At 43.3% G+C, this 72,089-nt stretch overlaps 1 protein-coding gene across 1 annotated transcript; it reads right to left on the bottom strand.

Annotated features, from left to right (window-relative positions):
- Window positions 1–18,929: 18,929 nt before the first annotated feature.
- On the bottom strand, window positions 18,930–46,033 carry LOC134984764 (gastrula zinc finger protein XlCGF17.1-like). Its single transcript, XM_063950253.1, has 2 exons — window positions 45,868–46,033; window positions 18,930–20,651 (listed from the first exon to the last, which is right to left on the bottom strand). Exons 1-2 carry the CDS (start codon window positions 45,959–45,961, stop codon window positions 19,576–19,578), a joined length of 1,170 nt encoding a protein of 389 aa, XP_063806323.1. The 5' UTR covers window positions 45,962–46,033; the 3' UTR covers window positions 18,930–19,575.
- Window positions 46,034–72,089: the final 26,056 nt, after the last annotated feature.

Raw genomic sequence — 72,089 nt, 5'->3', positions numbered from 1 at the left:
ACCAGTAATAATGTTACTTATACATTTCCCCTTCTGTATATGTAACGTATGGTGTAACTAGATCGGACTCCTGTCACTCTCACCGGTAATAATGTTACTTATACATTTCCCCTTCTGTATATGGAACGTATGGTGTAACTAGATCTGACTCCTGTCATTCTCACCAGTAATAATGTTACTTATACATTTCCCCTTCTGTATATGGAACGTATGGTGTAACTAGATCTGACTCCTGTCATTCTCACCGGTAATAATGTTACTTATACATTTCCCCTTCTGTATATGTAACGTATGGTGTAACTAGATCTGACTCCTGTCATTCTCACCAGTAATAATGTTACTTATACATTTCCCCTTCTGCATATGTAACGTATGGTGTAACTAGATCTGACTCCTGTTAGTCTTACCAGTAATAATGTTACTTATACATTTCCTCTTCTGTATATGTAATGTATGGTGTAACTAGATCTGACTCCTGTCATTTTCACCAGTAATAATGTTACTTATACATTTCCTCTTCTGTATATGTAACGTATGGTGTAACTAGATCTGGCTCCTGTCATTCTCACCAGTAATAATGTTACTTATACATTTCCCCTTCTGTATATGTAACGTCTGGTGAAACTAGATCTGACTTCTGTCATTCTCTCCAGTAATAATGTTACTTATACATTTCCCCTTCTGTATATAGAACATATGGTGTAACTAGATCTACCTCCGGTCATTCTCACCAGTAATAATGTTACTTATACATTTCCCCTTCTGTATATGTAACGTATGGTGTAACTAGATCTGACTCCTGTCATTCTCACCAGTAATAATGATACTTATACATTTCCCATTGTGTATATGTAACGTATGGTGTAACTAGGTCTGACTTCTGTCATTCTCACCAGTAATAACGTTACTTATACATTTCCCTTTCTGTATATGTAACGTATGGTGTAACTAGATCTGACTCCTGTCATTCTCACCAGTAATAACGTTACTTATACATTTCCCTTTCTGTATATGTAACGTATGGTGTAACTAGATCTGACTCCTGTCACTCTCACCAGTAATAATGTTACTTATACATTTCTCCTTCTGTATATGTAACGTATGGTGTAACTAGATCTGACTTCTGTCATTCTCACCAGTAATAATGTTACTTATATAATTTCCCTTCTGTATATGTAACGTATGGTGTAACTAGATCTGACTCCTGTCATTCTCACCAGTAATAATGTTACTTATGTAATTTCCCTTCTGTATATGTAACGTATGGTGTAACTAGATCTAACACCTGTCATTCTCACCAGTAATAATGTTACTTATACATTTCCCCTTCTGTATATGGAACGTATAGTGTAACTAGATCTGACTCCTGTCATTCTCACCAGTAATAATGATACTTATACATTTCCCCTTCTGTATATGTAACGTATGGTGTAACTAGATCTGACTCCTGTCACTCTCACCAGTAATAATGTTACTTATACATTTCCCCTTCTGTATATGTAACGTATGGTGTAACTAGATCTGACTCCTGTCATTCTCACCAGTAATAATGATACTTATACATTTCCCTTTCTGTATATGTAACGTATGGTGTAACTAGATCTGACTCCTGTCATTCTCACCAGTAATAATGTTACTTATACATTTCCCCATCTGTATATGTAATGTATGGTGTAACTAGATCTGACTCCAGTCATTCTCACCAGTAATAATGTTACTAATACATTTCCCCTTTTGTATATGATACGTATGGTGTAACTAGATCTGACTCCTGTCATTCTCACCAGTAATAATGTTACTTATACATTTCCCCTTCTGTAAATGTAACGTATGGTGTAACTAGATCTGACTCCTGTCATTCTCACCAGTAATGTTACTTATACATTTCTCCTTCTGTATATGTAACATATGGTGTAACTAGATCTGACTCCTGTCGTTCTCACCTGTAATAATGTTACTAATACATTTCCCCTTCTGTATATGTAACGTATGGTGTAACTAGATCTGACTCCTGTAATTCTCACCGGTAATGTTACTTATACATTTCCTCTTCTGTATATGTAACGTATGGTGTAACTAGATCTGACTCCTGTCATTCTCACCAGTATTAATGTTACTTATACATTTACCCTTCTGTATATGTAACGTATGGTGTAACTAGACCTGACTCCTGTTATTCTCACCAGTAATGACACCTATACATTTCCCATTGTGTATATGTAACGTATGGTGTAACTAGAATCTGACTCCTGTCATTCTCACCAGTAATAATGTTACTTGTACATTTCCCCTTCTGTATATGGAACATATGGTGTAACTAGATCTGACTCCTGTCATTCTCACCAGTAATAATGTTACTTATACATTTCCTCTTCTGTATATGTAACGTATGGTGTAACTAGATCTGACTCCTGTCATTCTCACCAGTAATAATGTTACTTATACATTTCCTCTTCTGTATATGGAACGTATGGTGTAACTAGATCTGACTCCTTTCATTCTCACCAGTAATAATGTTACTTATACATTTCCCCTTCTGTATATGTAACATATGGTGTAACTAGATCTGACTCCTTTCATTCTCACCAGTAATAATGTTACTTATACATTTCCCGTTCTGTATGTGTAACGTATGGTGTAACTAGATCTGACTCCTGTCATTCTCAACAGTAATAATGTTACTAATATAATTCCCCTTCTGTATATGTAAAGTATGGTGTAACTAGATCTGACTCCTGTCATTCTCACCAGTAATAATGATACTTATACATTTCCCATTCTGTATATGTAACGTATGGTGTAATTAGATCCGACTCCTGTCACTCTCACCAGTAATAATGTTACTTATACATTTCCCCTTCTGTATATGTAACGTATGGTGTAACCAGATCCGACTTCTGTCACTCTCTCCAGTAATAATGTTACTTATACATTTCCCCTTCTGTATATGTAACGTATGGTGTAACTAGATCTGACTCCTGTCATTCTCACCAGTAATAATGTTACTTATACATTTCCCCTTCTGTATATGTAACGTATGGTGTAACTAGATCTGACTCCTGTCATTCTCACCAGTAATAATGTTACTTATATAATTTCCCTTCTGTATATGTAACGTATGGTGTAACTAGATCTGACTCCTGTCATTCTCACCAGTAATAATGTTACTTATATAATTTCCCTTCTGTATATGTAACGTATGGTGTAACTAGATCTAACACCTGTCATTCTCACCAGTAATAATGTTACTTATACATTTCCCCTTCTGTATATGGAACGTATGGTGTAACTAGATCTGACTCCTGTCATTCTCACCAGTAATAATGTTACTTATACATTTCCCCTTCTGTATATGTAAAGTATGGTGTAACTAGATCTGACTCCTGTCATTCTCACCAGTAATAATGTTACTTATACATTTCTCCTTCTGTATATGTAACGTATGGTGTAACTAGATCTGACTCCTGTCATTCTCACCAGTAATGATAATTATACATTTCCCCTTCTGTATATGTAACGTATGGTGTAACTAGATCTGACTCCTATCATTCTCAACAGTAATAATGTTACTTATATCCCCTTCTGTATATGTAAAGTATGGTGTAACTAGATGTGACTCCTGTCATTCTCACCAGTATTAATGTTACTTATACATTTCTCCTTCTGTATATGTAACGTATGGTGTAACTAGATCTGACTCCTGTCACTCTCACCAGTAATAATGTTACTTATACATTTCCCCTTCTGTATATGTAACGTATGGTGTAACTAGATCGGACTCCTGTCATTATCACCAGTAATAATGTTACTTATACATTTTCCCTTCTGTATATGTAACGTATGGTGTAACTAGATCTGACTCCTGTCATTCTCACCAGTAATAATGTTACTTATACATTTCCCCTTCTGTATATGGAACGTATGGTGTTACTAGATCTGACTCTTGTCACTCTCACCAGTAATAATGTTACTTATACATTTCCCCTTCTGTATATGGAACATATGGTGTAACTAGATCTGACTCCTTTCACTCTCACCAGTAATAATGTTACTTATACATTTCCCCTTCTGTATATGTAACGTATGGTGTAACTAGATCTGACTCCTGTCATTCTCACCAGTAATAATGTTACTTATATAATTCCCCTTCTGTATATGTAACGTATGGTGTAACTAGATCTGACTCCTGTCATTCTCACCAGTAATAATGTTACTTATATAATTCCCCTTCTGTATATGTAACGTATGGTGTAACTAGATCTGACTCCTGTCATTCTCACCAGTAATAATGTTACTTATACATTTCTCCTTCTGTATATGTAATGTATGGTGTAACTAGATCTGACTCCTGTCATTCTCACCAGTAATAATGTTACTTATACATTTCCCCTTCTGTATATGGAACGTATGGTGTTACTAGATCTGACTGTTGTCACTCTCACCAGTAATAATGTTACTTATACATTTTCCCTTCTGTATATGTAACGTATGGTGTAACTAGATCTGACTCCTGTCATTCTCATCAGTAATAATGTTACTTATACATTTCCCCTTCTGTAAATGTAACGTATGGTGTAACTAGATCTGACTCCTGTCATTCTCACCAGTAATAATGTTACTTACACATTTCCCCTTCTGTATATGTAACGTATGGTGTAACTAGATCCGACTCCTGTCATTCTCACCAGTAATAATGATACTTATACATTTCCCATTGTGTATATGGAAAGTATGGTGTAACTAGATCTGACTCCTGTCACTCTCACCGGTAATAATGTTACTTATACATTTCACCTTCTGTATATGTAACGTATGGTGTAACTAGATATTACTCCTGTCATTCTCACCAGTAATAATGTTACTTATACATTTCCCCTTCTGTATATGGAACGTATGGTGTAACTAGATCTGACTCCTGTCATTCTCACCAGTAATAATGTTACTTATACATTTCCCCTTCTGTATATGGAACGTATGGTGTAACTAGATCTGACTCCTGTCATTCTCACTGGTAATAATGTTACTTATACATTTCCCCTTCTGTATATGTAACGTATGGTGTAACTAGATCTGACTCCTGTCATTCTCACCAGTAATAATGTTACTTATACATTTCCCCTTCTGTATATGTAACGTATGGTGTAACTAGATCTGACTCCTGTTAGTCTTACCAGTAATAATGTTACTTATACATTTCCTCTTCTCTATATGTAACGTATGGTGTAACTAGATCTGACTCCTGTCATTTTCACCAGTAATAATGTTACTTATACATTTCCCCTTCTGTATATGTAACGTATGGTGTAACTAGATCTGGCTCCTGTCATTCTCACCAGTAATAATGTTACTTATACATTTCCCCTTCTGTATATGTAACGTCTGGTGAAACTAGATCTGACGTCTGTCATTCTCACCAGTAATAATGTTACTTATACATTTCCCCTTCTGTATATGGAACATATTGTGTAACTAGATCTACCTCCGGTCATTCTCACCAGTAATAATGTTACTTATACATTTCCCCTTCTGTATATGTAACGTATGGTGTAACTAGGTCTGACTTCTGTCATTCTCACCAGTAATAACGTTACTTATACATTTCCCTTTCTGTATATGTAACGTATGGTGTAACTAGATCTGACTTCTGTCATTCTCACCAGTAATAACGTTACTTATACATTTCCCTTTCTGTATATGTAACGTATGGTGTAACTAGATCTGACTCCTGTCATTCTCACCAGTAATAACGTTACTTATACATTTCCCTTTCTGTAAATGTAACGTATGGTGTAACTAGATCTGACTTCTGTCATTCTCACCAGTAATAACGTTACTTATACATTTCCCTTTCTGTATATGTAACGTATGGTGTAACTAGATCTGACTCCTGTCATTCTCACCAGTAATAATGTTACTTATACATTTCCCCTTCTGTATATGTAATGTATGGTGTAACTAGATCTGACTCCTGTCATTCTCACCAGTAATAATGTTACTAATACATTTCCCCTTCTGTATATGATACGTATGGTGTAACTAGATCTGACTCCTGTCATTCTCATCAGTAATAATGTTACTTATACATTTCCCCTTCTGTAAATGTAACGTATGGTGTAACTAGATCTGACTCCTGTCATTCTCACCAGTAATAATGTTACTTATACATTTCCCCTTCTGTATATGTAACGTATGGTGTAACTAGATCTGACTCCTGTCATTCTCACCAGTAATAGTGTTACTAATACATTTCCCCTTCTGTATATGTAACGTATGGTGTAACTAGATCTGACTCCTGTCATTCTCACCAGTAATAATGTTACTTATACATTTCCCCTTCTGTATATGTAACGTATGGTGTAACTAGATCTGACTCCTGTCATTCTCACCAGTAATGTTACTTATACATTTCTCCTTCTGTATATGTAACATATGGTGTAACTAGATCTGACTCCTGTCGTTCTCACCTGTAATAATGTTACTAATACATTTCCCCTTCTGTATATGTAACGTATGGTGTAACTAGATCTGACTCCTGTAATTCTCACCGGTAATGTTACTTATACATTTCCTCTTCTGTATATGTAACGTATGGTGTAACTAGATCTGACTCCTGTCATTCTCACCAGTAATGTTACTTATACATTTCTCCTTCTGTATATGTAACATATGGTGTAACTAGATCTGACTCCTGTCATTCTCACCAGTAATAATGTTACTAATACATTTCCCCTTCTGTATATGTAACGTATGGTGTAACTAGATCTGACTTCTGTCATTCTCACCAGTATTAATGTTACTTATACATTTACCCTTCTGTATATGTAACGTATGGTGTAACTAGACCTGACTCCTGTTATTCTCACCAGTAATGATACCTATACATTTCCCATTGTGTATATGTAGCGTATGGTGTAACTAGAATCTGACTCCTGTCATTCTCACCAGTAATAATGTTACTTATACATTTCCCCATCTGTATATGGAACATATGGTGTAACTAGATCTGACTCCTGTCACTCTCACCAGTAATAATGTTACTTATACATTTCCCCTTCTGTATATGTAACATATGGTGTAACTAGATCTGACTCCTTTCATTCTCACCAGTAATAATGTTACTTATACATTTCCCGTTCTGTATGTGTAACGTATGGTGTAACTAGAATCTGACTCCTGTCATTCTCAACAGTAATAATGTTACTTATATAATTCCCCTTCTGTATATGTAACGTATGGTGTAACTAGAACTGACTCCTGTCACTCTCACCAGTAATAATGTTACTTATACATTTCCCCTTCTGTATATGTAACATATGGTGTAACTAGATCTGACTCCTTTCATTCTCACCAGTAATAATGTTACTTATACATTTCCCATTGTGTATATGTAGCGTATGGTGTAACTAGAATCTGACTCCTGTCATTCTCACCAGTAATAATGTTACTTATACATTTCCCCATCTGTATATGGAACATATGGTGTAACTAGATCTGACTCCTGTCACTCTCACCAGTAATAATGTTACTTATACATTTCCCCTTCTGTATATGTAACATATGGTGTAACTAGATCTGACTCCTTTCATTCTCACCAGTAATAATGTTACTTATACATTTCCCGTTCTGTATGTGTAACGTATGGTGTAACTAGATCTGACTCCTGTCATTCTCAACAGTAATAATGTTACTTATATAATTCCCCTTCTGTATATGTAACGTATGGTGTAACTAGATCTGACTCCTGTCATTCTCACCAGTAATAATGTTACTTATATAATTTCCCTTCTGTATATGTAACGTATGGTGTAACTAGATCTAACACCTGTCATTCTCACCAGTAATAATGTTACTTATACATTTCCCCTTCTGTATATGGAACGTATGGTGTAACTAGATCTGACTCCTGTCATTCTCACCAGTAATAATGATACTTATACATTTCCCCTTCTGTATATGTAAAGTATGGTGTAACTAGATCTGACTCCTGTCATTCTCACCAGTAATAATGTTACTTATACATTTCTCCTTCTGTATATGTAACGTATGGTGTAACTAAATCTGACTCCTGTCATTCTCACCAGTAATGATAATTATACATTTCCCCTTCCGTACATGTAACGTATGGTGTAACTAGATCTGACTCCTGTCATTATCACCAGTAATAATGTTACTTATACATTTCCCTTCTGTATATGTAACGTATGGTGTAACTAGATCTGACTCCTGTCACTCTCACCAGTAATGATACCTATACATTTCCCATTGTGTATATGTAACGTATGGTGTAACTAGAATCTGACTACTGTCATTCTCACCAGTAATAATGTTACTTATACATTTCCCCTTCTGTATATGGAACATATGGTGTAACTAGATCTGACTCCTGTCACTCTCACCAGTAATAATGTTACTTATACATTTCCCCTTCTGTATATGTAACATATGGTGTAACTAGATCTGACTCCTTTCATTCTCACCAGTAATAATGTTACTTATACATTTCCCGTTCTGTATATGTAACGTATGGTGTAACTAGATCTGACTCCTATCATTCTCAACAGTAATAATGTTACTTATATCCCCTTCTGTATATGTAAAGTATGGTGTAACTAGATGTGACTCCTGTCATTCTCACCAGTATTAATGTTACTTATACATTTCTCCTTCTGTATATGGAACGTATGGTGTAACTATATCTGACTCCTGTCATTCTCACCAGTAATGATAATTATACATTTCCCCTTCTGTATATGTAACGTATGGTGTAACTAGACCGGACTCCTGTTATTATCACCAGTAATAATGTTACTTATACATTTCCCCTTCTGTATATGTAACGTATGGTCTAACTAGATCTGACTCCTGCCATTCTCACCAGTAATAATGTTACTTATACATTACCCATTCTCTATATGGAGCATATGGTGTAACTAGATCCGACTCCTGTCATTTTCACCAGTAATAATGATACTTATACATTTCCCCTTCAGTATATGTAACGTATGGTGTAACTAGATCTGACTCCTGTCATTCTCACCAGTAATGATAATTATACATTTCCCCTTCAGTATATGGAACGTATGGTGTAACTAGATCTGACTCCTGTCATTCTCACCAGTAATAACGTTACTTATACATTTCCCCTTCTGTATATGTAACGTATGGTGTAACTAGATCTGACTCCTGTCACTCTCACCAGTAATGATACCTATACATTTCCCATTGTGTATATGTAACGTATGGTGTAACTAGAATCTGACTCCTGTCATTCTCACCAGTAATAATGGCCCTCATTCCGAGTTGTTCGCTCGGAGTTTTTCATCGCATCGCAGTGAAAATTCTCTAAGTGCGCATGCGCAATGTTCGCACTGCGACTGCGCCAAGTAACTTTACTATGAAGTTAGTATTTGTACTCACGGCTTTTTCATCGCTCCGACGTTCGCATTGTGATTGACAGGAAATGGGTGTTACTGGGCGGAAACACGGCGTTTTAAGGGCGTGTGACTCAAAACGCTACCGTTTCCGGAAAAAACGCAGGCGTGTCTGGAGAAACGGTGGGAGTGCTTGGCCGAACGCTGGGTGTGTTTATGACGTCAGCCGGGACCGAAAAGCACTGAACTGATCGCACAGGCAGAGTAAGTCTGGAGTTACTCAGAAACTGCTAACTCGTTTTTGATCGCAAAAATGCGCATACATCGGTCGCACATTTAAGAAGTTTATATTCACTCCCAGTAGGCGGCGACTTAGCGTGTGTAACTCTGCTATAATCGCCTTGCGAGCGAACAACTCGGAATGAGGGCCCATGTTACTTATACATTTCCCCTTCTGTATATGGAACATATGGTGTAACTAGATCTGACTCCTTTCACTCTCACCAGTAATAATGTTACTTATACATTTCCCCTTCTGTATATGGAACATATGGTGTAACTAGATCTGACTCCTTTCATTCTCACCAGTAATAATGTTACTTATACATTTCCCCTTCTGTATATGTAACGTATGGTGTAACTAGATCTGACTCCTGTCATTCTCACCAGTAATAATGTTACTTATACATTTCCCCTTCTGTATATGTAACGTATGGTGTAACTAGATCTGACTCCTTTCACTCTCACCAGTAATAATGTTACTTATACATTTCCCCTTCTGTATATGGAACATATGGTGTAACTAGATCTGACTCCTTTCATTCTCACCAGTAATAATGTTACTTATACATTTCCCCTTCTGTATATGTAACGTATGGTGTAACTAGATCTGACTCCTGTCATTCTCACCAGTAATAATGTTACTTATACATTTTCCCTTCTGTACATGTAACGTATGGTGTAACTAGATCTGACTCCTTTCACTCTCACCAGTAATAATGTTACTTATACATTTCCCCTTCTGTATATGTAACGTATGGTGAAACTAGATCTGACTCCTGTCACTCTCACCAGTAATGATACCTATACATTTCCCATTGTGTATATGTAACGTATGGTGTAACTAGAATCTGACTCCTGTCATTCTCACCAGTAATAATGTTACTTATACATTTCCCCTTCTGTATATGGAACATATGGTGTAACTAGATCTGACTCCTTTCACTCTCACCAGTAATAATGTTACTTATACATTTCCCCTTCTGTATATGGAACATATGGTGTAACTAGATCTGACTCCTTTCACTCTCACCAGTAATAATGTTACTTATACATTTCCCCTTCTGTATATGTAACGTATGGTGTAACTAGATCTGACTCCTGTTATTCTCAACAGTAATAATGTTACTTATATAATTCCCCTTCTGCATATGGAACATATGGTGTAACTAGATATGACTCCTGTCATTCTCACCAGTATTAATGTTACTTATACATTTCTCCTTCTGTATATGTAACGTATGGTGTAACTATATCTGACTCCTGTCATTCTCACCAGTAATGATAATTATACATTTCCCCTTCTGTATATGTAACGTATGGTGGAACTAGATCGGACTCCTGTCATTATCACCAGTAATAATGTTACTTATACATTTCCCCTTCTGTATATGTAACGTATGGTCTAACTAGATCTGACTCCTGCCATTCTCACCAGTAATAATGTTACTTATACATTACCCATTCTCTATATGGAGCATATGGTGTAACTAGATCCGACTCCTGTCATTTTCACCAGTAATAATGATACTTGTACATTTCCCCTTCAGTATATGTAACGTATGGTGTAACTAGATCTGACTCCTGTCATTCTCACCAGTAATGATAATTATACATTTCCCCTTCTGTATATGTAACGTATGGTGTAACTAGATCGGACTCCTGTCATTATCACCAGTAATAATGTTACTTATACATTTCCCCTTCTGTATATGTAACGTATGGTCTAACTAGATCTGACTCCTGCCATTCTCACCAGTAATAATGTTACTTATACATTACCCATTCTCTATATGGAGCATATGGTGTAACTAGATCCGACTCCTGTCATTCTCACCAGTAATAACGTTACTTATACATTTCCCCTTCTGTATATGTAACGTATGGTGTAACTAGATCTGACTCCTGTAATTCTCACCGGTAATGTTACTTATACATTTCCTCTTCTGTATATGTAACGTACAGTATGGTGTAACTAGATCTGACTCCTGTCATTCTCAACAGTAATAATGTTACTTATATAATTCCCCTTCTGCATATGGAACATATGGTGTAACTAGATATGACTCCTGTCATTCTCACCAGTATTAATGTTACTTATACATTTCTCCTTCTGTATATGTAACGTATGGTGTAACTATATCTGACTCCTGTCATTCTCACCAGTAATGATAATTATACATTTCCCCTTCTGTATATGTAACGTATGGTCTAACTAGATCTGACTCCTGCCATTCTCACCAGTAATAATGTTACTTATACATTACCCATTCTCTATATGGAGCATATGGTGTAACTAGATCCGACTCCTGTCATTTTCACCAGTAATAATGATACTTGTACATTTCCCCTTCAGTATATGTAACGTATGGTGTAACTAGATCTGACTCCTGTCATTCTCACCAGTAATGATAATTATACATTTCCCCTTCTGTATATGTAACGTATGGTGTAACTAGATCGGACTCCTGTCATTATCACCAGTAATAATGTTACTTATACATTTCCCCTTCTGTATATGTAACGTATGGTCTAACTAGATCTGACTCCTGCCATTCTCACCAGTAATAATGTTACTTATACATTACCCATTCTCTATATGGAGCATATGGTGTAACTAGATCCGACTCCTGTCATTCTCACCAGTAATAACGTTACTTATACATTTCCCCTTCTGTATATGTAACGTATGGTGTAACTAGATCTGACTCCTGTCATTCTCACCAGTAATGTTACTTATACATTTCTCCTTCTGTATATGTAACATATGGTGTAACTAGATCTGACTCCTGTCATTCTCACCAGTATTGTTACTTATACATTTACCCTTCTGTATATGTAACGTATGGTGTAACTAGACCTGACTCCTGTTATTCTCACCAGTAATGATACCTATACATTTCCCATTGTGTATATGTAGCGTATGGTGTAACTAGAATCTGACTCCTGTCATTCTCACCAGTAATAATGTTACTTATACATTTCCCCATCTGTATATGGAACATATGGTGTAACTAGATCTGACTCCTGTCACTCTCACCAGTAATAATGTTACTTATACATTTCCCCTTCTGTATATGTAACATATGGTGTAACTAGATCTGACTCCTTTCATTCTCACCAGTAATAATGTTACTTATACATTTCCCGTTCTGTATGTGTAACGTATGGTGTAACTAGATCTGACTCCTGTCATTCTCAACAGTAATAATGTTACTTATATAATTCCCCTTCTGTACATGTAACGTATGGTGTAACTAGATCTGACTCCTGTCATTCTCACCAGTAATAATGTTACTTATATAATTTCCCTTCTGTATATGTAACGTATGGTGTAACTAGATCTAACACCTGTCATTCTCACCAGTAATAATGTTACTTATACATTTCCCCTTCTGTATATGGAACGTATGGTGTAACTAGATCTGACTCCTGTCATTCTCACCAGTAATAATGATACTTATACATTTCCCCTTCTGTATATGTAAAGTATGGTATAACTAGATCTGACTCCTGTCATTCTCACCAGTAATAATGTTACTTATACATTTCTCCTTCTGTATATGTAACGTATGGTGTAACTAAATCTGACTCCTGTCATTCTCACCAGTAATGATAATTATACATTTCCCCTTCCGTACATGTAACGTATGGTGTAACTAGATCTGACTCCTGTCATTATCACCAGTAATAATGTTACTTATACATTTCCCTTCTGTATATGTAACGTATGGTGTAACTAGATCTGACTCCTGTCACTCTCACCAGTAATGATACCTATACATTTCCCATTGTGTATATGTAACGTATGGTGTAACTAGAATCTGACTACTGTCATTCTCACCAGTAATAATGTTACTTATACATTTCCCCTTCTGTATATGGAACATATGGTGTAACTAGATCTGACTCCTGTCACTCTCACCAGTAATAATGTTACTTATACATTTCCCCTTCTGTATATGTAACATATGGTGTAACTAGATCTGACTCCTTTCATTCTCACCAGTAATAATGTTACTTATACATTTCCCGTTCTGTATATGTAACGTATGGTGTAACTAGATCTGACTCCTATCATTCTCAACAGTAATAATGTTACTTATATCCCCTTCTGTATATGTAAAGTATGGTGTAACTAGATGTGACTCCTGTCATTCTCACCAGTATTAATGTTACTTATACATTTCTCCTTCTGTATATGGAACGTATGGTGTAACTATATCTGACTCCTGTCATTCTCACCAGTAATGATAATTATACATTTCCCCTTCTGTATATGTAACGTATGGTGTAACTAGACCGGACTCCTGTCATTATCACCAGTAATAATGTTACTTATACATTTCCCCTTCTGTATATGTAACGTATGGTCTAACTAGATCTGACTCCTGCCATTCTCACCAGTAATAATGTTACTTATACATTACCCATTCTCTATATGGAGCATATGGTGTAACTAGATCCGACTCCTGTCATTTTCACCAGTAATAATGATACTTATACATTTCCCCTTCAGTATATGTAACGTATGGTGTAACTAGATCTGACTCCTGTCATTCTCACCAGTAATGATAATTATACATTTCCCCTTCTGTATATGTAACGTATGGTGTAACTAGATCTGACTCCTGTCACTCTCACCAGTAATGATACCTATACATTTCCCATTGTGTATATGTAACGTATGGTGTAACTAGAATCTGACTCCTGTCATTCTCACCAGTAATAATGGCCCTCATTCCGAGTTGTTCGCTCGGAGTTTTTCATCGCATCGCAGTGAAAATTCTCTAAGTGCGCATACGCAATGTTCGCACTGCGACTGCGCCAAGTAACTTTACTATGAAGTTAGTATTTGTACTCACGGCTTTTTCATCGCTCCGACGTTCGCATTGTGATTGACAGGAAATGGGTGTTACTGGGCGGAAACACGGCGTTTTAAGGGCGTGTGACTCAAAACGCTACCGTTTCCGGAAAAAACGCAGGCGTGTCTGGAGAAACGGTGGGAGTGCTTGGCCGAACGCTGGGTGTGTTTATGACGTCAGCCGGGACCGAAAAGCACTGAACTGATCGCACAGGCAGAGTAAGTCTGGAGTTACTCAGAAACTGCTAACTCGTTTTTGATCGCAAAAATGCGCATACATCGGTCGCACATTTAAGAAGTTTAGATTCACTCAGTAGGCGGCGACTTAGCGTGTGTAACTCTGCTATAATCGCCTTGCGAGCGAACAACTCGGAATGAGGGCCCATGTTACTTATACATTTCCCCTTCGGTATATGGAACATATGGTGTAACTAGATCTGACTCCTTTCACTCTCACCAGTAATAATGTTACTTATACATTTCCCCTTCTGTATATGGAACATATGGTGTAACTAGATCTGACTCCTTTCACTCTCACCAGTAATAATGTTACTTATACATTTCCCCTTCTGTATATGTAACGTATGGTGAAACTAGATCTGACTCCTGTCACTCTCACCAGTAATGATACCTATACATTTCCCATTGTGTATATGTAACGTATGGTGTAACTAGAATCTGACTCCTGTCATTCTCACCAGTAATAATGTTACTTATACATTTCCCCTTCTGTATATGGAACATATGGTGTAACTAGATCTGACTCCTTTCACTCTCACCAGTAATAATGTTACTTATACATTTCCCCTTCTGTATATGGAACATATGGTGTAACTAGATCTGACTCCTTTCACTCTCACCAGTAATAATGTTACTTATACATTTCCCCTTCTGTATATGTAACGTATGGTGTAACTAGATCTGACTCCTGTCATTCTCAACAGTAATAATGTTACTTATATAATTCCCCTTCTGCATATGGAACATATGGTGTAACTAGATATGACTCCTGTCATTCTCACCTGTATTAATGTTACTTATACATTTCTCCTTCTGTATATGTAACGTATGGTGTAACTATATCTGACTCCTGTCATTCTCACCAGTAATGATAATTATACATTTCCCCTTCTGTATATGTAACGTATGGTGTAACTAGATCGGACTCCTGTCATTATCACCAGTAATAATGTTACTTATACATTTCCCCTTCTGTATATGTAACGTATGGTCTAACTAGATCTGACTCCTGCCATTCTCACCAGTAATAATGTTACTTATACATTACCCATTCTCTATATGGAGCATATGGTGTAACTAGATCCGACTCCTGTCATTTTCACCAGTAATAATGATACTTGTACATTTCCCCTTCAGTATATGTAACGTATGGTGTAACTAGATCTGACTCCTGTCATTCTCACCAGTAATGATAATTATACATTTCCCCTTCTGTATATGTAACGTATGGTGTAACTAGATCGGACTCCTGTCATTATCACCAGTAATAATGTTACTTATACATTTCCCCTTCTGTATATGTAACGTATGGTCTAACTAGATCTGACTCCTGCCATTCTCACCAGTAATAATGTTACTTATACATTACCCATTCTCTATATGGAGCATATGGTGTAACTAGATCCGACTCCTGTCATTCTCACCAGTAATAACGTTACTTATACATTTCCCCTTCTGTATATGTAACGTATGGTGTAACTAGATCTGACTCCTGTCACTCTCACCAGTAATGATACCTATACATTTCCCATTGTGTATATGTAACGTATGGTGTAACTAGAATCTGACTCCTGTCATTCTCACCAGTAATAATGTTACTTATACATTTCCCCTTCTGTATATGGAACATATGGTGTAACTAGATCTGACTCCTGTCACTCTCACCAGTAATAATGTTACTTATACATTTCCCCCTCTGTATATGTAACATATGGTGTAACTAGATCTGACTCCTTTCATTCTCACCAGTAATAATGTTACTTATACATTTCCCGTTCTGTATATGTAACGTATGGTGTAACTAGATCTGACTCCTGTCATTCTCAACAGTAATAATGTTACTTATATAATTCCCCTTCTGTATATGTAAAGTATGGTGTAACTAGATCTGACTCCTGTCATTCTCACAAGTAATAATGTTACTTATATAATTTCCCTTCTGTATATGTAACGTATGGTGTAACTAGATCTGACTCCTGTCATTCTCACCAGTAATAATGTTACTTATATAATTTCCCTTCTGTATATGTAACGTATGGTGTAACTAGATCTGACTCCTGTCATTCTCACCAGTATTAATGTTACTTATACATTTACCCTTCTGTATATGTAACGTATGGTGTAACCAGACCTGACTCCTGTTATTCTCACCAGTAATGATACCTATACATTTCCCATTGTGTATATGTAACGTATGGTGTAACTAGATCTGACTCGTCATTCTCACCAGTAATAATGTTACTTATACATTTCCCCTTCTGTATATGGAACATATGGTGTAACTAGATCTGACTCCTTTCACTCTCACCAGTAATAATGTTACTTATACATTTCCCCTTCTGTATATGTAACATATGGTGTAACTAGATCTGACTCCTGTCATTCTCAACAGTAATAATGTTACTTATATAATTTCCCTTCTGTATATGGAACGTATGGTGTAACTAGATCTGACTCCTGTCATTCTCACCAGTAATAATGTTACTTATACATTTACCCTTCTGTATATGTAACATATGGTGTAACTAGATCTGACTCCTGTCATTCTCACCAGTATTAATGTTACTTATACATTTCCTCTTCTGTATATGCAACGTATGGTGTAACTAGATCCGACTCCTGTCATTATCACCAGTAATAATGTTACTTATACATTTCCCCTTCTGTATATGTAACGTATGGTCTAACTAGATCTGACTCCTGCCATTCTCACCAGTAATAATGTTACTTATACATTTACCCTTCTGTATATGTAACGTATGGTGTAACTAGACCTGACTCCTGTTATTCTCACCAGTAATGACACTTATACATTTCCCATTGTGTATATGTAACGTATGGTGTAACTAGAATCTGACTCCTGTCATTCTCACCAGTAATAATGTTACTTATACATTTCCCCTTCTGTATATGGAACATATGGTGTAACTAGATCTGACTCCTGTCATTCTCACCAGTAATAATGTTACTTATATAATTTCCCTTCTGTATATGTAACGTATGGTGTAACTAGATCTGACTCCTTTCATTCTCACCAGTAATAATGTTACTTATACATTTCCCGTTCTGTATATGTAACATATGGTGTAACTAGATCTGACTCCTTTCATTCTCACCAGTAATAATGTTACTTATACATTTCCCGTTCTATATATGTAACGTATGGTGTAACTAGATCTGACTCCTGTCATTCTCAACAGTAATAATGTTACTTATATAATTCCCCTTCTGTATATGTAAAGTATGGTGTAACTAGATCTGACTCCTGTCATTCTCACCAGTAATAATGTTACTTATATAATTTCCCTTCTGTATATGTAACGTATGGTGTAACTAGATCTGACTCCTGTCATTCTCACCAGTAATAACGTTACTTATATAATTTCCCTTCTGTATATGTAACGTATGGTGTAACTAGACCTGACTCCTGTTATTCTCACCAGTAATGACACTTAAACATTTCCCATTGTGTATATGTAACGTATGGTGTAACTAGATCTGACTCCTGTCATTCTCACCAGTAATAATGTTACTTATACATTTCCCCTTCTGTTTATGTAACGTATGGTGTAACTAGATCTGACTCCTGTCATTCTTACCGGTAATAATGTTACTTATACATTGCCCCTTTTGTATATGGAACTTATGGTGTAACTAGATCTGACTCATGTTATTCTCACCAGTAATAATGTTACTTATACATTTCCCCTACTGTATATGTAATGTATGGTGTAACTAGGACTGACTCCTGTCATTCTCACCAGTATTAATGTTACTAATACACTTCCCCTTCTGTATATATAACATATGGTGTAACTAGATCTGAATCCTGTCACTCTCACCAGTAATAATGTTACTGATTCATTTCCCCTTCTGTATATGTAACGTATGGTGTAACTAGATCTGACTTCTGTCTTTCTCACCAATAATGTTACTTATACATTTCCCCTTCTGTAGATGGAACATATGGTGTAACTAGATCTGACTCCTGTCACTCTCACCAGTAATAATGTTACTTGTAGATTTCCCCTTCTGTATATGTAACGTATGGTGTAACTAGATCTGACTCCTGTCACTCTCACCAGTAATAATGTTACTTATACATCACTTTCCTCCAAATAGGACTCACAGAACTTTACATTCACAATTACACAGAGGACAAGATAGACAATAAGTAGAACAGAATAAAGACCTCAGCATGTGGGATGTATATTTAGGAAGTGAAGGAACATTAATGAAATATGTGAGTAACAGTCATCAGTCTGTTTGTGGTCACCAGGGTGGAGGTCTCTTGGACTGTGCGAGGCAGCAGGTTCCATGGTCAGGGCTGCATAGCTAACAGATCAACCACAAATTAATTACGGCAGATTCTTGGTACTGCTGGTAACAGTCTGAGGGGGAGAGGTAAAGAATTCCAGAGAAAGGGAGCAGCACGTGAAAAATCTTGGATAGGCATGGGAGGAAGTAATCGGAAGACAGGAGAGTCGGCAGCATTAGCATATGGACCTGTTTCACTAGGACTGAGTCACGGCCTACTGGCATCACCCACACCTGGAGCTCAGCTAGACATTTAGTATTGGTATTGTTTTCAGTACCCGGAGCAAAGACAGGTTATCTGCATAGTAGAGGTAAAGGAGGACATGACGTCTTATTATTTCACCCAGTAGCAGCATGTATATTGTAAAAAAAAACCCACAGGACATAGGATAAAACCTGAAGGAACAATGCAGGGAAATGGTGAAGATGAGTATACTCCAGAAGATTAAAATGGTTCCCCACCTGTGTAATGTCTACTGTGTCCAACAAGAGCTGATTTATTAATCACTCAGAGCATGCAAATGGCTTCACACCTCTGTGAGTTCTCTCATGTTGAACAAGATGTGATTTCCGTGTAAAACATTTCCCACACTCAGAACATGGAAATGGCTTCTCACTTGTGTGAATTCTCTCATGTCTAACAAGAGTTGATTTCTGTGTAAAACATTCTTCACACTCAGAACATGAAAATGGCTTCTCTCCGGTGTGACTTCTCTCATGTCTAACAAGAGTTGGTTTAAGTGCAAAACGTTTCCCACACTCAGAACATGAAAATGGCTTCTCTCCGGTGTGACTTCTCTCATGTATAATAAGATATGACTTGTGTGAAAAATCTTTTCCACACTCAGAACAAGAAAATGGCTTCTCTCCGGTGTGACTTCTTTCATGTTGAACAAGATTCGATTTCTGTGTAAAACATTTCCCACACTCAGAACATGTAAATGGCTTCTCTCCGGTGTGACTTCTCTCATGTCTAACAAGAGTTGATTTAAGTGCAAAACGTTTCCCACACTCAGAACATGTAAATGGCTTCTCTCCGGTGTGACTTCTCTCATGTTGAACAAGAGTTGATTTCTGTGAAAAACCTTTTCTACACTCAGAACATGTAAATGGCTTCTCTCCGGTGTGACTTCTCTCATGCATAACAAGATATGACTTGTGTGAAAAACGTTTTCCACACTCGGAACAAGAAAATGGCTTCTCTCCGGTGTGACTTCTCTCATGGTGAACAAGAAATAATTTCCGTGCAAAACATTTCCCACACTCAGAACATGGAAATTGCCTCTCGCCTGCCTTAACTGGCTGATGGGTAATACGCTTTGTGTTCTGTGTAAAACATCTGGCATCTATAGAACAGGGAAACACTGTATCTACTCTCAGAGCTGGAACAGATGCACCAATATCAGAGTGATCAGGAGAACATTTCCCAGGATCAGAGGGATCAGCTGATAGAGCTGGATGTACAATTGGGGTAATGAGATTAGTTCCTGGAGAATCCTGTCTACTGTCATCTTTTATTTCACAATCCTGGGATGATATTAGATGTCCTTCTGAGATATTCCTGCTTGTGTGTTCATCTGCTGGAAATAAAATACATTTTGGAAATGTGAATTTTCATAAAACAATGAAAATCTGGTAAAGATCATGATCAAAACTGGAAAATTACTATAAAATGAGTAGACAAGACCCAGGGTGTTACATGGAACAATATATAATTCTATAACAGACATTGTATCCAGTACTGTATTTCTAATATTGCTTTTATGTTTATCTTGAAAATAATACTAGGAAGCTTGGACAGGAGTGTTACTAACACTGAGCGAACATGTGGGATTACTAGAGGTGACATGGGCTGTGCAGTAATATAACATCGCCTGTGCATACATTTAGGTAACACTGAGATCATGTGGGATTACTAGAGGTGACCTGGGCTGTGCAGTAATATAACATCGCCTGTGCATACATTTAGGTAACACTGAGAGATCATGTGGGATTACTAGAGGTGATATGGGCTGTGCAGTAATATAACATCGCCTGTGCATACATTTAGGTAACACAGAGAGATCATGTGGGATTACTAGAGGTGACATGGGCTGTGCAGTAATATAACATCGCCTGTGCATACATTTCGGTAACACTGAGATCATGTGGGATTACTAGTGGTGACATGGGCTGTGCAGTAATATAACATCGCCTGTGCATACATTTAGGTAACACTGAGAGATCATGTGGGATTACTAGAGGTGACATGGGCTGTGTAGTAATATAACATCGCCTGTGCATACATTTAGGTAACACTGAGATCATGTGGGATTAGTAGAGGTGACATGGGCAGTGCAGTAATATAACATCGCCTTTGCATACATTTAGGTAACACTGAGAGACCATGTGGGATTACTAGAGGTGACATGGGCTGTGCAGTAATATAACATCGCCTGTGCATACATTTAGGTAACACTGAGATCATGTGGGATTACTAGAGGTGACATGGGCTGTGCAGTAATATAACATCGCCTGTGCATACATATAGGTAACACTGAGAGATCATGTGGGATTACTAGAGGTGACATGGGCTGTGCAGTAATATAACATCGCCTGTGCATACATTTAGGTAACACTGAGATCATGTGGTATTACTAGAGGTGACATAGGCTGCGCAGTAATATAACATCGCCTGTGCATACATTTAGGTAACACAGAGATCATGTGGGATTACTAGAGGTGACATGGGCTGTGCAGTAATATAACATCGCCTGTGCATACATTTAGATAACACAGAGATCATGTGGGATTACTAGAGGTGACATAGGCTGTGCAGTAATATAACATCGCCTGTGCATACATTTAGGTAACACTGAGATCATGTGGTATTACTAGAGGTGACATGGGCTGTGCAGTAATATAACATCGCCTGTGCATACATTTAGGTAACACTGAGATCATGTGGGATTACTAGAGGTGACATGGGCTGTGCAGTAATATAACATCACCTGTGCATACATGTAGGTAACACTGAGATCATGTGGGATTACTAGAGGTGACATGGGCTGGGCAGTAATATAACATCGCCTGAGCATACATTTAGGTAACACTGAGATCATGTGGGATTACTAGAGGTGACATGGGCTGTGCAGTAGTATAACATCGCCTGAGCATACATTTAGGTAACACTGAGATCATGTGGGATTACTAGAGGTGACATGGGCTGTGCAGTAGTAGAACATCACCTGTGCATACATTTAGGTAACACTGAGAGATCATGTGGCATTACTAGAGGTGACATGGGCTGTGCAGTAATATAACATCGCCTGTGCATACATGTAGGTAACACTGAGATCATGTGGGATTACTAGAGGTGACATGTGCTGTGCAGTAATATAACATCGCCTGTGCATACATGTAGGTAACACTGAGATCATGTGGGATTACTAGAGGTGACATGGGCTGTGCAGTAATATAACATCGCCTGTGCATACATGTAGGTAACACTGAGATCATGTGGGATTACTAGAGGTGACATGGGCTGTGCAGTATTATAACATCGCCTGTGCATACATTTAGGTAACACTGAGAGATCATGTGGGATTACTAGAGGTGACATGGGCTGTGCAGTAATATAACATCGCCTGTGCATACATTTAGGTAACACTGAGAGATCATGTGGGATTACTAGAGGTGACATGTGCTGTGCAGTAATATAACATCGCCTGTGCATACATTTAGGTAACACAGAGAAACATGTGAGATTACTAGAGGTGACATGGGCTGTTTAGTAATATAACATCACCTGTGCATACATTTAGGTAACACTGAGAGATCATGTGGGATTACTAGAGGTGACATGGGCTGTGCAGTAATATAGACATCGCCTGTGCATACATTTAGGTAACACTGAGAGATCATGTGGGATTACTAGAGGTGACATGGGCTGTGCAGTAATATAACATCGCCTGTGCATACATTTAGGTAACACTGAGAGAACATGTGGGATTACTAGAGATGACATGGGCTGTGCAGTAATATAACATCGCCTGTGCATACATTTAGGTAACACTGAGATCATGTGGGATTACTAGAGGTGACATGGGCTGTGCAGTAATATAACATCGCCTGTGCATACATTTAGGCAACACTGAGAGATCATGTGGGATTACTAGAGGTGACATGGGCTGTGCAGTAATATAACATCGCCTGTGCATACATTTAGATAACACTGAGAGTTTATGTGGGATTACTAGAGGTGACATGGACTGTGCAGTAATATAACATCGCCTGTGCATACATTTAGGTAACACTGAGAGACCATGTGGGATTACTAGAGGTGACATGGGCTGTGCAGTAATATAACATCGCCTGTGCATACATTTAGGTAACACAGAGAGATCATGTGGGATTACTAGAGGTGACATGGGCTGTGCAGTAATATAACATCGCCTGTGCATACATTTAGGTAACACTGAGATCATGTGGGATTACTAGAGGTGACATGGGCTGTGCAGTAATATAACATCGCCTGTGCATACAATTAGGTAACACAGAGAACATGTGGGATTACTAGAGGTGACATGGGCTGTGCAGTAATATAACATCGCCTGTGCATACATTTAGGTAACACAGAGATCATGTGGGATTACTAGAGGTGACATGGGCTGTGCAGTAATATAACATCGCCTGTGCATACATTTAGGTAACACTGAGAGATCATGTGGGATTACTAGAGGTGACATGGGCTGTGCAGTAATATAACATCACCTGTGCATACATTTAGGTAACACTGAGAGATCATGTGGGATTACTAGAGGTGACATGGGCTGTGCAGTAATATAACATCACCTGTGCATACATTTAGGTAACACTGAGAGATCATGTGGGATTACTAGAGGTGACATGGGCTGTGCAGTAATATAACATCGCCTGTGCATACATTTAGGTAACACTGAGATCATGTGGGATTACTAGAGGTGACATGGGCTGTGCAGTAATATAACATCGCCTGTGCATACAATTAGGTAACACAGAGAAAATGTGGGATTACTAGAGGTGACATGGGCTGTGCAGTAATATAACATCGCCTGTGCATACATTTAGGTAACACAGAGATCATGTGGGATTACTAGAGGTGACATGTGCTGTGCAGTAATATAACATTGAGTGTGCATACATTTAGGTAACACTGAGAGATCATGTGGGATTACTAGAGGTGACATGGGCTGTGTAGTAATATAACATCGCCTGTGTATACATGTAGGTAACACTGAGATCATGTGGGATTACTAGAGGCGACATGGGCTGTGCAGTAATATAACATCGCCTGTGCATACATTTAGGTAACACTGAGAGATCATGTGGGATTACTAGAGATGACATGGCCTGTGCAGTAATATAACATCGCCTGTGCATACATTTAGGTAACACTGAGATCATGTGGGATTACTAGAGGTGACATGGGCTGTGCAGTAATATAACATCGCCTGTGCATACATTTAGGTAACACTGAGATCATGTGGGATTACTAGAGGTGACATGGGCTGTGCAGTAATATAACATCGCCTGTGCATACATTTAGGTAACACTGAGAGATCATGTGGGATTACTAGAGATGACATGGGCTGTGCAGTAATATAACATCGCTTGTGCATACATTTAGGTAACACTGAGAGATCATGTGGGATTACTAGAGGTGACATGAGCTGTGCAGTAATATAACATTGCCTGTGCATACATGTAGGTAACACTGAGAGATCATGTGGGATTACTAGAGATGAAATGGGCTGTGCAGTAATATAACATTACCTGTGCATACATTTAGTTAACACTGAGAGATCATGTAGGATTACTAGAGGTGACATGAGCTGTGCAGTAATATAACATTGCCTGTGCATACATGTAGGTAACACTGAGAGATCATGTGGGATTACTAGAGATGACATGGGCTGTGCAGTAATATAACATCGCCTGTGCATACATTTAGGTAACACTGAGAGATCATGTGGGATTACTAGAGATGACATGGGCTGTGCAGTAATATAACATCGCTTGTGCATACAATTAGGTAACAGCGAGAGAACAGAAAGGAAATATTACCTGTTATCCCTGTTACTGGAAATACTCCATGTGGCAGTCGCCATTGGTTACAGCAGGCCTTACAGTCACGTGTCGTGACTGTGTGCATTCTGTTTGCTATGAGTAAATTGTGCACGGTATTGTGATTGATAGCCTAGCCGTGACCCTGAGGTGAATTATTATTGATCCTCCCCAAAAACTGTACATGTCTTGAACATCTGTTACATTGTGCATCTGGAAAGTATTCACAGCGCTCCACTTTTTCCACATTTTGTTATGTTACAGCCTTATTCTAAAATGGATTACATTCATTTTTTCCCTCAAAATTCTACACACAATACCCCATAATGACAACGTGAAAAATTTATTTTTGGAGATTTTTACTAATTAAAAATAAAAAACTAAGAAATCACATGTACTTAAGTATTCACAGCCTTTGCAATGAAGAACAAAATTGAGCTCAGGTGCATTCTGTTCCACTGGTCATCCTTGAGATGTTCCTACAGCATAATTGGAGTCCACCTGTGGTAAATTCAGTTGATTGGACATACTTTGGAAAGGCACACACCTGTCTATATAAGGTCCTACACTTGACGGTGCATGTCTGAGCACAAACCAAGCATGAAGTCAAAGGAATTGTCTGTAGACCTCCGAGACAGGATTGTCTCGAGGCACAAATCTGGGGAAGGGTACAGAAAAATATCTGCTGCTTTGAAGGTCCCAACGAGTACAGTGGCCTCCATCATCCGTAAATGGAAGAGAGTCGAAACCACCAGGACTCTTCCTAGAGCTGACTGGCCATTTAATCTGAGCGATCGGGGGAGAAGGGCCCTAGGTCAGGGAGGTGACCAAGAACCTGATGGTCACTCTGTCAGAGCTACAGCATTCCTCTGTGGAGAGAACCTTCCAGAAGGACAACCATCTCTGCAGCAATCCACCAATCAGGCCTGTTTGGTAGAGTGGCAAGATGGAAGCCACTCCTTAGTAAAAAGCACATGGCAGCCCACCTGGAGTTTGCCAAAATGCACCTGAAGGACTCTCAGACCATGAGAAACAAAATTCTCTGGTCTGATGAGACAAAGTTTGAACTCTTTGGTGTAAATGCCAGGCATCATGTTTGGAGGAAACCAGGCACGGCTCATCACCAGGCCAATACGGGCCCTCATTCCGAGTTGATCGCTCGCTAGCAACTTTTTGCAGCGCTGCGATCATAAAGTCGCCGCCTATGGGGGGAGTGTAGAGCGGCATTAAAAACTTTTTTGCAGTTTCTGAGTAGCTCTGGACATACTCAGCCCTTGCGATCACTTCAGTCTTTTTGGTCCTGGAACTGACGTTAGACACCCGCCCTGCAAACACTTGGACACGCCAGCATTTTCCCAAACACTCCCAGAAAACGGTCAGTTGACACTCATAAACGCCCTCTTTCGGTCACTCACCTTACGATCGGCTGTGCGAATGGATTCTTCGTTAAATCCATCGCCCAGAACCGATCCTCTTTGTACCCGCACGATGCGCCTGCGCATTGCGGCGCATGCGCAGTTTTGCAGAGTTTTAACCTGATCGTAGCACAGCATAAAGTTGCTAGCGAGCGATCAACTCAGAATGAGGACAACCATCCCTACAGTGAAGCGTGGTGGTGGCAGCATCATGCTGTGGGGATGTTTTTCAGCGGCAGGAACTGAGAGACTAGTCAGGATAGAGGGAAAGATGAATGCTGCAATGTACAGAGACATCCTGGATGAAAACCTGCTCCAGAGCGCACTTGACCTCAGACTGGGGCGACGGTTCATCTTTCAGCAGGACAATGACCCTGAACACACAGCCAAGAAATCATAGTAGTGGCTTCAAGACAACTTTGTGAATGTCCTTGAGTGGCCCAGCCAGAGCACAGACTTGAATCCGATTGAACATCTCTGGAGAGATCTGAAAATTGCTGTGCACCGACGCTTCCCATCCAACCTGATGGAGCTTGAGAGGTGCTGCAAAGAGGAATGGGCGAAACTACCCAAAGGTAAGTGTGCCAAAATTGTAGCATCATATTCAAAAAGACTTGAGGCTGTAATTGCTGCCAAAGGTGCATCAACAAAGTATTTCGCAACGGCTCTGAATACTTATGTACATGTGATTTCTAATGGGCCCTACACACTGGGCGAGGCCGCCAAAGTGCACGACGGGGGGAGTGAAGTTTCTTCACTACCCCCATCAACCGGCCCCATAGCACTGCATGCTAATATGGACGAAATTGTCCATACTGGCATGCATGAATGAGCCGGCATCAACGGGGCCATGCATCGTTCATCGTTGGTGCATGCACACTGAAAGATATGAATGAGATCATTCATATCTTTCAGTGTTATTGCCCAGTGTGTGGGACCTATTTGTTTTTTATTTTTAATACATTTTCAATACCCCATTGTCATTATGGGGTATTGTGTGTAGAAGTTTGAGGGACAAAATTAATTCATTCCATTTTGGAATAAGGCTATAACAAAACAAAATGTGGAAAAAGTGAAGCGCTGTGAATACTTTCCAGATGCACTTATTTTGCTGATTTTCAAACTGTATCATATGTATTATAGAAGTCACTGGGCAGGGTGTTACTGGAGCCCTTTGAAAGATGGATTTCCTGAGTCAGCATTTGCTTACACTGAAGGGGGCCGTGCTATGGCCTAGGTAGAGACACACTGACCAGTAAGGTGTTAGCCCACGGCCATAAATGTGTGTCTGTTCAGTTATGGTTATGTTCTGGTTATTGTCCCCTGAGGAAGAACCTCGTCTACATGTATAAACAGACTGAAAAGTCATTAAATAACCCCTGCTCACTTTACCAAGAAGTCCTTCAGGGATTTCCACACAAGCAAGCTTTGGGTGAGGACAAAAGGGATTCCTTTCTTTTTTCAAAGTGGCAAGGGTGGGGCCACTGAGTAAGGGTGGCATGTAGCACTATAAACCCCAGCAACTGAAACTGCTCAGGTTTCATTCTGGAAGAGACTAGCTTTGGGCTAAGAGAATGGGACCAGCTTCTGCTTCCTGGGGTCTCTCTCTCCCAGATCACCTAAGCCTCTTCGTAAGGTAACTTAGGGTTCTGAAACTTTATCTTTTTACTTTCTGAAATCGTAATCTGTGTGTATTTTTCACTATAATCTATTATACTCTGTAACTAACTGTAAGCTCGGAAGTATTCTTATTCTTAAAATTAAAACCTAATTTCTCGTTCTGATCTCTGTGTTCTTATGCCTGCGCCTTGCGAGGCCCACGCTACTGATTTTTAAAGTGTATTCTGGTAAAGCGGAACCAAAGAGCCGTAGTGGGCATGGCATTGCCCAGTAAAACTCTTGGTGGTGGCGAAAACCATGTTGGAAGTAACCTGTAAGTCACTGGTGGCGATTCTCAGATTGATGTATCTGGAGAATCGGACGGCGAGTTGTGACAAATTGTTGGCAGCTGTTGGATTTATAATTGCTTTTCTAAGAACTTAAGTGAATGTGGGGATAAATCCTTGAGAGGAATACCCAATTCACCAGAAATCAGAACACAGAGCTTTACAATACTTTTTAAAAAAAGTCACACAGTCAAAGCGATTCCCCCCCTCACCCCTTCTTTTGTTTTTCTTTTTCTATCTTTTTTATTTGGCAATAAGGTCCAGAATGACTACTGAGTACCAGCAGAGGAAAAGGGATGACCTGGTGGCACTATGCGTGCAGAGGAACATCGCCTGGTCTGGCCAAGGAGCAACTGATCCGGGCACTCCGGAATTCCATTCATCCTCTAGCTGCTGAGGAAAGCCAGACAACGGGCAACCTTGCTACTGGGGCTCAGCCTGTACTGGACAAAACAACAGATGCCCGGCAGGGGATGGACGACTCTGCTGGGTACAGTGAGGGTTACCTTCAAACTGCTATCAGGCATATGAAGGACATGGACCCAGCCACCACTATGCCGCCGGTGCAGCACTGCCAAGCAACTGCTGACAGGGAAGTTGCAAATGCCGAGCATAGGGCCGAACGAGAAGCTGCCGAGCGCCAGGCCGAACACAAGTACCACTTGGAACTGGCCAGAAAGCAGTCCATGATCCTGGTAGGAAAAATCATGACCAATTCCCTGTGTTGGAGAAAGACGGCGACCTTGATGCGTTTCTGAGAGGATTTGAAAGGTCGTGCCGACAATTTGCGCTGGATCCCAGTGAATGGGCCAGCTATTTAATACCAGGACTGAGAGGGAAAGCGTTGGAGGCATTTGCCGACCTTCCCCAAGAGCTGGGTGGCAATCACTGAACCAGTAAGAAAGCACTGCTAAAGTAATTTAACCTCACCCCAGAAACTTACCGACCGAAATTCAGTCGCCTACAACGCAGTGTCTGATTTGTATTCTGGAGTTGTGGCTAAACAGACAACCATGTTCCATCAGTAGGCTGAGGAGGTGAAGGCAACAAAATATGTCATACTCAAGAACTTAATTATCCAGGAGCAGCTTCTCTCACTGTGCCCAGCAGATGTGAAAGATAAGGTTGTGGACCGTGACCCTGAAACATCTGATGAGACTGCCAGCCTGGCTCCTGCCGCAAATAAATCATTTGGGGTGTGGTTTTGGCTTCTAAAAGCTACTGATCTTGGAGTCTCAACTCCTACCAATGTGCTGAGGATTGTGCCTGGGAGCATTGTGGCTACTGGATTACAAGCTTCTCTATGGATTTGCAGTGGCTCTTTCAAACTCCTGTGTACAATTACATTGCATCCAGACAAGACAGTGTGGTAGAGTGCTGGGAAGTCTGACGGTAAACTGGTGATTATTGGGACCAGTTGTTCTGGGGTTAATTTCAAATGTGTTTATCTTATAGCTGATTTAGAGAGCTTGTAGTAAGTAAATCTCTAAGAAATAACAGAAGTTTTGGTAGACTTACCGTTAACTCTGTTTCTCTGAAGTCCACAGTATCCACAGGATTACATTGGGTTGTAGGTGGCATCAGAGGATCGGGCACCAAACTGTTAAAGCTTTTGGGGCTCCCAGAATGCATTTGTCCAGCCTCCCTAAAACCAGCCTCCTGAACCAGGGAATTCAGTTTGTCATAAAGGCCAGGCAGGAGCAGGAGCAGAGCGAGTAGGAAGACATATTCAGGCAAGAAGAACATACACTTCCATACCAGAAGGAAGGAGTCAGTAAGTGTAGAGATTCTCAAATCAGGTGCGTCAGGGTGGGTTCCCTGGGGATACTGTGGACTTCAGAGAAACAGTTCTCAATGGTAAGTCTACCATAACTCCTGTTTTCTCCTTCAGGGTCCACAGTAGTATCCACAGAATTACATTGAGATGTCCCAAAGCAGCAATTAGGGGAGGGGACACTCCTGATTGGACAGGAGACTCCTACGCCCAAACGCATGTCTAACAAATGTATTTATGGATGACTATGTAGCTGCCTTACAGAGTTGCTCAGCAGAGGCACCACAGTGGGCTGCTCATGAAGGACCTACTGAACAGGTAGAATGGGCAGTGACATTATCCGGGATAGGGAGATCGGCTTGAGAGTATGCTTCTGAGATAGTCATCTAAAGCCATCTAGCCAATGTTTGCTTATTGGCAGGCCATCCTCTCTTGTGAAATCCGTATTGAACAAAGAGAGAGCCTGTTCCTCTGATGGCACTGGTACGATCCACGTAGATCCTTAGTGCACGGACTACATCCAACTATGCATCTCCCACAGAGAGATCCGGTGATTGAAAGGCCGGAACTACTACTTCTTCATTAAGATGGAACTTAGGAAGATATCCAGACTTGGTTCGGAGAACCGCTCTGTCTGGATGGAATACAAGAAATGGGGGACGACACGACAATCCCCCTAAATCTGATACTCTTCAAGCTGAAGCAATTGCCAGTAGAAAGAGAGCTTTAACTGTTAACCATCTGAGATCCACACAATGCAGTGGTTCAAATGGAGCAACTTGAAGCACCCTGAGAACCAATCCTAGGTCCCAAGGAGCGGTTTGTGGTACAAATGGAGGCTGAATGTGAAGCATTCCTTGGAAAAAGGTGCAAACATCTTGTAGATTTGCAATTTTCCTTTGGAACCAAATAGTTAATGCTGATACTTGTACTTTCATGGAAGCTATGCAGAGACCTCGTTCCATTCCAGCTTGAAGGAACGCTAGAATTCTTGAAACTCTTAAAGATCTTGGATCATATTTTCTGGTAGCACACTACTGAAAATATGCATTCCATATCCGGTAATAGATGCGAGCTGAGGATGGCTTCCTTGCTTTAAGCATTGTTTGAATTACTGCTTGTGAAAATCCCTTTGCTTTTAATATGGATGTTTCAAGTGCCACGCCGTCAAAGACAGACGATCCAGGTGTTTTTAGAGACAGGGACCCTGAATCGGTAGATCTGGTTATTGAGGCAGTAGGAACGGAGCGTCCGCGGACAGCCTCTGCAGATCCATGTTCCAATTTTGTCTTGGCCACGCTGGAGCTATAAATATCACGGCGCCCTCTTCCTATTTGAATTTTGGAATTACACTGGGTAACAGGGAGATTGGTGGGAAGACATATGCCAGCTGAAATTTCCATCTCACTGACAGGGCATCCACGAGATTGCTTCGGGATCCTTTGTTCTTGATCCGTATGCTGGTACCTTGTTGTTCTGACGTGACGCCATAAGGTCCACTTCCAGCAGACCCCATTTATTTACCAGAATCTGAAAAACATCTGGGTGCAAGGCCCTTACTCCTGCATGAATGTCGTGCCGATTGAGAAAGTCCGCTTCCCAATTTAGGACTCTGGGTATGAATACTGTGGACATGGCTGGATGATGAAACTCTGCCAACCTTAATGTGCGGCATACCTCCCTCATTGCCATCCAACTGTGAGTGCCTCCTTGATGATTGAGGTACGCTACTGCAGTGGCGTTGTCCGACTGAATCTGAATCAGTTTGCCGTGAAGCACCTCTTTTGCCTGGGTGAGTGCCATATAGATGGCCCGAAGTGTTAGGACTGTTAGGCGCCGGGGTCCGCGCGGCCGTGCGGCCCGGCGCCTAGCAACCAGAGACGCCGGGCGCACGGAGCCGCTCAGATCCTAACAACAGGAACGCCACAGTCAGACTGCATTCCCTGTTGCTGGGTCTTAATTAATCAGTGCCTGTGTGTTCTGGCCATGCAGCATGCAGCTGCACGGCATCATCATGTAATTACCCTGTCTGGATCAGGATTGGAGGGCTCTCAAATATAAGCACTCCCAGGACTTCTCACAGACGCCGGTGATAGCTTCCTGTTTGCCTGTGTCTGCTGCAGAGAAAGTTCCCAGTCCCGGTCTATCCGTTTGTTCCTGTTATCAGTGATCCTGTACTCGGAAGTTACCATCTATTCCTGGAGTCTGACCGAGAACCTTTAACATCTGGTGGTGTTCGTGAGTCGCGGCGCAGCCGTGTGTTGCGGCTTGTCCGCTATAATTTATTATTTTGTTTATATTGTGTTCTGGAGCTTTGCGGAGGATTCCGCTTCCACAAGATCCACTCTGGTGTCCAGCGGTGCCGGATAGGAGTGTCGGATCAGTGGATCTTTGGTTGTCCTTTTCCCTGGCGGCTAGTCCGCACATACCTTTTGATTTAGTTAAGTTAGCTTGTAACCCCTGGCTTGGTTACTTAGTCAGAGGGCCTCTTGTTATCACCCTGTCTCGGACTTCCCCTTGTCTCCCATTAAGACCTGCGGGGGCATCGGGGTTGGGCAGACATAATCCGCCCTTCGAACGCGGCTGCCATGGGCTCAAGCAACCATAGTCTCGCAGGGGATTTCTGATAACACGGGCGAGACAACGGAGTTAGGGCGCCAGGGGTTACTAGGCTCTCCAGCTCCCACAACCTGTATATGGTTCCTGTACTCAGATCCCTGCCATAAGATCTTCTCCAGTCTGGAGTACAGGAATCGTAACAAGGACATTGATTGGCAGACAACTTTCCTCCTTGGTCCAACGCCCCTGGAAAGAGTATTGCCCTGTTACGGCTCCCCAGCCTTGGAGACTGGCGTCAGTTGTCAGAAGCACCCAGTCTGAGATCCAAAAGGGTCAACCTGTGTCAAGATGAGACGTCTGTAGCCACCAGGCATGTCTGAGTGCCTGATCATAGCTGTACTGCTACGATCAACTCGGAATGACCCCCATTGCTGCATGGATGGATACTCTCCGATTGTGTAGCAATCCGTGAATTCTCTTCTATATCATGGATCTTTTGTCCTGAGGTAGAAAGATTCTATGAAAACTGGTATCCAACACAGCCCCTAGGTGCGTCATCCACTGGGATGGAACTAGGGAGTACTTTGTCCAATTTATGGAGCCAACCGTGATCCTGTAAGCAGGCTGTTGTCACTTGTAGATGCCAGTGGAGAGATTCCTGGGATTGTGCCAGGATTAGATTCCCTGACGACGTAGGTGAGCTGCCATCACCACCATAATTTTGGTAAATACGCTTGGAGCTGTGGCAAGCCCAAAGGGTAGTGCCTAAAACTGAAAATGTTGTTGGAGCATTGCGAACCTGAGATAGCACTGATGAGAGAGTGCTATTGGTACATGTAGGTAAGCATCTTGAATGTCCAGGGACACCATGAAGTCCCCCCGGCTCCATTGCCAGGATAATGGTGCGTAATGTTTCCACATGGAATCGAGGCACCCAAATATATTTGTTCAGAGCTTTGAGATTGAGAATGGGCCAGTGAGACCCATTTGGCTTCTGAACTAAAAACAGAGTAGAATAGAAACCATGTCCTCGTTGTGCTGAGGGAACTGGTACTATCACTCCTGATTGTAGCAACTTCTGAACTGCATCTTGTAAAGCCCTGGCCTTTGTTGCCACTAGCGGCGGGCTGGTACTAAAGAACTGTTGAGGGGGACGTTTCTTGAAGGAGAAAGCGTACACGTGAGACACCGCTTCTTGAACCCAGGGATCTGTGGTGGACTGCTTCCAGACTTGTGCAAATTGAAGTAGGCCTCCCACCCTGGGATCCCCCAGTGGATGCCCATGCCATCAGGCAGAAGACTGGCTAACCAAGCCTGTTTGGACATGGACTTAACTCAAAGGACGCATGCGTTCACAAGGATTACACATCTGCTAATTAGCAGAATTTGCAATCCTTACTGGATCGGGCCCATAAGCCTTTCCTTCTGCTTCACCTTGTGGCTGAAAAGTCAGAAATAGCAGGTTTTGATGTAGATATCGATGGAAATGCAGCTTTTTTAGCGTTTGCTTCAGACATTAGAATATTGTCCAACTTTGTTCCAAACAGAATATTTCCGACAAAAAGTAGGGACTCCAATAAAGATTCCGTATCAGCCTTCCACGAACAAAGGCCCTCATTCCGAGTTGATCGCTAGCTACTTTTTGCAGCACAGCGATCAGATAGTCGCCTCCTATAGGGGAGTGTATTTTCGCTTTGCAAGTGCGCGAACGCTTGTGCAGCCGAGCGGGACAAAAAAGTTTTGTGCAGTTTCTGAGTAGCTCTGGACTTACTCAGCCACTGCGATCACTTCAGTATTCTTGGTCCCGGAATTGACGTCAGACACCCGCCCTGCAAACGCTTGGACCACTCCCAGAGAAGAGTCAGTTGACACCCACAAACGCCTTCTTCCTGCCAATCTCCTTGCGATCGGCTGTGCGAATGGATTCTTCCTTAAATCCATCGCCCAGCAACGATTTGCTTTGTACCCGTACGACGCGCCTGCACATTGCGGTGCATACGAATGTGCAGTATTGACTTTATCGCTACGCTGCGAAAAACAGCAGCGAGCAACTCAGAATGACCCCCATAGTCACACTGCTCTACGAGCTGCTACTGAGGAAGCTGAAGCCTGAGAAGGTAATATACCCATATCTAGGGCTGTATGGGATAATTGTTCTCTTGTTCCATGCATAGAGATATCACTTTCCAAGGCTTATGCCCAGCCTGTGACAGCTTTTGCCAGCCATGCTGCGGCCATAGTTGGTCTTGTATTTGCCCGTTAGGGAATATACAGCCTTATGATAACTATACATTTTTCTGTCTGTTGCATCATGTAATGATGATGAAGGCAGAGGTAATGTAGATTTTCGCACTAATCGAATAAGGAGATTTATGGTAGACTTACCATTGTTAAATCTCTATCTGCAAGGTAGATTGGTTCCACAGGGAAACATCAGGGTGTAGAGATGGATTTGATCCAGGCACCAACACGCTAAAGCTTCAGACTGTCCCAGGATGCATTGGGGCCTCCTCAATAACCCCGCCTCCAGGCACTGAGAGCTCAGTTTCGTTAACCAGTCCAATGCAGGAGCAGGTAAAAGAGAAGGCAGGTGTTAGTCACATAAAACCATGTTCTCACGCCAGAAGAAGGGACCAGCGGCTAATGCCATACAAACCCATAGAAGCTAGGTGCGTCAGGCTGGGCGCCCTGTGGAACCCAGTGTACCTCGCAGAAAGAGATTTAACAATGGTTAGTCTACCATAAATCTCCTTTTCTGCAGCGAGGTACATTGGTTTCCACAGAGAAACATTGGGGATGTCCTAAAGCAGTTCCTCAAGGGAGGGGATGCGCCATACCGGGAATGAGAACCCGGCGTCCAAAGGAAGCATCCTGGGGGGCGGAAGTATCGAACCTAATGAATATGTTCACCGAGGACCACGTAGCCGCCTTGCACAATTGTTCAGCAGACGGTCCAACAGACAGAGTAGAATGGGCATTAATAGCAGCAGGAGCTGGGAGTCCAGCCTGCGCATAGGCTTGTGCAATCACCATTCTAATCCATCTGGCCAAGGTTGGTTATTCGCAGGATAGCCACGTTTGTGAAAACCAAAAAGTACAAAAAGGGCATCTGACCTCCTTATAGAGGCAGTCCTTTCCACATAGATACGGAGAGCCTTAACCACATCCAATTACCGCTCTTTGGAGGACATATCAGAAGAGATGAAGGCCAGAACCACAATCTCTTGGTTAAGGTGAAAAGATGACATCACCTTAGGTAAATAACCAGGGAGAGTTCCAATAACTGCCTGGTCATGGTGAAATATCAGAAAGGGTGGACGACAGGACAAAGTGCCTAACTCTGACACCCTCCTAGCAGAGGCAATAGCCAGTAAGACCAGGACCTTGGCCGTGAGTCATTTAAGGTCCACTGTCTCAAGAGGTTCAAATGGAGACTCTTGCAGGGAGCAACAGGAGGGACATAGCGAGACTGAATCCATAAAACACTCTAAGTGAAAGTATGAATGTCCGGAATAGACGCAATTTTTCTCTGAAACCATACCAACAAGGCAGATATGCAGCATGAACCTTGAGGGAGGCCAGATGAAGGCCAATGTCTAGGCCTCGTTGCAGAAAAGCCAGAATTCTGGAAGTTCTGAATCTGTATGCATCATAATTCCGATCAGCACACCAGGTGAAGTAAGAATTTCAGACTCTGTAATAAATCTGCACAGATGCCGGTTTGCGGGCCTTCAACATAGTTTTGATAACCACCTCGATGAATCCTTTGGCCCTCAGGAGTGATGCTTCAAGAGCGACGCTATCAAAGCCAGTCTGGGCAGGTCTGGGTAGATTCAAGAGCCCTGAACGAGGAAGTCTGGGCGTTGAGGAAGTAGAAGAGGACGCTCTATCGAGAGACCCTGCAGGTCTGAGAACCAATGCCGTCTGGGCCATGTTGGAATGACTACAAGTAGTATTCATCCTTCTTGTTTGAACTTCCATAGTAGCTTGGGCAGGAGACACTGGGGGGGAACATGTTTGGCAGCCGAAAGTTCCATGGAATTGCTAGTACGTCCACGAAAGCTGCTTGAGGATCCCTGGTTCTTGATCCGAAGTTTGGAACTTTGTGATTGTGTCGAGACGCCATCAGGTCTACATCTGGTAGGCCCCACTTGTCCACAAGGAGTTGAAAGACTTCTGGATGAAGACTCCACTGTCAGGGGTGCACGTCCTGGCGACTGAGATAATACGTTTCCCAGTTTAGGACTCCCGGAATGAACACTGCCGATATTGCTGGCAGATGGCGTTCCGCCCAACGAAGGATTTTTGTCACTTCCATCATTGCCATGCGGCTTTGAGCGCCGCCTTGATGGTTTAGGTATGCCACCGTGGTGGCGTTGTCTGACCGTACTTGAACAGGCCTGTACTGTAACTGAAGCAGGGCGCGAGACAAAGCATAGAACACTGCCGCCCGCAATTCCAGAATGTTTATCAGGAGGAGTGATTCCTCCACGGTCCACCGACCCTGAAAAGAGTTTTGCTCCAACACCGCGCCCCAAGCCTTCAGACTGGCATCCATAGTCACCAGTTGGGGATCCAGGAGGGACGGCCCCTGCTGAACTGCTGGTCCTGGAGATGTGAGACCTGATCCGATGAGGTAGGCCATCCCACTTGGAAAGGATTAACCTCTGCAGAGGGCTTGAATGAAATTGAGCGTACTCTACCATGTCAAAAGCCGACACCATTAGGCCTAGTACTTGCATCGCCGAGTGCATCAACATTCTTGGCCGAGAAAGGAAGCATCTGATCCTGTCCTGAAGCTTCAGGACCTTCTCTGGAGACAGAAACAGCCGCTGACTGTGCGTGTCCAGCCCCCCCAGGTTCACCATGCTCTGAGCTGGAACCAGCAAGGATATCTTCCAATTGATGAGCCACCCATGGGCTTGTAGAAAGCTTACCGTCAGTTACAGATAACTGAGGAGGACATCGTGGGAGTCTGCCAGAATCAGCAAGTCATCCAGATACGGCAGGATCCTGACTTCCTGGCGACGGAGATGAGCCGTCATCACGGCCATAGTCTTGGTGAAGATCCGAGGGGCCATAGCCAGTCCAAATGGCAGATCCTGGAACTGATAGTGGAGGTTGCCAATAGCAAACCGCAGATATTGCTGATGCGATATGGTAATAGGTATATGCCTATAAGCATCTTGTATATCCAGGAATACCATATAAACTCCGGGTTCCATGGCCAGTACAATTGAGTGCAGTGTCTCCATATGGAACTTGGACACACTCACAAATTTGTTCAGCAACCCGAGGTTGAGTATAGGTCAGAAAATAGGAGTTTTGATACCTACCGGTAAATCCTTTTCTGTGAGTCCGTAGAGGATGCTGGGGACACCAAAAGAAGCATGGGGTATAGACGGGATCCGCAGGAGACATGGGCACTTTAAGACTTTCAAAGGGGCGTGACCTGGCTCCTCCCTCTATATCCCTCCCCAGACTCAGTTTGGAACTGTGCTCACAGAGACGGACATTTCGAGGAAAGGAATTAACAATCAAGGTGAGCATAATACCAGCTCACGCCATAAACATGCCGTATAACATGGCATTCAACTGAACACATGCCAACTGACATGAACAAAATTCAGCAACAAGCTGAAGAACTGTAACACAACCTGTGTGTAACCACAACCAAACCGCAGATACAGTACGCACTGGGACGGGCGCCCAGCATCTTCTACGGCAGGCATGTCCAAACTGCGGCCCTCCAGCTGTTGTGAAACTACATATCCCAGCATGCCCTGACAGAGCTTTAACATTCTCTGACAACAAAACTGTGTCAGGGCATGCTGGGATATGTAGTTTCACAACAGCTGGAGGGCCGCAGTTTGGACATGCCTGCTCTACGAACTCATAGAAAAGGATTTACCGGTAGGTATCAAAATCCTAATTTTCTATTTCGTCCTAGAGGATGTTGGGGACACCAAAAGAACCATGGGGATTATACCAAAGCTCTATAGCGGGCGGGCGAGTGCGGATGACTCTGCAGCACCGATTGATCAAACTTAAGGTCAGCATCGGCCAAGGTATCAAACTTGTAAAACTTAGCAAACGTGTTTGACCCCGACCATGTAGCAGCTCTGCAAAGTTGCAATGCCGAGACACCCCGGGAAGCCGCCCAAGACGAGCCCAGCGTCCTAGTGGAATGGGCCTTCACCGATTTCGGTAACGGCAAACCTGCCGTGGAATGAGTCTGCTGAATTGTCTGACATATCCAGCGGGCAATGGTCTGCTTGGAAGCAGGACACCCAATCTTATTGGGAGCATACAGGACAAACAGAGACTCTGCTTTCCTAATCTGAGCCGTTCTGGCGACATAAATCTTCAAAGCTCTGACCACATCTAGAGACTTTGACTCAGCCAAAGAGCCAGTAGCCACTGGCACCACAATAGGTTGGTTGATATGAAAAGAGGAAACCACCTTTGGCAGAAATTGTTGGCGAGTCCTCAACTCTGCTCTATCTTTATGGAAGATCAAATAAGGGCTCTTCTGAGACAAGGTCGCCAACTCTGACACCCGCCTTGCGGATGCCACTGCCAACAAAATGACAACTTTCCAAGTGAGGCATTTCAACTCCACTTTACGTAAAGGTTCAAACCAATGTGACTGAAGGAACGTTAAGATCCCAAGGTGCCACAGGCGGCACAAAAGGAGGTTGGATGTGTAACACCCCTTTTACAAAGGTCTGCACCTCAGGAAGTGAGGCCAATTGTTTCTGAAAGAAAATTGACAAAGCAGAAATCGGCATTTTTATGGAGCCTAATTTAAGGCCCGCATCCACTCCATTTTGTAGTAAATGGAGAAAACGTCCAAGGTCAAATTTCTCCACCAGAGCTTTCTTGGACTCGCACCCAGAAATATATTTCCTCCAAATACGGGGATAGTGCTTCCTAGCAAGAATAAGGGTATGGATGACTTCACTGGGAATACCCTTTCGGGCTAAAATCTGGCGTTCAACCGCCATGCTGTTAAACGTAGCCGCTGTAAGTCGTGATAGACGAGCGGCCCCTGCCGTAGCAGGTCCTCGCGAAGAGGAAGAGGCCAGGGATCTGCGACTAGTAATGCCTGAAGATCCGGGTACCAAATTCTCCTTGGCCAGTCTGGAACTACAAGGAGTGCTGGAATCTTTGTTCTTCTCAAAATCCTCAGAACCTTTGGTATGAAAGGTAGCGGAGGGAATATGTACACCGACTGAAACACCCATGGCGTCGCCAGTGCATCCACTGCCGCAGCCTGATGGTCCCTGGACCTGGAACAATACTTCAGATGTTTCTTGTTGAGGCGAGACGCCATCATGTTTATATGGGGAACCACCAAAGACTTGTCACCAGTGTAAAGACCTCTTGATGGAGGCTCCACTCTCCTGTATGGAGATCGTGTCTGCTGAGGAAGTCCGATTCCCAGTTGTCCACTCCTGGAATGAATATCGCTGACAGAGCGCTTGCATGTTTCTCCGCCCAGCGGAGAATCTTCGTGGCTTCTGCCATTGCTGCTCTGTTTCTTGTACCGGCTTGACGGTTTATGTATGCCACTGCCGTGATATTTTTCGATTGGATCAGAACTGTCAGATTTCAAAGATGTTCGACTTGTAGAAGGCCGTTGTAAATGGCCCTCAACTCCAGAACGTTTATGTGAAGATGAGTTTCTTGACCTGACCATTTTCCTTGGAAGTTTTCCCCCTGTGTGACTGCCCCCCAACCTCGGAGACTTGCATCCGTGGTCACTAGGATCCAGTCCTGGGTCCCGAACCTGCGTCCCGCTAAGAGGTGAGAGCTGTGGAGCCACCACAGGAGTGAGATTCTGGTGTTGGGAGATAGAACTATTCTCCGGTGCATATGAAGGTGGGATCCGGACCACTTGTCCAATAGGTCCCACTGAAACACTCTGGCATGGAACCTCCCAAATTGGAGGGCCTCGTATGCCGCCACCATTTCCCCCAGCAATTGAATGCATTGATGAATGGAGACTGTTGCTGGTTTCAGTATGAGTTTTACCAAACTCTGAATTTCCAGAGCCTTCTCCATAGTAAGGAACACTCTCTGCTGGACTGTGTCCAGTATCATACCCAAAAACGCCAACCGCGTTGTCGGGATTAACTGTGATTTTGGCAAGTTTAGGAGCCAACCATGATGTTGAAGAATTGACAGGGACAGTACAATGTCCTGTATCAACTTGTCCCTGGATCTCGCTTTTATCAGGAGATCGCCCAAGTACAGAATAATTGTGACTCCTTGTTTGAGGAGGAGAACCATCATTTCCACCATCACTTTGGTGAAAATCCTCGGAGCCGTGGATAGGCCAAACGGCAACGTCTGAAATTAGTAATGGGAATCCTGGGTCGCAAATCTCAGGTAACTTTGATGAGGGGGATAGATGGGGACATGGACGTATGCATCCTTTATGTCCAATGAGACCATAAATTCCCCTTCCTCCAGACTGGAGATCGCCGCTCTGAGAGACTCCATCTTGAATTTGAATTTCTGCTTGGTTTTACCGAGCCATCCAGCATCTGCACCACAAACAGGCTTGAATAAAAGCCCTCCCATTGATGTGCCAGGGGAACCGGGACCACAACCTGATTTTGACACAAATTTTGTATTGCTCCGCAGACTAGAGCCCTGTCTGGAAGCGAAGCTGGTAAGGCTGATTTGAAAAAACAGCGAGGGAGAACGTCTTGAAACTCCAGTTTGTACCCTTGGGACACAATTTGCAAAACCCAAGGGTCTAGGCCCGAGCGAACCCAGACCTGACTGAAGAGCTTGAGACGTGCCGCCACCGGAGCGGTCTCCTGTAGGGAAAGCCCAGCGTCATGTGGTGTATTTGGCAGAAGCCGGGGAGGACATCTGCTCCTGGGAACCCGAGGAGGTGGGTGCTCTCTTGCCTCTACCCCTACCTCTGGTAGCAAGGAAGGAATTACCTCAACCTCTCCTATATTTGTTGGGCCGAACGGATGCATTTGCTAATGGTGTGGCTTCTTTTGTTGCGCAGGAACATAAGGTAAAAAGGACGACTTACCCGCGGTAGCCGTTGACACCAAATCAGTAACTCCGTCACCAAATAGTACACCACCTTTATATGGAAGAGACTCCATATTTCTCTTGGAATCAGCATCAGCATTCCACTGGGGAGTTCAAAGCGCTCGCCTAGCCGCAACTGACATAGCATTTGCTTTAGCACACAGAAGAATCTCTCGCAGCCTCTTTCAAGTACGCTGCTGCGTCTCTAATATAACCAAGCGTCACTAGGATGCTATCCCTATCGAGATCATCCAAATCAGAAAACAAACTGTCTGCCCACTACTCAATAGCGCTACTGACCCACGCTGACGCAATGATAGGTCTGAGCTGCGTACCCGTGGTTGTATAAATAGCTTTCAAGGTAGCCTCCTGCTTCCGATCAGCCGGTTCCTTAAGGGCTGTCGACTGAGATGACAGGAGAGCTACCTGTTTAGATAAGCGCGATAGGGCTTTGTCTACCGTGGGGGCTGTCTCCCACTTTTCCCTATCAGCAGAGGGAAAGGTGTACGCCACCGTGATCCATTTAGGAATTTGAAATTTCTTATCAGGGCTGTCCCAGATCTTATCAAAGAGAGCGTTCAGTTCAAAGGAAGGAGGAAATGTAACCGACCGCTTCTTTTACTTATATAAAAGGACCCTGATTTCAGGAGTAATGGGCTCCTCTGTGATATGTAAACTGTCCTTAACTGCTACCATCATATACTGAATACTCTTCGCTAATTTTGGATCTAATCTGGAATCAGCATAGTCGACATCAGAGTCCGTGTCAACTAACTGGTCAATACTACGTTTGTGTGACCCTGAGGGGTCCTGGACCTGCAATAAAGCGTCCTCCATAGATCTCTTCCACACCTGGATTTGTCATTCAGACCGATCAAACTTCTGACTCAGAAGAGTGACATTTGCATTCAAAGTAGTCAACCAATCAGCGGTGCCGACAGGGCCACCCCCAAAATACTTGGTGTCCCCTATACATTATCCCACTGAGAGGAAAAGTCGGCCTCAGACATGTCGAGCATACAGGGGACAGCACCCAAATAAAGCCTGTCAGGGAACACAGAGGGAAATAGCCAGCTCACACCCCAGCGCCAAAACACAGGTCTGAAAACACCCTGAAGTGCCCCAGAGTTGCAGCGCTTAATATACAGTGATCGCGCTGAGCCCAACAAAAAGTGGGTCCCAGGGACCCCTCACTTTTAAAAATTGGGGTCCTACCTGTCCTTTTCCGGGTCCCATCGGAATCAAGCTTCTTATTAATGATTCAAATATAAAACCAGAGTTTTGGACACTACAAAAGTGTTGCAACGGGGTAGGGGGTGACCATGCTGCTGGACTGTTTAGCAAACAGGACACTGCACCAGATCTGTAACTAGACATTTTGGTGCCCTCTGGCAGAAAGTGAATTGGTGCTCCACCACCTACATGAAAAACAGTGGAAATTGCGCAGCGAAATTTAGGGGCGTTGGTTCGTGGGGAAGGGGCGTGGTCACATACTAGTGCCAATTCACATTACACCACAGTAATGCCGCTTATACATACTGCACCATATAGAACCTCCTATACACACTGCGCCAGGTAGAACCTCCTATACACACTGCGCCAGGTAGAACCTCCTATACACACTGCGCCAGGTAGAACCACTTATACACACTGCGCCAGGTAGAACCTCCTATACACACTGCACCATACAGAACCTCCTATACACACTGCGCCAGATAGAGCACGGTATACACTTTGGACAAGGTAGAGCACTTATACACACAGGAATATGCTAATAAGAGATTAAACAAAAAAAAAAGTTTTCCTTTATTTCTAGCCCATTCACTTGACCCCACTACAGAAGACATAATTCCAGTTGATAATGGAGTTCTACGGCTTATATTGGGAGAAGACTGGCATGTACCCATTATTAGGCAACCAATGACTTAAACCTAAAAGTTCCAGAGGATGACACTTTTTGTATCATCGCTGAGGCCGGCACATCATGCTGGGACTTATGGTCCCATGGCACGTTGTGATGGGACTTATGGTCCAATCACCCCTGCTGGCACATCATGCTGGGACTTTTGGTCCCCTCACACCCCCTAGCACTTATGGCACCACATATCTTAAATGCTGTCCCTCCCAGGAGTCTAACAGAAGATTCTTAGCAGACAGGCAGGCGCGTCCCCTCATTGAGCAGAGGGCTCAGGGTCACTCACTCCGGCCCAGATGAGCTGCTGCATAGAGACACAATCATCCAGTACATAGCAGGTGCCCCCGGTGATCAGGTAGTCCACCATCATGCACCGTTTTCCATATGGATTCAATACACACACAAATACCATATAACTGAGCATCTCTTGATTCCATGCTCACACCATATAAGTGAGCATTTCTGGAACACACGCGCACACACACTCTTTCTCACACTCTATTTCTGGATTGCATACATACACGGGAGAGCTGTGACACGACTGGGCTCCTTCCTGTCCCGGCGGTTGCTAGGCTGCTGTCATGGCAACGCGCCAGAAGATGTGCCCGGGGAGCCGGGGGTTAACTCAGTTTGTTATGACCAGCGCGGTCCCTACGTAAGGATAGGCGGCTGGCGCCACAGCCCCCAAGTGATTCCGGGTCCGGTGCAGAGCGGAGAGGAGGGTGAGGGAAGGGAGGGAGATCACATGCTCCATGGTCTCCTCCCCTTCCTCTGCAATTGGAGAGCAGAACTGATTGACGGCACAGGACAGCGCTGCTCATTGGTCAGAGCGCGTCCTGAGGGACCCAGCGGTTTTTAATTTTTGAGTCCCCACCTGCAATAATGGGGTAAAATACGCGTCATAGCGCGTATTTGCGAACACTGATATATACTATAAAATATGCCCCCCGCCCCCTTTTTTTAGTCCCCCTGGCACTTGCTGTGCAGAGAAAGGACCAGCGTGTCTGTGGCTTGATGAGGAAGGAAATGGCGCAGAGTATAGTGAGCAGTGAGGATGAAGCCGCGCCCCTGCAATGACGCGCTTCGGTCCCGCTTTTTTAAATTAATTATTTATACTGGCGGGGGTTAGGACAGTGCCTCTGGCCAGTTTATACTGAGGTAAATGCTGCCTCAGGGCGCCCCCCCCGCCAACTCCCCAAGCGCCCTGCACCCAGCGGTGGTGTCTGTGTGGGAGCATGGCGCGCACTGTGCTTTCCTTGCTGCGCGGTACCTCCAAATACCATCAAACTGAAGAGAAGTCTTCTTCTCCTACTCACGTGTCTTCTGACTTCTGGCTCTGAGAGGGGGTGACGGCAGGCTGTGGGAGCGAGCATTCGAGCGTACCCGGCATTCATCTCCCCTCAGGTGCGGAGGCATCCTGTCAGCAACAGCAGAGCCCTGGAACTCATCAGAAGTGGGTCATACTACTCTCCCCTCAGTCCCACGAAGCAGGGAGGCTGTTGCCAGCAGACCTCCCTGAAAATAAAAAAACCTAACATAAGTCTTTTCAGAGAAACTCAGTAGAGCTCCCCCGAGTGTTTCCTGTCTCGCTGGGCACATTTCTAAAACGGAGTCTGGGGAGGGATATAGAGGGAGGAGCCAGGTCACGCCCCTTTGAAGGTCTTAAAGTGCCCATGTCTCCTGCGGATCCCGTCTATACCCCATGGTGTCCCCATCATCCTCTAGGACGAAATAGAAAGACCCATTGGGTTTTGGAACAAGAAACAGGGCCAAGTAGTATCCTCTTCCTCTCTGGGACAGAGGAACCGGCACTACCACTCCTGTATACAGGAGGGAACTCACCACCATTTGTAGAACTTGCGCCTTCAACGGGTCCGAAGGGGGATAGGTGTATAATAGGAGTGATGGCTCCTGACTCCATACTGGGAAAATATATATTCCTCAGTTTATACTGACAGAGGAGGATGTAGGATAAGAGATTGCTGTAGTGACTGAGAAAGGAGAATATGTGACTATTTTCTATAGTAATTGTTTATTACTCACCTGTGCTGATATCTGTAGGGATCTCCTCCTCCTTACACTGCTGATCACCCCTCACATACGTCTCTTCTTCTCCCTCTATATCTTCTGCCTTCATATCAGTCACATACGTCTCTTCTTCTCCCTCTATATCTTCTGCCTTTATATCAGTCACATACGTCTCTTCTTCTCCCTCTATATCTTCTGCCTTTATATCAGTCACATACGTCTCTTCTTCTCCCTCTATATCTTCTGCCTTTATATCAGTCACATACGTCTCTTCTTCTCCCTCTGTATCTTCTGCCTTCATATCAGTCACATACGTCTCTTCTTCTCCCTCTATATCTTCTACCTTTATATCAGTCACATACGTCTCTTCTTCTCCCTCTATATCTTCTGCCTTCATATCAGTCACATACGTCTCTTCTTCTCCCCCTGTATCTTCTGCCTTTATATCAGTCACATACGTCTCTTCTTCTCCCTCTGTATCTTCTGCCTTTATATCAATGACATACGTCTCTTCTTCTCCCTCTATATCTTCTGCCTTTATATCAGTCACATACGTCTCTTCTTCTCCCTCTATATCTTCTGCCTTTATATCAGTCACAAACGTCTCTTCTTCTCCCTCTATATCTTCTGCCTTTATATCAGTCACATACGTCTCTTCTTCTCCCTCTATATCTTCTGCCTTTATATCAGTCACATACGTCTCTTCTTCTCCCTCTATATCTTCTGCCTTTATATCAGTCACATACGTCTCTTCTTCTCCCTCTATATCTTCTGCCTTTATATCAGTCACATACGTCTCTTCTTCTCCCTCTATATCTTCTGCCTTTATATCAGTCACATACGTCTCTTCTTCTCCCTCTATATCTTCTGCCTTTATATCAGTCACATACGTCTCTTCTCCCTCTGCATCTTCCGTTTTAATATCAGACAGACGTTCTTCCTAAAAAATACAAAAAACACTATAATGTATAAGACACACAGCTGCTCTACAGATCATATAGTGACAGTTACTTTGGTATATTGACGAGACCCTAAATCCCACCTACCTGATCCTCCTGTGGGATCCTGTGATTCTCCTCTGTACAATCCTGGGAATACAAAGGACGGGGACATCTCTCTGGGGTATCTCTGTTACTGGGCCCATCTGTAGGTATAGTGTATATATGTGATTATCAGATGACGTGTGTGTATATAGGGGCCCCCATACCTGCTCTCCCCTGTACAATACATGAGTCTCCTCTTACCCAGTGATGTGAGGGGTCGGTGATTCTCCATCATCACGTCCTTGTACAGACCTCTGTGTTTCTCTATATACTCCCCCTCCTGCATGGAAACATAGACAGTGACATCCTGACACCTTACAGACACCTGACACACACAGTGATACAGTCATCACCCAGACACATCCCCTGGTGTTACTGTATAATGTCCCATTCCCAGCAGTCACCTCTCCGGTCATCACCTAGACACGTCCCCTGGTGTTACTGTATAATGTCCCATTCCTAGCAGTGACCTCTCCAGTTATCACCCAGGCACATCCCCTGGTGTAACTGTATAATGTCCCATTCCCAGCAGTCACCTCTCCAGTTATCACCCAGGCACATCCCCTGGTGTAACTGTATAATGTCCCATTTACAGCAGTCACCTCTCCAGTCATCACCCAGACACACCCCCTGGTGTTACTGTATAATGCCCCATTCCCAGCAGTCACCTCTCCAGTCATCACCCAGACACATCCCCTGGTGTTACTGTATAATGTCCCATTCCCAGCAGTCGCCTTTCCAGTCATCACCCAGAAACATCTCCTGGTGTTACTGTATAATATCCCATTCCCAGCAGTCACCTCTCCAGTCATCACCCAGACACATCCCCTGGTGTTACTGTATAATGCCCCGTTATCGGCAGTCACCTCTCCTGGCATCACCCAGACACATTCCCTGGTATTACTATATAATGTCCCATTCCCAGTAGTCACCACTCCAATCATCACCCAGACACATCGCCTGGTGTTACTGTATAATGTCCCATTCCCAGCAGTCACCTCTCCAGTCATCACCCAGACACGTCCCGTGGTGTTACTGTATAATGCCCCATTACCGGCAGTCACCTCTCCAGGCATCACCCAGACACATCCCCAGGTGTTACTGTATAATGCCCCATTCCCAGCAGTCACCTCCCCAGTCTTCACCCAGACACATCCCCAGGTGTTACTGTATAATGCCCCATTTCCAGCAGTCGCCTCTCCAGTCAGCAGCTGAATGATCTTGTTGATGAGTTCCAGGGTCTTCTGGTTATTGTACCTCATGTATCAGTGACTGAGATGGAGGCACCGTGATGGGGCTCTGGGTCCTGCTCAGTCCTACACACAATGCGATGGCTGCTGGGTGTCTCACACTCACCGGAAGTCTTCTTCACTACTGTGTTAACCTGCAAAATGGAGGAGACATCAATATCAATATAAATGCTCCGAGATCCCTCACCTCTCCAGTCATGTCCCTGTATTATTACTGTAGATATTAGTGATGTCACTGTGACACTCCCAGATCCCCTCACCTCCCCAGTCATGTCCCAGTATTATTACAATGGATATAAGTGATGTCACTGTGACACTCCTCGATCCCTTCACCTTCCTAGTCATGTCCATGTATTATTACTATAGATATAAGTGACATCACTGTGACACCCACAGATCCCCTCACCTCCCCAGTCATGTCCCTGTATTATTACTATAGAGATAAGTGATGTCACAGTGACACTCCCAGGAGTCGGATATACATGTGCTTCATACTGCTCCAATTATCATCTGTTACACATGCCAGGGATATTATGGTCTCTGCTTTAATATAATCTAGAATTGTAGCAATATTTTTAATCCCTACAATTACATAATAAAATAATAGTAATAATAATAATAATGACACTAATGGCTTCACCCAGTATATAAATAATAACGTGTCTTTAAAAGCAGGACACCTCAGACCATTCCTCCTGTATTGTGGGACATCACCACCAGTCCCAATGTATAATAATAATACCAGGACACCACAAGCTGCTGTCCCTGTATAATAATAACCGTACAAAAAAAACTGCCCCCCCCCCCCTGTACTGCCCTAATAACGACAGGACACCCCATTCTGCTCTCCTTTACATTAATAATAAAATTACATTAGAGGATGCTCCTCCTGTATAATAATAACAACCGGATACCACTGGCTGCTCCCCGTGTATAATAATATTAACAGGACACCACAGGTTGCTTCTCCTGTATAATAATAATACCAGTACATCACAGACTGCTCCTCTTGTATAATAATAAGATTTTACTCACCGGTAAATCTATTTCTCGTAGTCCGTAGTGGATGCTGGGAACTCCGTAAGGATTATGGGGAATAGCGGCTCCGCAGGAGACTGGGCACAAAAGTAAAGCTTTAGGACTACCTGGTGTGCACTGGCTCCTCCCCCTATGACCCTCCTCCAAGCCTCAGTTAGGATACTGTGCCCGGACGAGTGTACACAATAAGGAAGGATTTTTGAATCCCGGGTAAGACTCATACCAGCCACACCAATCACACCGTACAACTTGTGATCTGAACCCAGTTAACAGTATGATAACAGAGGAGCCTCTCGAAAAGATGGCTCACTACAACAATAACCCGATTATTTTACAATAACTATGTACAAGTATTGCAGATAATCCGCACTTGGGATGGGCGCCCAGCATCCACTACGGACTACGAGAAATAGATTTACCGGTGAGTAAAATCTTATTTTCTCTGACGTCCTAGTGGATGCTGGGAACTCCGTAAGGATTATGGGGATTATACCAAAGCTCCCAAACGGGCGGGAGAGTGCGGATGACTCTGCAGCACCGAATGAGAGAACTCCAGGTCCTCCTCAGCCAGGGTATCAAATTTGTAGAATTTTACAAACGTATTTGCTCCTGACCAAGTAGCTGCTCGGCAAAGTTGTAAAGCCGAGACCCCTCGGGCAGCCGCCCAACATGAGCCCACCTTCCTTGTGGAGTGGGTATTTACAGATTTTTGGCTGTGGCAGGCCTGCCACAGAATGTGCAAGCTGAATTGTACTACAAATCCAACGAGCAATAGTCTGCTTAGAAGCATACAGTTGGGTGCATACAGGATAAACAGCGAGTCAGATTTTCTGACTCCAGCCGTCCTGGAAACATATATTTTCAAGGCCCTGACAACGTCTAGCAACTTGGAGTCCTCCAAGTCCCTAGTAGCCGCAGGCACCACAATAGGTTGGTTCAGGTGAAACGCTGAAACCACCTTAGGGAGAAACTGAGGACGAGTCCTCAATTCCGCCCTGTCCGAATGGAAAATCAGATAAGGGCTTTTACAGGATAAAGCCGCCAATTCTGACACGCGCCTGGCCGAGGCCAGGGCCAATAGCATGACCACTTTCCATGTGAGATATTTTAACTCCACAGATTTAAGTGGTTCAAACCAATGTGACTTTAGGAACCCCAAAACTACATTGAGATCCCAAGGTGCCACTGGAGGCACAAAAGGAGGCTGTATATGCAGTACCCCTTTTACAAACGTCTGAACTTCAAGGGACTGAAGCTAGTTCTTTCTGGAAGAAAATTGACATGGCCGAAATTTGAACCTTAAATGGACCCCAATTTCAGGCCCATAGACACTCCTGTTTGCAGGAAATGTAGGAATCGACCCAGTTGAAATTCCTCCGTCGGGCCTTACTGGCCTCGCACCACGCAACATATTTTCGCCAAATGCGGTGATAATGTTTTGCGGTTACATCCTTCCTGGCTTTGATCAGGGTAGGGATGACTTCATCCGGAATGCCTTTTTCCTTCAGGATCCGGCGTTCAACCGCCATGCCATCAAACGCAGCCGCGGTAAGTCTTGGAACAGACAGGGTCCTTGCTGGAGCAGGTCCCTTCTTAGAGGTAGAGGCCACGGATCCTCCGTGAGCATCTCTTGAAGTTCCGGGTACCAAGTCCTTTTTGGCCAATCCGGAGCCACGAATATAGTGCTTACTCCTCTCCGTCTTATAATTCTCAGTACCTTGGGTTTGAGAGGCAGAGGAGGGAACACATACACTGACTGGTACACCCACGGTGTTACCAGAGCGTCTACAGCTATTGCCTGAGGGTCCCTTGACCTGGCGCAATACCTGTCGAGTTTTTTGTTGAGGCGGGACGCCATCATGTCCACCTTTGGTTTTTCCCAACGGTTTATAATCATGTGGAAGACTTCTGGGTGAAGTCCCCACTCTACCGGGTGGAGGTCGTGCCTGCTGAGGAAGTCTGCTTCCCAGTTGTCCACTCCCGGAATGAATACTGCTGACAGTGCTATCACATGATTTTCCGCCCAGCGAAGAATCCTTGCAGCTTCTGCCATTGCCCTCCTGCTTCTTGTGCTGCCCTGTCTGTTTACGTGGGCGACTGCCGTGATGTTGTCCGACTGGATCAACACCGGCTGACCTTGAAGCAGAGGTCTTGCTAAGCTTAGAGCATTGTAAATGGCCCTTAGCTCCAGGATATTTATGTGAAGTGATGTCTCCAAGCTTGATCATAAGCCCTGGAAATTTCTTCCCTGTGTGACTGCTCCTCAGCCTCGCAGGCTGGCATCCATGGTCACCAGGACCCAGTCCTGAATGCCGAATCTGCGGCCCTCTAGAAGATGAGCACTCTGCAACCACCACAGGAGAGACACCCTTGTCCTTGGTGACAGGGTTATCCGCTGATGCATCTGAAGATGCGACCCGGACCATTTGTCCAGCAGGTCCCACTGGAAAGTTCTTGCGTGGAATCTGCCGAATGGGATTGCTTCGTAGGAAGCCACCATTTTTCCCAGAAACCTTGTGCATTGATGCACTGAGACTTGGCTCGGTTTTAGGAGGTTCCTAACTAGCTCGGATAACTCCCTGGCTTTCTCCTCCGGGAGAAACAACCTTTTTCTGGACTGTGTCCAGGATCATCCCTAGGAACAGAAGACGAGTCGTCGGAATCAGCTGCGATTTTGGAATATTGAGAATCCAACCGTGCTGCCGCAACACTACCTGAGATAGTGCTACACCGACCTCCAACTGTTCCCTGGATCTTACCCTTATCAGGAGATCGTCCAAGTAAGGGATAACTAAAACTCCCTTCCTTCGAAGGAGTATCATCATTTCGGCCATTACCTTGGTAAAGACCCGGGGTGCCGTGGACCATCCAAACGGCAGCGTCTGAAACTGATAGTGACAGTTCTGTACCACAAACCTGAGGTACCCTTGGTGAGAAGGGTAAATTGGGACATGAAGGTAAGCATCCTTGATGTCCAGAGACACCATATAATCCCCTTCTTCCAGGTTCGCAATCACTGCTCTGAGTGACTCCATCTTGAATTTGAACCATTGTATGTAAGTGTTCAAAGATTTTAGATTTAAAATCGGTCTCACCGAGCCGTCCGGCCTCGGTACCACAAACAGTGTGGAATAATACCCCTTTCCCTGTTGCAGGAGGGGTACCTTGATTATCACCTGCTGGGAATACAGCCTGTGAATGGCTTCCAAAACTGCCTCCCTGTCGGAGGGAGTCGGAGGTAAAGCCGACTTTAGGAAACGGCGAGGGGGAGACGTCTCGAATTCCAATTTGTACCCCTGAGATACCACCTGAAGGATCCAGGGGTCTACTTGCGAGTGAGCCCACTGCGCGCTAAAATTCTTGAGACGAGCCCCCACCGTGCCTGAGTCCGCTTGTAAAGCCCCAGCGTCATGCTGAGGGCTTGGCAGAAGCGGGAGGGGGCTTCTGTTCCTGGGAACTAGCTGTTTGCTGCAGCCTTTTTCCTCTCCCTCTGCCACGGGGCAGAAAAGAGGAACCTTTTGCCCGCTTGCCCTTATGGGAACGAAAGGACAGCGCCTGATAATACGGCGTCTTCTTACTTTGAGAGGTGACCTGGGGTAAAAACGTGGATTTCCCAGCTGTTGCCGTGGCCACCAGGTCTGAGAGACCGACCCCAAATAACTTCTCCCCTTTATAAGGCAATACTTCCATATGCCGTTTGGAATCCGCATCACCTGACCACTGTCGCGTCCATAACCCTCTTCTGGCAGAAATGGACAGCGCACTTACTCTTGATGCCAGTCTGCAAATATCCCGCTGTGCATCACGCATATATAGAAATGCATCTTTTAAATGCTCTATAGGCAATAATATACTGTCCCTATCTAGGGTATCAATATTTTCAGTCAGGGAATCAGACCACGCCAACCCAGCACTGCACATCCAGGCTGAGGCGATTGCTGGTCGCAGTATGACACCAGTATGTGTGTAAATACATTTTAGGATACCCTCCTGCTTTCTATCAGCAGGATCCTTAAGGGCGGCCATCTCAGGAGAGGGTAGAGCCCTTGTTTTGACAAGCGTGTGAGCGCTTTATCCACCCTAGGGGGTGTTTCCCAACGCACCCTAACCTCTGGCGGGAAAGGATATAATGCCAATAACTTTTTAGAAATTATCAGTTTTTATTGGGCGAAACCCACGCTTCATCACACACCTCATTTAATTTCTCAGATTCAGGAAAACTACAGGTAGTTTTTCCTCACCGAACATAATATCCCTTTTGGTGGTACTCGTATTATCAGAAATGTGTAAAACATTTTTCATTGCCTCAATCATGTAACGTGTGGCCCTACTGGAAGTCACATTTGTCTCTTCACCGTCGACACTGGAGTCAGTATCCGTGTCGGCGTCTGTATCTGCCATCTGAGGTAACGGGCGCTTTAGAGCCCCTGACGGCCTATGAGACGTCTGGACAGGCACAAGCTGAGTAGCCGGCTGTCTCATGTCAACCACTGTCTTTTGTAAAGAGCTGACACTGTCACGCAATTCCTTCCAACAGGTCATCCACTCAGGTGTCGACCCCCTAGAGGGTGACATCACTATTACAGGCAATTTGCTCCGCCTCCACATCATTTTCCTCCTCATACATGTCGACACAAACGTACCGACACACAGCACACACACAGGGAATGCTCTGATAGAGGACAGGACAGGACCCAACTAGCCCTTTGGGGAGACAGAGGGAGAGTTTGCCAGCACACACCAGAGCGATATATATATACAGGGATAACCTTATATAAGTGTTTTTCCCCTTATAGCTGCTGTATTGTTAATACTGCGCCTAATTAGTGCCCCCCTCTCTTTTTTAACCCTTTCTGTAGTGTAGTGACTGCAGGGGAGAGCCAGGGAGCTTCCCTCCAACGGAGCTGTGAGTGTGCTGAGGAGATAGGCTCCGCCCCTTTTTCGCGGACTTTTCTCCTGCTTTTTTATGGATTCTGGCAGGGGTTAAAATACATCCATATAGCCCTGGGAGCTATATGTGATGTATTTTCGCCAGCCAAGGTGTTTTTATTGCTGCTCAGGGCGCCCCCCCCCTAGCGCCTGCACCCTCGTGACCGAAGTGTGAAGTGTGCTGAGGAGCAATGGCGCACAGCTGCAGTGCTGTGCGCTACCTTGGTGAAGACAGGATGTCTTCTGCCGCCGATTTTCCGGACCTCTTCTTGCTTCTGGCTCTGTAAGGGGGCCGGCGGCGCGGCTCTGGGACCGGACTCCATGGCTGGGCCTGTGTTCGATCCCTCTGGAGCTAATGGTGTCCAGAAGCCTAAGAAGCCCAATCCACTCTGCACGCAGGTGAGTTCGCTTCTTCTCCCCTTAGTCCCTCGATGCAGTGAGCCTGTTGCCAGCAGGTCTCACTGAAAATAACAAACCCAAAACTAAACTTTTCACTAAGCAGCTCAGGAGAGCCCCTAGTGTGCACCCTTCTCGTTCGGGCACAAAAATCTAACTGAGGCTTGGAGGAGGGTCATAGGGGGAGGAGCCAGTGCACACCAGGTAGTCCTAAAGCTTTACTTTTGTGCCCAGTCTCCTGCGGAGCCGCTATTCCCCATAATCCTTACGGAGTTCCCAGCATCCACTAGGACGTCAGAGAAAATAATAATAATAATAACAACAACAAAAACAGGACACTGCAGGCCGCTCCCCCTGTATCATAATAATAACACCAGAGGCCGCTCCCTTTGTATAATAACACGATACCACAGGCTGCTCCTCCTGTATAATAATTACAGGACACCACAGTCTGCTCATCCTGTTTAATAATGACAGGACACCACAGGCTCATGCTCCTATATAATAATAATAATAATAATAATAACGACAACAACAACAACAACAGGCAGCTCCCCCTGTATAATAATAATAATAATAGTAACAGGACACCACAGGCCACTATCCCTGTATAATAATAACAACAGTACACCACAGGCCACTATCCCGTATAATAATAACAACAGTACAGCACAGGCTGCTCCCCCTGTAAAACAATAACAGGAAACCACAGACTGCTCCTCCTGAATAATAATAATAATAATAATAATAATAATAATAATAATAATAACAGGACAACATAGACTGCTCCCCCTGTATAATGAAAATGTATTATTATTATTTATTTATTAACAGTTTCTTATATAGCGCAGCATATTCTGTTGCGCTTTACAATTAGAACAACAGTAATAGAACAAAACTGGGTAAAAACAGACAGACAGAGATAGGAAGGCCCTGCTCGCAAACTTACAATCTATAGGGAAATAGGAATAGATACAATACAAGGAAAGATGCTACCTATTGCATAATGGTCCACCAGATTGCTAGGTTCTTAATGGGTTGTATGACGATACCCCACAAAGTCATCCAAGTGTCAGGAGGGTGTGAGACTAAAGAAAGACAAGATATGTGATGTTATGAATACTCTACAGAGGATGTAATTAGATAGGGAAGCACTGAAGGTTATGTGGGTAGGTCTGGAATTTGATAGGCTTGTTTGAAGAGGTGAGTTTTCAGGGAACATTTAAAGGTTTGGAGACTAGAGGCGAGTCTTATTGTGCGTGGGAGGGCATTCCACAGAGTGGGTGAAGCCCGGATAAAGTCCTGTAATTTTGAGTGGGAACAGGTAATACATGTGGATGAGAGACGTAGATCTTGTGCAGAGCGGAGAGGTCGGGTAGGGAGATATTTTGAGATGAGTGAAGAGATGTATGTTGGTGCAGTTTGGTTAATAGCCTTGTATGTGAGTAAAAGTATTTTATATTTAATACGGTAGAATACCGGTAACCAATGGAGGGACTGACAGAGCGAATCTGCAGACGATGAATGTCTGGCAAGGAAGATTAGCCTCGCAGCTGCATTCAAAATGGATTGTAGTGGTGAGAGCTTATGTTTGGGAAGACCGGTCAGGAGACTATTACAATAATCAATGCGGGAGATAATGAGAGCATGGATTACAGTTTTTGCTGTGTCTTGTGTAAGATAAGGGCGTATTTTGGATATGTTTCTTAGATGTATGTAACATGATCTTGAGACAGATTGAATGTGGGTAACAAAGGACAGTTCAGAGTCAAGAATGACACCTAGGCAGCGAGCTTGTGGGGTAGGGGTGATTGTTGAGTTCTCAACAGTGATAGAGATATCAGGTTGGAAACTACTATTGGCCGGTGGAAATATAATTAATTCTGTTTTGGAAATATTAAGTTTGAGGTCACGAGATGTCATCCAAAATGAAATGGCAGAAAGGCATTCAGTGACACGGCCCAATACAGATGGTGACAAATCAGGGGAGGATAGGTAGATTTGAGTATCATCCGCATACAGATGGTACTGAAATCCGAAAGAGTTGATTAGTTTGCCAAGAGATGTGGTATAGATAGAGAAAAGCAGAGGACCTAGGAATAACAGGACACCACAGGCTGCTCCTCCTGTATAATAATAATAATAATAATAATAATAATAGGACACCACAGGGTGCTCCCCCTGTATAACAACAACAACAACAGGAGACCACAGGCCACTTTGCCTGTATAATAATAATAATAATAATAATAATAATAATAATAATAATAATAGGACACCACAGGCTGCTCTCTATAATAATAACAACAACAAGACACCACAGGTAGCTCCCCCTGTATAATGAAAATAACAGGACACCACAGGCTGCTCCTCCTGTATAATAATAATAACAGGACACCACAGGGTGCTCCCCCTGTATAATAATAACAATAACAGTAATAACAACAACAACAACAACAACAGGACACCACAGGCTGCACCCCCTGTATAATAATAACAACAACAGGACACCACAGGCTGCTCCCCCTGTATAATAATAACAACAACAACAGGACACCACAGGCTGCTCCCCCTGTATAATAATAACAACAACAGGACACCACAGGCTGCTCCCCTGTACAATAATAATAACAAGACCACAGGCTGCTCTCCCTGTACAATAATAGTAACAGGACACAACAGGCTGCTCCCCCTGTAAAATAATAACAACCAGACACCACAGGCTACTCCCCGTGTATAATAATATTAACAGAACATCACAGGCTATTCCTCCTGTATAAAAATAATACCAGGACACCACAGGCTGCTCCTCTTGTATAATAATAATGATAACAACAACAGGACACCACAGGCTGCTCCCTCAGTATAATAACCACCACAGGCTGCTCATCCGTTATAATAATAATAGGACACCACAGGCTGCTCCTCCTATATAATAATAACAATAACAACAGGACACCACAGGCTGCTCCCCCTGTAAAATAATAACAACCGGACACCACAGGCTACTCCCCGTGTATAATAATATTAACAGAACATCACAGGCTATTCCTCCTGTATAAAAATAATACCAGGACACCACAGGCTGCTCCTCTTGTATAATAATAATAAAAACAACAACAGGACACCACAGGCCGCTCCCTCAGTATAACAACACGACACCACAGGCTGCTCTTCCTGTATAATAATTACAGAATACCACAGTCTGCTCATCCGTTATAATAATAATAGGACACCACAGGCTGCTCCTCCTGTATAATAATAATAATAATGACACCACAGGCCGCTATTCCAGTATAATAATAAAAGGACACCACAGGCCGCTCCCCCTGTATAATAACAACAGCAACAACAACAGGACACCACAGGCAACTCCTCTTGTATAATAATAATACCAGGACACCACAGGCCACTATCCCTGTATAATAATAACAATAACAACAACAGGACACTACAGGCTGCTCATGCTGTATAATATTATAAGAAGATGATGGGCAGATGAGGTGAGGTGCATACGGACTGTACTACCACACACGTGTACAATGGTATCACTTTGAATCAAAAGTTAATCTGGTTGTAATGTGCGAATTACCAATGACGTCAATATCTGGCCGATAGCAGCCTCCGCACAGCGATATAATCTATCAGGATCACTGTGGGTAGGTGGCTATCACACCAACCAAAGGAGTACTCCGGATTCAAACACAAGTATTGATTTACCAATCTATCTGGGCTGCAGACGGCTACTATAACGGGGCCGCTGATTGTGGAGCCACTGCCGTATGTGATAAGGGCAGCTCATGTGCACATGGTAGGAGGGTAACTGTCAGTATAGCTAACCTCATTCTGATATGTGTGTTAAGAAATGGGAAAACATAGTGAATAGCTTTATAATGCTTACATCCAGTTATTGTTAACAAATAGGATTCGCTTTGGATGTGTTTTATTGTGTGCTGTTTATACAATATTGGATGGGATAGTGCTCAATGAGATTAATATTAACTAATTGGTGCATCTCTTACAATTCATTACTGGAAACAATCTAGGTGTGTATTATGACAGCCGCCATAATAAGTAGACCTCTGCCCAAATATTAGGGGAATTAGCTCAGCTTGGAGACTATCTCCAAACCTTAGGCAATTTGTGGGGTTTTTGTGCACTGTGCCCTAGGGACGCATCGTCTAATAAGGGAAACATCTATTCGTAGACGCGTCTCAAAGGTCAAAAAATGCCTTGGGTTATATGTAATACGCCCCCTCAGGTGTGAACGCTTGTCATTGGCAGTTTATGTTGTGACACATTTACAGTGTGACCAGACTGCTTAGTGGAGAATCTCTGCACATACTATGCTTCAGTTATTAGACCAAGAATGAAAATGATCTGAAACAATATACTAATGTATGTGAGGCAGAGATCAGTCATATTAATTATACCCCTGGTGTTTTGAATGAAAAGTTAATTGTTAACAACATTCTATGTGGAGTATTATACACACATATAAGAAGGTGGGATATTAATCTCTAGAATTGAGCACCAAATGGTGCTAATATACCCATGAAAGAGACTTTCTTCATCTGTATTTATATTGATAAGGACGGTGCAATCATATATTTCGGCTGAGCGCAGGCAAAGATTCTAGAATAATAATAACTGTTATGCATGGATACAAGGTAGAAAACAGGACACAATTTTGATACATATGGTTGCTGTTTCAGTAGTATCCAGTAGAAAATCAAGCTCAGTTAGAATTCTCTGCCCGCATACCCCTTTTACACTCGCAGAAAAATCCCGGGATATTGCACGTGAACACGCATCATCCCGGGATTTTTCTCAGTGTAAATGGGTACAGGGACATTTTCCCGGGATTTCATCCCAGGTCTAAAGCAGGGTTGAACCCGGGACCGTCCCGGGAAGCTGCCAGTGTAAACGGGTATACCGGGTCAAGGCGACCCGGCACCTGTTCTCTTCATAGGAGAAGGCGGTGCTTGGAGAAGATTATCTCCAAGCACCGCCTCTGGGAGACTCAGCGGTGATGTCACTGACCCGGCAATATTTCGGGTCAGCCCAAGCACCGCCTCTGGGAGACTCAGCGGTGATGTCACTGACCCGGCAATATTTCGGGTCAGCCCAAGCACCGCCTCTGGGAGACTCAGCGGTGACGTTACTGACCCGGCAATATGCCGGGTCAGCCCGCTAATGTGAAAGGGTCATTCCCGGGAATGTGTCCCGGCAAATGTACCGGGACACATTCCCGGGAATGAACTTTCCTGCGAGTGTAAAAGGGGTGAGATACACACATTTATTTATGGTAGGCAGTCGAGAGCTGTCGAAATCACAACTACAAACAGTAATGCATTAATTTGAATAGGATAGTCACGAGTATTCAAATTTGGCTATGATTCATGAATATTTGATTTAATTCACTACTTAGTGTTATTAAATGTTACATGTTTATGAATATATTCACCACATATTGGTATATTTATTGAACATAAATGGTTTTAAATTAAGTATCAGAAATACATTAATGGGGGTGCATAAAAATGAATGCACATATTTTGGGTGATATATACATATAGATATTGTCTCCGCATGTACCCCATCTATTTTAGGAAAGTTTATTAAAGGTTATGTTTTAATTATTAAAATCATGTCAAATTCATTACACAAGAAAAAAAAAAATTAATTTAAAAGAGTGCTCCCAAAAAGCAATCTACTTCTAGTGTTGCTCTCTCGCAACAAATATTTGGTTATTATATTTGGCTTATGATTGCGGGAGCACCTCCAGCTCTGTGAATTTCAAATCCAATGGGAACATATAGGGACTAGCTGGTTTCAAGAATCTGAAATGTCATTATTATAATATATTTCCATTATATGTTCAGTGCGGGATATCAACACAATATTGTATAATAATAACAACAACAGGACACCACAGGTTGCTCCTCCTGAATAATAATAACAACAAAAACCAACAGGACACCACAGACCACTCCCCCTGTAAAACAATAATAACAGGAAACCACAGGCCACTCCTCCTGTATAATAATAATAACAGGACACCACAGGCTGCTACCCCTGTACAATAATATTAACAGGACACCACGGGCTGCTCCCCCTGTACAATAGTAACAGGACACAACAGGCTGCTACCCCTGTAAAATAATTACAACTGGACACCACAGGCTACTCCCTGTGTATAATAATATTAAACAGAACATCACAGGCTATTCCTCCTGTATAAAAATAATACCAGGACACCACAGACTGCTCCTCTTGTATGATAATAATGATAACAATAACAGGACACCGCAGGCGGCTACCCCTGTATTATAATAACAATAATAATAATAACAGGACACCACAGACCGCTCCCTCAGTATAATAACAACACCACAGGCTGCTAATTCGTTATAATAATAATAGGACACCACAGGCTGCTCCTCCCGTATAATAATAATAACAAGACACCACAGGCCGCTATTACTGTATTATTATTATTATAATAATAATAATAATAATAATAATAATAATAATAATAAAAGGACACCACAGGCCGCTCCCCCTGTATAATAACAACAACAGGACACTACAGGCTGCTTCTGCTGTAGAATAATATAACAACAACAACAGGACACCACAGGCTCCTCCTCCTAAATAATAATAATAACAGGCCACCACAGACCGCTCCCACTGTATAATAATAATAATAACAACAACAACAACAACAACAACAACAACAGGACACCACAGGCCGCTCCTCTTGCATAATAATAATAATAAAAACAACAACAGGACACCACAGGCCGCTCCTGCAGTGCACTAACACGACACCACAGGCGGCTCTTCCTGTATAATAATTACAGAACACCATAGTCTGCTCATCCATTATAATAATAATAATAGGACACCACAGGCTGCTCCTCCTGTATAATAATAATAATAATAATAATAAGACACCACAGGCCGCAATTCCGGTATAATAATAATAAAAGGACACCACAGGCCGCTCCCCCTGTATAATAATAATAATAATAACCACAACAACAACAGGACACCACAGGCCGCTCCTCTTGTATAATAATAATACCAGGACATCACAGGCCACAATAATAATAACAACAACAACAACAACAACACAGGCTGCTTCTGCTGTATAATAATAATAACAACAACAGGACACCACAGGCTGCTCCTCCTGTATAATAATAATAACAACAACAGGACACCACAGGCTGCTCTTCCTGAATAATAACAACAACAACAGGACACCACAGACCGCTCCCCCTGTAAAACAATAACAGGAAACCACAGGCCGCTCCTCCTGTATAATAATAATAACAGGACACCACAGGCTGCTACCCCTGCACAATAATAGTAACAGGACACAACAAGCTGCTACCCTGTAAAATAATAACAACCGGACACCACAGGCTACTCCCTGCGTATAATAATATTAACAGAACATCACAGGCTATTCCTCCTGTATAAAAATAATACCAGGACACCACAGGCTGCTCCTCTTGTATGATAATAATTATAACAATAACAGGACACCGCAGGAGGCTACCCCTGTATTATGATAATAATAATAATAATAATAATAATAACAGGACACCACAGGCCGCTCCCTCAGTATAATAACAACACCACAGGCTGCTCATTCGTTATAATAATAATAATAATAGGACACCACAGGCTGCTCCTCCCGTATAATAATAATAACAAGACACCAGAGGCAGTTTTACTGTATTATAAAAAAAAATAATAATAATAATAAAAGGACACCACAGGCCGCTCCCCTTGTATAATAATAACAACAACAGGACACTACAGGCTGCTCCTGCTGTATAATAATATAACAACAACAACAGGACACCACAGGCTCCTCCTCCTAAATAATAATAACAGGCCACCACAGACCGCTCCCCCTGTAAAACAATAATAACAGGAAACCACAGGCCGCTCCTCCTGTATAATAATAATGACATGACACCAAAAGCTGCTACCAGTGTATAATAATAATAATAACAGGACATGACAGGCTGCTCCTCCTGTATAATAACAACAACAACAACAACAACAACAGGACAACATAGACTGCTCCCGCTGTATAATAATAGGACACCACAGGCAGCTCCCCCTGTATAACAATAACAACAGGGCACCACAGGATGCTCCTCATGTATTATAATAATAATAATAATAATAATAATATGACACCACATGCTGCTCCTCCTGTATAATAATAATAATAATAACAACAACAACACACCACTGACTGCTCCTCCTGTATAACAATAATAGCAGGACCTCACAGACCACTCCCTCTGTATTATTATAATAATAATAATAATAATAATAATAAGACACCACAGGCCGCTATCCCTGTATAATACTAACAACAACATAGACACCACAGGCCACTCCCTCTATATAAAAATAACAGTACAACACAGGCTGCTTCTCCTCTATAATAATAAACAGGACACCACTGGCCACTCCTCCTTTATAAAAATAATAACAGTACACCATAGGCTTCTCCCCCTATATAATAATAATAATAATAATAATAATAATAATAATATCAAAGGTACCCCACAGGCTGCTCCTCCAGTATAATAATAATAACAACAACAGGACACTACAGCCTGCTCCACTTGAATAATAATCATAACAACATAGCTGGCTGCTGCTCCTCTATAATAATAACGGGACACCACAGGCTGCTCCTCCTGTATAATAATAATAATAATAATAACAGGACACTACAGGCTGCTCCCCCGGTATAGTAATAAGAATAACAGGACACTACAGGCTGCTCCTCCTGTATAATAATAATAACAGGACACTACAGGCTGCTCCCCCGGTATAGTAATAAGAATAACAGGACACTACAGGCTGCTCCTCCTGTATAATAATAATAATAATAATAATAATAATAAGAGGACACTACAGGCTGCTCCTCCTGTATAATAATAATAACAGTACACCACAGGCTGCTCCTCTATAATAATAACAGGACACCACAGGCTGCTCCTCTTGTATAACAATAATAAGAGGACACCACAGGCTGCTCCCGCTGTATAATAATAATAATAGGACACCACAGGCTGCTCCACTTGTATAATAATAATAATAATAGTAATAATAACAACAACAGAACACAGGCCACTTCCTCTGTAAAATAATAATAGGACACCACAGGCTGCTCCCCCTGTATAATAATAATAACAGTGCACCACAGGCTGCTCCCCTGTATAATAACAGGATACCACAGGCTGCTCCTCCTGTACAATAATAATAACAACAAGACATCACAGGCCGCTACTTTTGTATAATAATAACAACAACAACAACAACAACAAAAACAGGACACCACAGGCCACCCACCCTGTATAACAATAATAACAGGACACCACAGGTTGCTCCCCCTGTACAATAATATTAACAGACCACAGGCTGCTCCCCCTGTACAATAATATTAACAGACTACAGGCTGCTCCCCCTGTACAATAATAGTAACAGGACACAACAGGCTGCTACCCCTGTAAAATAATAACAATCAGACACCACAGGCTACTCCCCGTGTATAATAATATTAACAGAATATCACAGGCTATTCCTCCTGTATAAAAATAATACCAGGACACCACAGGCTGCTCCTCTTGTATAATAATAATAACAATAACAGTACACTGCAGGCCGTTCCCTCAGTATAATAACACGACCCACAGGCTGCTCTTCCTGTATAATAATTACAGAACACCACAGTCTGCTCATCCGTTATAATAATAATAGGACACCACAGGCTGATATTCCTGTATAATAATCATAATAATAGGACACCACAGGCCGCTCCCCCTGTATAATAATAGTAACAACAACAATAGGACACCACAGGCCGCTCCTCTTGTATAATAATAATATCAGGACACCACAGGCCAACATCCCAGTATAATAATACAGGTTGAGTATCCCATATCCAAATATTCCGAAATACGGAATATTCCGAAATACGGACTTTTTTGAGTGAGAGTGAGATAGTGAAATCTTTGTTTTATGATGACTCAATGTACACAAACTTTGTTTAATACACAAAGTTATTAAAAATATTGTATTAAATGACCTTCAGGCTGTGTGTATAAGGTGTATATGAAACATAAATAAATTATGTGAATGTAGACGCACTTTGTTTAATGTACAAAGTTATAAAAAATATTGGCTAAAATGACCTTCAGGCTGTGTGTATAAGGGGTATATGAATCATAAATGCATTCTGTGCTTAGATTTAGGTCCCATCACCATGATAAGGGATACTCAACCTGTAATAATAATAATAATAATAATAACAATAATAACAACAACAACAGGACACTACAGGCTGCTCCTGCTGTATAATAATAATAACAACAACAACAACAACAACAACAGGACACCACACACCGCTCCCCCTGTAAAACAATAATAACAGGAAACCACAGGCCACTCCTCCTGTATGATAATAATAACAGGACACCACAGGCTGCTCCCCATGTACAATAATAAAAACAGGACACCACAGGCTGCTCCCCCTGTACAACAATAGTAACAGGACACAACAGGCTGCTACCCCTGTAAAATAATAACAACCAGACACCACAGGCTACTCCCCGTGTATAATAATATTAACAGAACATCACAGGCTATTCCTCCTGTATAAAAATAATACCAGGACACCACAGGCTGCTCCTCTTGTATAATAATAATGATAACAATAACAGGACACCACAGGCTGCTCCCCCTGTATAATAACAACAACAGGACACCACAGGCTGCTCCCTCAGTATAATAACCACCACAGGCTGCTCATCCGTTATAATAATAATAGGACACCACAGGCTGCTCCTCCTATATAATAATAACAACAACAACAGGACACCACAGGCTGCTCCCTCAGTATAATAACCACCACAGGCCGCTCATCTGTTATAATAATAATAGGACACCACAGGTTGCTCCTCGTATATAATAATAACAACAACAACAACTACAACAACAAGACACCACACTCCGCTATTCCTGTATTATTATAATAATAATAATAATAATAATAATAAGACACCACAGGCCGCTCCCCTTGTATAATAATAACAACAACAGGACACCACAGGCTGCTCCTCTTGTATAATAATAATACCAGGACACCACAGGCCACTATCCCTGTATAACAATAATAACAACAACAACAACAGGACACTACAGGCTGCTCCTGCTGTATAAAAATAATAATAACAACTGGACACCACAGGCTCCTCCTCCTGTATAACAACAACAACAACAGGACACCACAGGCTGCTCCTCCTAAATAATAATAACAACAGGACACCACAGACCGCTCCCCTGTAAAACAATAATAACAGGAAACCAGAGGCCGCTCCTCCTGTATATTAATAATGACATGACACCAAAGGCTGCTCCCCCTATATAATAATAATAACAACGACATGACACCAAAGGCTGCTCCTCCTGTATAATAATAATAATAATAACAGGGCACCACAGGCTGCTCCCCTGTATAATAATAATAACAGGGCACTACAGGCTGCTCCCCCTGAATAATAATAATAATAACAGGACACCACAGGCTGCTCCCCCTGAATAATAATAATAATAATAATAACAGGACACCACAGGCTGCTCCCCCTGTATAGTAAGACGCCATTACCTGATGACACTGGGAGGCTGCAGCAGTCGATTAAAACTCACTTCCTGTATGTGGAACGCACAGTCCGGAAGTAAGGAGGAACGCACAGGCAGGAAGTAGGGCATGATTGGCAAAAGCTGCTTCCTGGTTATTGGCCCCTCCCCTCTACACCACGCCCGCAGCTCCACCTTCAGTAATGACTAAAACCATACATGTCCTCAGTGCAGGAGGCCGGCGGCCATTTTCTTGTAGACCAGTCCGGCAGCAGCAATAGGTTCCATGGCCGTGTAGTGACGTCAGGAGCGGCGGCCATTTTCCCCTGGTCTGAGCTCCGCCTTCCTTCTATCATTCCCACAAGGCAGCAGGAGCAGAGAGCAGCCATTGCTGTGTCTGGCAGCAGGTAATGATATTATTATTATTATTCTATAGGCTGAGCAGCTCTGGTGTCAGGTTCTGTACTACAGGGGGAGCAGCCTCTGGTGCCTTGTTATAGTGCAGCTGGAGCAGCCTCTGGTGCTGCATTATCCCTGTACAGGTGGCGCAGACCCCGCCGTTACTGTAATACAGGGGTAGCAGCTTGTGGTGTCCTGTTATTATCATTATTATTATTATTATTATTATTATTATTATTCAGGAGGAGTAGCCTGTGGCATCCTGTTATTATTATTATTATACAGGAGGAGCAGCCTGTGGCGTCCAGTTATTTTTATTATACAGGTGGAGTGACTTGTGGTGTCCAATTATTTTTATTCTACAGGAGGAGCAGCCTTTGGTGTCCTATTGTTTTTATACAGGCGGAGCGGCCTGTAGTGTCATGTTATTATTATACAGATGGAGCGGCCTGTGGTGTCCTGTTATTATTTTTATACAGGAGGAGCAGCCTGTGGTATCCTGTTGTTATTTATATTATACAGGGGGAGCGGCCTGTGATGACCTGTTATTATTATTATTATACAGGAGGAGCAGCCTGTGGTGTCCTGTTATTATTGTTATACAAGAGGAGCAGCCTGTGGCATACAGTTATTTTTATTATACAGGGGGAGCGACTTGTGGTGTCCAATTATTATTATTCTACAAGAGGAGCAGCCTGTGGTGTCCAGTTATTATTATTATTATTTTTATTATACAGGAGAAGTAGCCTGTGGTGTCCTGTTGTTATTTTTATACAGGGGGAGCGGCCTGTAGTGTCATGTTGTTATTATACAGATGGAGCGGCCTGTGGTGTCCTGTTATTATTATTATACAGGAGGAGCAGCCTGTGGTGTCCTGTTATTATTATTATTATACAGGGGAGCATCCATAAGGGGTATTGGGGTAATCTAGTACGATGGGGTATAGATGGGATCCAAAGGAGCCAGTGCACTTTAAATTTCTTCCACTGGGTGCGCTGGCTCCTCCCCTCTATGCCCCTCCCACAGGCAGTGTAGAAAATGTGCCCTCAGGAGAGGATGCCACTCTGGGGATCCAGAGAGTTTTCTTTAGTTTCTTTTCAATCTTTGTTATTTTCTGTATACTGTATACCGGAGATGGGTAACAGTATACCTGCACCGTGGGAGTTAGGAGGGGGGGGAGTGGTCACCGGCCTTGCGAGGTGTCAGAGCCGCTTCCCCGCTGCAGGACCACCGTCCTGAGAGGTTTTTGTACAGGAGGCACTGCGCCTTAGCGGTCACAATCGCCGCACACCCCTAATAGTAGCCTGAAGGTGACGAATGTGGTGATTACAAACCACGGCCCCACTAGGGGGGTCTCCCGGTTCATGGTGCTGCAAACACGCAGGGGTGGCATATGGGACCCTCCTGGGGCAGACCCACTGTAGCCGCCTGTGTACACTGGCAAGCAGTAGTGGAAACAGGTATTTATATTATGTTTCTCTTACGTCCTAGAGGATGCTGGGGTCCATTTAGTACCATGGGGTATAGACGGGTCCTTTGGGAGCCATGGGCACTTTAAGAATTTAATAGTGTGGGCTGGCTCCTCCCTCTCTGCCCCTCCTACCAGACTCAGTTTAGAAAATGTGCCCAGAGGAGCCGGTCACAGCTAGGGGAGCTCCTAGGAGTTTTTCTAGTTTTAGTATTTTCTAAGAGTTTGTTAGGTACAGGCAGGCTGCTGACATCCTCCCTGCTTCATGGGACTTAGGGGGGGGAGTAGGAACCAACTCTAGAAGTTAATGGTTCTCTATCTCCGCTGACAGGACACTGAGCTCCTGAGGGTGCTGATCACAAGCCCACGAGGCGACCGCTCACTCCCGCAGCACGGCCGTCACCCCCTAACAGAGCCAGAAGAAAGAAGAGTGGTGAGTATAGCGTCAGTGGCCCGGGAAACGGGTCGAAGCGAGAATGGCGGCACAAGGATGGGAGCACAGCTCTGACAGGCTGTTCTCCGGAAGGCTCAGCGGACACACGGTGTTAGGCGCTGTGAGGGGCATCCTGGGCCAGCGCAATACCCTACACTGGTCAAAATAACTTTCAAGGTCTAATCCACTGTTTGCTGCAGAAATACCTCAGGCCAGTATAATCTCTAAGTGCGGGAAGACGCGCCATTACAGGGGGCGGAGCTTCTCATCATAGCGGATCCAGCACTCACCAGCGCCATTTTCTCCCTGCAGATCATAGGAACAGAACGCTGCCCTCCACATAAATCCAGCATACCTCTGCGGTACCAGGGTGTTATAGACAGGGAAGGGGGGGGAGGGTGATTATAGTACTGAGTACCCTATTAAGGTTAGTTAGTTAGCGCCGGGCTTTTATCATAATAACTGCCTACAGGGGCGCTGTGTGGCTGGCTCCTTATACTCTGTGACTCTCTGAAGGTACTCTGGGGGAAACTGTGTCTGACATTTTCCTGTCTCTGTGTGTAAATATGTATATCTCACATAATCATATCTAGGGACTCTGAGTCTTGTGCTGCAGAGTGTGTATCTTCTACCGGGGAGTCTATACTATCCTCAAAACTGTACTGATCAGGCTTCTGGGGCAGAACCCCCAGGGGTGGCCTTAGCAAGGTGTACTATACCGTATTTTTATACACATATATCCCATACTGGGAAGGAGCCACAGCTGTGCCTCTCACCCCAACTCTGTACCCTAGAAAGCGTAGTCTTGCCCAAATAATGCATATGAGGGGTGTAACATATGATTGAGGCTATTAGGGATGAGGAATCTTATTAAAAATAATTTGACTGTCGAATTGTCAAATGTCGAAACGGATCCAACGTTTTTTTGTCGAAAACGTGTTGAATTGTCGAATGCAATTTGACATTGTTTTTTCGTCGAAAGAGCCCCGGTTTCGACAACACAAAGGATTCTACACCAATTGAATACACCCGTATTTCACATCCCTAAAGAGTGTCAAAATTGTCAAAGAGGGTTGTGTTACCTATCCATAAGGTACAACCTCCATAAGGGATTGGGCTGATCGCAGATTGAGACTACTCTCTAATACTGTACATACAGGTGTAACTCAGTAACTTGGTCAGGCTCCTTACTTGATGATTTAGGTTCTAGGTATGACTGTGACATTTCCTTGTTTCTATGTCACATACAGGATTCTACAGACTTCTCGGCTGGTGGCCGTGACGGAGTTTGGCCTGCATGACGCAGGGTCTTCTGTCCTGGCGGCTTAGACATGCAGGGGACGGTGGCGACACCAATGGACTGCGGATACAGAGTAAGGTACGGCGAGTCTGTCCTTCACTGGTGAGACCCTGGTGGGGACGTGCTGGATACCTAACTATCCCAGCCGACTGCGGGTAAGTCGATATGTCTTCCTTCAGTACTAACCAGAATATTGTATCCTCCGCATACACTGCACTACATTCGAACCACAGGGTTACACATAAATCCAAGGGTTCCTCCACTTCCTTTAGAGGACATTGGGGAAAATCCAGAAAACCTGCACCGCCAGGTTCCCAGGGACAGATTCGGGTTCTGCCTTCTCAAAGCCTTCGGTTTGATGGTGGACCTCGCTGCCTGGGGATCAGACAGGTGGGGGAAATGGTTTCACTCAAACATCCCGGTGATATCATGCCTAGGCCGCTAGAATGAGTTAGGTTGCCAAGGGAGTGGACTAGAGTTTCTAGTTTTCCCGCCTCACGGATTCTTCGGGATTACTAGCTTCTCAGGCAAAGGGTACGATACTGCTGGTAGATATTCAAACATTTTACAAACAAATGTCGTTATCCGGTTCCACCTCATGTCCTGTACTGGCTCAACTAGGACTCTAAACTTCAGCAAAGCCAACTTTGACATGATGAAGGAAGCATTAAGGGACATTGAATGGGAAATTCTGTTTCAAGGAAAAAATAGGATTTTAATACCTACCGGTAAATCCTTTTCTCTTAGTCCGTAGAGGATGCTGGGGACATTCAAAGAACCATAGAACCATGGGGTATAGACGGGATCCGCAGGAGACATGGGCACTTTAAGACTTTTAAGGGGCGTGAATTGGCTCCTCCCTCTATATCCCTCCTCCAGACCTCAGTTATAGGAACTGTGCCCAGGGTGGCTGCAGACCTCTCACCTACTAGAGGGCCGCAGGTTCGGGATTCAGAATTGGATCCTCCTAACCACGGATGCAAGTCTCAGAGGTTGGGTGAGCAGTCACCCAAGGGGAAAACTTCCAAGGAAAGTGGTCAAGTTCGGAATCCATCCTCCCAATAAACATTCGGGAACTAAGGGCTGTGTACAACGGTCTTCTACAAGCGGCACATCTTCTGAAAGATCAGGCCATTCAGGTTCAGTTGGACAATGTAACGACTGTGGCCTACATAAACCAACAAGGCGGAATGAAGAGCAGAGCTGCAATGTCAGAGGTAACAAGAATCATCCTCTGTGCGGAAAAGCACGAAGTGGCGCTGTCAGCGATCTTCATCCAGGAGAGTGGGGCCTCCACCCAGAGGTGTTCGCAGAGGTGACAAGTCTTTGAGGCATACCTCAAATAGACAAAATGGCCTCCCGCCTCAATAAGAAGCTTGGGAGGTACTGTTCCGGGTCGAGAGACCCACAAGCAGTGGCAGTGGACGCCCTAGTAACTCCGTGGGTGTTCCAGTCAGTGTATGTGTTCCCTCCACTTCCACTCAACCAAAGGATTCTCAAACTAATCAAAAGAACAAGAGTTCAGGCGATCCTCTTGGCTCTGGACTGGCCAAGAAGGGCTTGGTACGTGGATCTTCAGGAGTTACTGCTGGAAGATCCAAGGCCTCTTCCTCTTTGAGAGGACCTTCTACAACAGGGGCGGTTCGCTTATCAAGACTTACCATGGCTACGTTTGACGGCATATAAATTGAACGCCAGATCTTAGCTCGGAAGGGCATTCCGAACAAGGTTATTCCTACCCTGAAACAGGCTAGGAAAAGAGTAACATCTAAACATTACCATCGAATTTGCAAAAAGTACATGTCTTGGTGTGAATCCAAGTAGTTTCCTACGGTGGAGTTTCAACTAGGGCGTTTTCTCCTCTTTCTGCAAGCAGGTGTGGATGTGGGCCTGCGTTTGGGCTACATTAAAGTCCAGATTTCGGCTTTGTCCATTTTCTTCCAGAAACAATTGGCTGTCCTCCCTGAGGTTCAGACTTTCTTGAAAGGGGTTCTGCTCATCCAGCCTCCCTTTGTGCCTCCTACGGCACCTTGGGATCTTAATGTGGTGTTGCAGTTCCTCCAGTCGGATTGGTTCGAACCTTTACAGGAGGTTGAAGTCAAATTTCTCACTTGGAAGGCAGTCACACTTTTGGCATTGGCATCTGCTAGACGTGTGTTGGGGGCATTGTCCTGCAAGAGCACCTACTTAATTTTTCAGGAAGATAGAGCTGAGCTCAGGATGCGTCAGCAATTTCTGCCGAAGGTTGTGTCTGCTTTTCATATCAACCAACCTATTGTGGTGCCAGTGGCTACTGACTCCT

The sequence above is a fragment of the Pseudophryne corroboree genome (genome assembly GCF_028390025.1).
Source record: "Pseudophryne corroboree isolate aPseCor3 chromosome 3 unlocalized genomic scaffold, aPseCor3.hap2 SUPER_3_unloc_8, whole genome shotgun sequence".
In the NCBI taxonomy this organism is placed as follows: domain Eukaryota; kingdom Metazoa; phylum Chordata; class Amphibia; order Anura; family Myobatrachidae; genus Pseudophryne; species Pseudophryne corroboree.
Note: the sequence above shows the minus strand (reverse complement) of the source record. Positions and strands in the feature narration are given on the sequence as shown.

Bases quoted from the DNA above. Each gene is read 5' to 3' on its own strand.
- LOC134984764 (XM_063950253.1), bottom strand. From the start codon at position 45,961: ATGAAGGCAGAAGATATAGAGGGAGAAGAAGAGACGTATGTGAGGGGT. The intron at 20,652-45,867 runs GTGAGTAATAAA...TTTTATTTCCAG, and splicing joins CCCTACAGATATCAGCACAG to CAGATGAACACACAAGCAGG.